Source organism: Chelon labrosus (assembly GCF_963514085.1).
Source record: "Chelon labrosus genome assembly, chromosome: 19".
NCBI classification, from domain to species: domain Eukaryota; kingdom Metazoa; phylum Chordata; class Actinopteri; order Mugiliformes; family Mugilidae; genus Chelon; species Chelon labrosus.
In genome coordinates, this window is record NC_140352.1 from 11,301,375 (window position 1) to 11,370,992 (window position 69,618).

At 44.5% G+C, this 69,618-nt stretch overlaps 5 protein-coding genes across 6 annotated transcripts; 2 read left to right on the forward strand and 3 right to left on the reverse strand.

The window, feature by feature from the left end:
• Window positions 1-7,546: 7,546 nt before the first annotated feature.
• On the reverse strand, window positions 7,547-13,214 carry fbxw10 (F-box and WD repeat domain containing 10). The gene is made up of 12 exons (XM_084568197.1): window positions 12,338-13,214; window positions 11,981-12,130; window positions 11,695-11,825; window positions 10,974-11,081; window positions 10,776-10,882; window positions 10,491-10,694; window positions 10,259-10,380; window positions 9,309-9,463; window positions 9,049-9,191; window positions 8,803-8,961; window positions 8,467-8,720; window positions 7,547-8,384 (listed from the first exon to the last, which is right to left on the reverse strand). Exons 1-12 carry the CDS (start codon window positions 12,855-12,857, stop codon window positions 7,885-7,887), a joined length of 2,553 nt encoding a protein of 850 aa, XP_084424323.1. The 5' UTR covers window positions 12,858-13,214; the 3' UTR covers window positions 7,547-7,884.
• A 2,502-nt stretch (window positions 13,215-15,716) lies between these two features.
• Window positions 15,717-20,444, forward strand: LOC311504446 (histone-lysine N-methyltransferase PRDM9-like). Of its 2 annotated transcripts, XM_084567546.1 has the most exons (7): window positions 16,163-16,168; window positions 16,556-16,661; window positions 16,748-16,840; window positions 17,421-17,698; window positions 17,775-17,842; window positions 17,925-18,115; window positions 18,241-20,444. In XM_084567546.1, exons 2-7 carry the CDS (start codon window positions 16,565-16,567, stop codon window positions 20,229-20,231), a joined length of 2,718 nt encoding a protein of 905 aa, XP_084423672.1. In that variant the 5' UTR covers window positions 16,163-16,168; window positions 16,556-16,564; the 3' UTR covers window positions 20,232-20,444. The 2 variants fall into 2 exon arrangements, with proteins under 2 accessions (XP_084423671.1, XP_084423672.1); XM_084567545.1 differs by having other exon boundaries at window positions 15,717-16,661.
• Window positions 20,445-20,590: 146 nt separating this feature from the next.
• LOC311504447 (neurabin-2-like) lies at window positions 20,591-41,921 on the reverse strand. The gene is made up of 11 exons (XM_084567547.1): window positions 41,871-41,921; window positions 40,141-41,607; window positions 30,264-30,396; window positions 28,395-28,515; window positions 27,994-28,098; window positions 25,579-25,711; window positions 23,566-23,718; window positions 23,408-23,461; window positions 23,091-23,320; window positions 22,910-23,006; window positions 20,591-22,096 (listed from the first exon to the last, which is right to left on the reverse strand). The coding sequence occupies exons 2-11, from the start codon at window positions 41,485-41,487 to the stop codon at window positions 22,046-22,048; spliced, it is 2,424 nt and encodes an 807-aa protein (XP_084423673.1). The 5' UTR covers window positions 41,488-41,607; window positions 41,871-41,921; the 3' UTR covers window positions 20,591-22,045.
• Window positions 41,922-44,223: 2,302 nt separating this feature from the next.
• On the forward strand, window positions 44,224-50,636 carry sgca (sarcoglycan, alpha; the record flags this gene model as incomplete). Its single annotated transcript, XM_084567013.1, is given in 11 exon segments — window positions 44,224-44,275; window positions 44,278-44,358; window positions 44,580-44,708; window positions 44,803-44,954; window positions 45,796-45,862; window positions 45,963-46,161; window positions 46,239-46,407; window positions 47,644-47,852; window positions 48,377-48,403; window positions 49,781-49,954; window positions 50,348-50,636. Coding segments are annotated over 11 exon segments (1,290 nt in total). The 3' UTR covers window positions 50,379-50,636.
• A 1,053-nt stretch (window positions 50,637-51,689) lies between these two features.
• col1a1b (collagen, type I, alpha 1b) lies at window positions 51,690-68,029 on the reverse strand. Its single transcript, XM_084567979.1, has 51 exons — window positions 67,803-68,029; window positions 66,324-66,515; window positions 65,799-65,818; window positions 65,550-65,585; window positions 64,873-64,965; window positions 64,313-64,378; window positions 64,180-64,224; window positions 63,971-64,024; window positions 63,592-63,645; window positions 63,392-63,445; window positions 63,201-63,254; window positions 63,059-63,112; window positions 62,921-62,965; window positions 62,758-62,811; window positions 62,605-62,649; window positions 62,448-62,501; window positions 61,549-61,647; window positions 61,411-61,455; window positions 61,226-61,324; window positions 61,060-61,113; window positions 60,840-60,947; window positions 60,631-60,684; window positions 60,333-60,431; window positions 60,161-60,214; window positions 59,954-60,052; window positions 59,690-59,743; window positions 59,539-59,592; window positions 59,358-59,411; window positions 59,202-59,255; window positions 58,975-59,019; window positions 58,773-58,871; window positions 57,620-57,727; window positions 57,226-57,333; window positions 57,057-57,110; window positions 56,857-56,910; window positions 56,629-56,736; window positions 56,470-56,523; window positions 56,302-56,355; window positions 56,036-56,197; window positions 55,821-55,928; window positions 55,486-55,593; window positions 55,276-55,329; window positions 55,078-55,185; window positions 54,903-54,956; window positions 54,694-54,801; window positions 54,501-54,554; window positions 54,130-54,237; window positions 53,744-54,026; window positions 53,471-53,661; window positions 53,134-53,376; window positions 51,690-52,983 (listed from the first exon to the last, which is right to left on the reverse strand). The coding sequence occupies exons 1-51, from the start codon at window positions 67,882-67,884 to the stop codon at window positions 52,837-52,839; spliced, it is 4,341 nt and encodes a 1,446-aa protein (XP_084424105.1). The 5' UTR covers window positions 67,885-68,029; the 3' UTR covers window positions 51,690-52,836.
• Window positions 68,030-69,618: the final 1,589 nt, after the last annotated feature.

Genomic DNA, 69,618 nt, shown 5'->3' on the forward strand with positions numbered 1-69,618 from the left:
ATTACATCTGATACACTCTTCCGTAACTTTCTCGCTCTATCTCTACCCCTCTTTGACCTTCGGTGTTATTTAGACAATCGCCGGGGACCGCTGAACATGAAATTTTCACGGCCGCAGACAGGAGTGGTAACTGGATGACAGTCTTGTGCAACACGCACTCCTAATGCCTTGCAGAAAATGTGAGATGCTGTGCACAGGGTGTGTGGGAAAGACAAGTCCGGCGATGTCATTCTTACTCCACGCTTTTATTGTCGAGGAAAAACAGCACACCAACCCGGACGCCTCGGCACAGCACCTTTTACACGCTCGTAACTGTTAAAAGCTGCAGCTGCATGAGGATCAATTACATTCCTTATCTCACCTTATAGAGAATTTCCGAGCGAGAGGCTATAAATTTTCAGACTTGTGCGGCTCAGGAGAGGCTGTTTGTGAATCTGAGGACCTTTTCATGTGCCCTTTTCTGCACTTTGGCTCCAAATTAATTTCCTCGCAGCTGTTAACAGATGTTGAAAGAAAAAACAAAAAAAAAAGAAAAAGAAAAAGGAGGGGATTGCAATTATTACAGGTCTACAGAGGGAGGTTATATAAAACACCAACGAAGTGAGAAAGCAGCCAAAACCGAGGAGTCATTGTGCTCCAGAGAAAGAAAGGAGAAAGATTGCTGGCAGAGTCATTTGCAAGAAATGGCCAAGAATCCTCTGGTAAAATCACTAAATCTCGTTTAGCCGTTAAGTAACATTAACACCTTTAAAAGATGTTAAAAAGAAAGATTTGCCATTGAGCAGGGCTAAAATTATATCCTCGAACTAGATCGTTTAAGGAGAGAAAAATTAATCCGCAAATTTCTTTGAATGTCTGCGGCTGACATTAGAAAAACATGAACCCAAGCGGCGTCGATACACACCGTGTGTATCTTGGAGAACCTGTTAATTCACGCCGGTCCATAAAATCACCATCATTTCTGAGGAACGTTGCCCGCGTTCAACTTTTTCCTCCCCGTATCCTTTTCACACTTTATAAAATGCAAATCGGACACGTCAGCCAATAGCAAACAGATGTGTCGCAGCGCGCCTTGTTGCGATTGGAAGGAAAAATACATTGCAGAAATGCTAGCGGGTCGAAATGTGACGAGGAGCCCCCGTAATCCGTCGGTATTAATCACTGCGCTCCTTCTCATACGGGGCCGTGTTTGTTTTCTCCTATAAAACTAGTCGTCGTCCGATAATAAAGCATCCTAAATGACAGAACTCACAGAAGAATGTCAGTAGTCAGAAAATACTCGCCGTTTACACCGCACCACTTTTCGATGCCTGACTCATCCAGCTTGGCACATTAAAATAACAGCCCACACACTGAAACAATTATGGGAATAATACGGGGTGTTTTAACAGCTGTAGACTGGGGGAGGGCGGGGGGGGGGGGGGAGAGGCTGCGGGAATCGTCGAATCGAGGAATGACAAGAGAGAGGAGAGACCTATCTCTATACTCGCCGCTCACGGACGGCTAATAAGAAAAAAAGAAAAGAGGCACATTTCGGTGGTAGACCAGCCGAGGATTCTGTTAAACGTTAGCAGCCGGTTTGTTTCATCCCAGACGTGACACATATTTGGCACAACAATGTTAAAATAAGTTGTCTTTATGAAGAGCTTTTATGCGTATATAAACCATTTTATAAATCTTTTGAAGGTCAAAGGTCAATATTTGAGTATAAGGCCTTATAAGGAGCAGTGATCAGCATTTTTACTGTATAATACAATTTACGATGTAAAGCTTTCTGGAGTTTTGGCGTTACTTTTTGCAGCAAAGCTTGCAGCTCTCTGTACTTTGGACCTTTATGCTAAGCTAAAACAATCACGTGCTAGCTCCAGCTTCATGTTTACCATGCAGACGTGGGAGCAGCATCAACCTTCTAATCAAAATCTTGGCAGTAAAACGATTATTTATGTATATGTCTGATTAACCTTTGAGTACGCTGATTAGCTCAAGTGCACATGTCTTGCTCACGGCCCTACATGCTTGATATTTGAAACAAGCTGCAACATATATTGCGCTGTTTTTTTCCAAATCCAGCTATCGACCTGCGTCGAGGCTTCTTTCATTTCAAACTGAAAGTCTTGATGTTTTGGCTTGGGGTCTGCAGCATGTTTCAGGCGCAGACGTTAGCATGCAGGATGACAGCTGCTGATAAAGGAGTCTCTTTACTCACATTTTCCCCTTCAGATTGTTTTCCGGCTGGCGTAAGAGTTCAAACCCATGCTCTTCTTCCTCATCAAACGGCTACCCCTCTGGCTGGCCACGATACTCCTCTCCTCGCCCCACGAACCCCTGGGGAGAGACACATAAGAGGCTCTACTCAGTGACCCAAAACATCTGCTGCTAATATGGGTCAGTTTTATCCCCAGGTCGTGCACATGACGACTAAATGAAAAACACAAATGGCATGAATCAACCGGGCTGCGTGTTTTTTCCCAGCACTTGTATCAACAGGCTGAGGCACCCGCTGAGCTGTGAAATATCTAAACTAGGACGCCCGTTGGTTCTCCTCCACTCCAAAAAAGGCTCTTCCTGGGCCAGGGTCAAGCGAGGAGAGAATAGGATGCCCGCAGAGTATTTACAGTACAAACAGCAGTCGAGTTATCATGTCTGGGTGGTGGTATTTGTTGTGTCTTTTATTTGGTGGCTTATAGAAAGAAGGCTGAAAGGCTCCACATTTTAACTCTGTGGTAAATAGCAGTGAAATCGAACCTCAGGTGGCGGCAACATGATAATCTGGAATAATCTGTAGCCCAATTGATCATTGTGATTCAGGAGAGGGCAGCTCTGTAGCACGGTTTGTTGTAGTGATGTGCGAGTACTGAACGAACCGTTCAAAACTTGAGATTCATTTTATAGACTGGTGAGTCATAACTCATTCCTGCTTCTGGCAGACAACAGGTCACTGTTGTGCAACTGCTACCATAACTACATTTGTATAAATATATCAGGTTAATCAATGTATTAGCCATGTGGGAAAAGAAACAGCTCAGGTTTATTGTTTCAGTTCAACTCTCCCTTTTCCTGCTATGAGCTGTGAACGAACGAATCACTCAGTTGCTCGCAAAATTAACGAAATGAACCGTCCCAGACCTGGCACTCGCACTGCCTTGCTTGAGTCGAAAGTCTGCTGCTCTGCTAAATAAATAAAACATGTTCAGCCAGTTCTATTCTGAAGATAAAACTAAACATCTCTAGTGTGTGACTCACTGCTGTTTACTTGCTGCAGTGCCCTCGCTATTGAGCTCCACCCTTTTAACATCATGTTGTTAATTAATTTCATTAGAAAATTTTATTTTTTTGGTCCATACTCTTTGAATCCCAGGAATTTGTTTATGATGAAATAATGATACACTACCATTTTCGATTAGTTAATTTAATTATGTGTGAGTTATAGAGAGAAAAAGTGATATTGAACATTTTCCTGTTTCAAATCAGTGGTTTTAGCGGTATGAATCAGTCAGGACTGGGAGTGGGTGGAGCTTGTGTGGATTTCCGCACACTCTGGGTGACTATCTCAGTGACTCAAATTACTCAAAACCACGATTCTCTTTGGTGAATGACTCATATGAACTTTAGTCAGTAAAAAAAATAGAGTTTTCCATCACTAGCTTGTTGCTCTTCCCACCTTCCAAGCTAATTTTGCATGTCTTTGGTTTCCCCTTTTGAAATGATGAAAAGAGACTACTGCCACCTGCTGGTGTGGAGGGTTACTTCCTCTGGCGCAGTAGCAGAACAGATGTACCAGATGGATGTTGGCTGTAGTGTTTTTTTTTGTGTGTGTGTGTTTTCAAGTGAAACTTTTTGGTCTAGGCAACAGTGCCTTTTGTTCTTTGATTTGGGTTTGATGAGTCCAGGCCTTTAAGTTTAAGCATTAATGAGCTGTAGAAATCTGTCGCTGTTTAATTACAATCTCCTATGGGGACAATATAGCTCTATAGCAGCAGGGCCGTCCATATCCATCACAGTTTTCATTGATCATTAAGCAAGGGCAGCGGCAGAATTCCACTGGCTGGCTTGATTAATGCAAATTAAAGAACAAAAAATAAATAAATAAATAAATAATCCACATCGCCTTGGAAATACAAACTGACCTGCAAAAGCTCCTTCACCATTCAGCCCCTCCTTATCACACGCCATGACCTCTCCAAACAGCGAGGGCCCTGGCGCTATCAGGACTGAGAGGAGAGCAAACATCTGTGCTCGACTTGAGTGAGCAGCTAATTGCTCGTCAGACTTTGACAGAGTGCGTCAAACTATGAGGAAAGCACTGATAGAGATGTCCATTAGCCACCCCAAACTTTCTTTCACGCTTTGAACAGAAACACTGATTGCAGCCGTTTACTGTATGTGACAGTTGATATTGTTTATAGAATAATGGCGTGGTGCTATTTTCAAACTCTGCCTCTGAGGTGCAATATCCATTTAAGTGCAACTGCATCCAACACTAATCCCCCACTCTGGGCGTACTTAAGTGTTTAATTCTTCTTCTGTGGTACATGAAGACCTTTGTAGTCCTCTGTTACAATAAATTGTCTGTTCGCTTTGTGGCAGGAAGTGGAGTCAGATGCCTTTTTTCCTAACTTTTCCTCCGTGAATTGCCCTCTTGTTCCGAGGTGCCACTCCCCACCCGCCTCCGACGGCGTGACCCCCAAATAGGGAAGTTTTATGCAGTTGACCTCCGCCATTTACGTCTCTGTATTTATGTCTGAGAAAATAGTGAAATTATGACACTTAACACTGTCGCCTGCATGTGTCTGGGACGGCTCTGTGAAGACTGGGGGGCCATTGAGACCGCAGGTCAATTCCTGACACCCGTCTCTGTAGATTAATAGCCGAGCACTGATACGCGTTGGAGAAATACCTACCATATTCAAAACGGATCGTGAAGCCCACACAATAGTCTCAGACTCGCATTTCTCCTACAATCATTTAGGATTCAGTGCAATTTTACGTGCTGTTACTTGTCGTTCCAAGTTAAAAACTCACTGAAGAGCTCAGACTTGCATAAGCACAGATAATTGGGTGAGTCTGAACATTTCCAAAAGCAGTGATGGTTGGTCGGTGCTGCCTGTGAATGATGGCACCGAATCGTCCGACCTTAAACGTAACATTCGCCATAACCCCTGGTGTTGAAGCAGCGGCGTGTTTAATTTTGCATTTGTTTGTTTTTCTGTAGGCCTTTTGTGTAGAACAGGTTGCGTAGATAGAAAATAATCTCTTTGCAATTATCAAAATGCACTCCAGATGTCACGCTACAAAAACAGATGTTCTTGTCGCACAATCAGTCAATTCATAAGTGAAAGAGAAAGTTTCATTAAATAAACACAAACAAAATTAGGAGCGGAAGGGGAAAATGTCCTTTACGGTCTGAATACACAATGACTCCTTTATTTTACCGAATGGAGCGTTTGCATCGGACTCCGCTAATTCAGGTCTCACCTCGCGGCCGATATATCGATGCTCCGTGACGTGTGTTAGCGCTGAGCCATCAAGGAACAACTTTGCACAATTATCTGTTGGGGTTTGGCCTCATGCGTAGAGAGCCAGAAGCCAGCAGTAGCCTCTTTGATCATCTCCCTGATGTGTGGTCACTGTGGTTTTGCTCTCCTCTTTTTGGCTCAATCAAAGATCCTTGATCTCCGCGAGGTCCAGCTCCACAAAACGGGAACCCGCCTGCTGCAGAGGCACCACCGAGACCCAGTCAATGAGCAATCAGGTTCCCCTCTTATCTATTTGGCTTGGCTGCTTGTGGATGTTAATCGGTCCCACATCTCAGTAATGGTGTTCCTGTTAATTGCCTCCCTTCATTGTGACTGTATTCCCTTTCGCTTATGATCTCTATCTGCAAATGAGGTCAGAAAGGCATATGGATCTCGTTTCCACGCTGGCTTTGCTGAATCCTAACGGGGCGGTTGGAAAGAGCGTTGGCCGTGCGGCCTGGCATCGAAAGCCGTCTTAAGATCAAGGCCCTTGTCGTCACTCCCATGTGTTGATGTCACTGCTCCGTCGGGGCTTGAGCTTGTTCCTTAAAGATCCTCCTTCAGCCCTGGTTTCAGTTCACCAACTGTGCGTTTCCCACAATGGGACTACTCTGTAACCATTTTTATCATGACTCAGTTCCCCATGAGAATGCTGCAATTTGCATATTCATTGAGCCTCTGCATCTGACGCTCGTATCGTTAGACCTGGCAACGGTGAGATATGTGAACAGCTCCAGGGCGTGCCCGCCACCCGTCTGAGTTACATGCAAATACAAAAGCGGCGCGGATCAAGATCTGGTTAATCTCATTCTAAACCATGACTGACCTGGTCTGGGGAGAGGGAACTAGTCAAGACAGCGCTCAAACCTGCTGCTGCTGACACAGCATGACAGAAATAGAAAAATTAATTTGACAAATGGACTATGATGCAAATGCACGCCTTTGGAGATGGAGATCGATGCAGATTGAAGGTCAGCTGCGGAAGACTGAGTCTTCTTTTGTTGCCTTCTCCCCCACCTCCAACCCTTTAAACCTTCTTTCACTGTGAGGGGGTTAACTGTCATTTCTCTCAAGCTTCTCCTCATGCATAAATAAACCTGTACCCTTGTCTTCTCAGACAACCCTTGGGCCAACTCAAGGGAGCAGAAGGTCTTAGAGCATTCCTCCATGAAGACTTTCCCTTTTCTTTACTTTGCTTTGATTTTACGCTCGTTATCCCCCCCGCGGCTCAGCCCGTCCTGGACAAGAGACTCCATACCTGACCAAACAATGGGAGGAGGTGCTGTGCTGCCTGATGAAGCTAAACTGAGCTGGGGATAGCATTGTCTTCCTACTCCACACCACCACAGGAGAAAAAAAAAGGATGGAAGACGCCATTCTTCCCAGTTTTCTGCAGACCAAATCAAATTAGCTGCAGAGCGCTCGTGCAAGAAGGAGGTAGTGGGACGTCCTACCCAGTCAGCTCTCCTCATAAACTCTTTGTTATTCACGGGTGCCCAGCTGTTGTGCTGCCGCTGTCAAAGCAGAAGACCTTCTCTCCCCGATCTTCAACCTCATCACTCCTAATGATGCCCTCGGGCCACCGGGGCCTACGGAGCAGGAGGCAAGGTGAAAGGTCTCGGTGGGTAGGACAAACTCGGCTAGCTCTGATGACATCTTGTCTGAAGCTAAAATCCATAAAGGTCTGCTGCTTGATTGAAGTAGACAAGAGGGTTTTTCAGACTGATTACTCATGAACGAAAATTACTACTTGAGAATATGCTTTTTTAAAATAAATAAATAACAGCTGCTGTTACGGTAGGTGGCAGGAAATTCTAACTTAAGATTACCTATTTATAAACTAAAGTATAAAGTAAAACAAATACGGAATAAAATACATGTTGCTCGCTGTGTTTTCAAATTGGTGTAACTTTGTATGTAAATGGAAACTAAGCATGCAATCTTAAGAAAAAGCAAAAAGCAGAATAATATAAGCAAAGAACATTTGTTTTGAAAGTTTACAACGAATAAAATCTATTTAAATAAAATGAATACATACTGCAGAACAACTATTTTAACAGGCATGTGACTTCTGGCTGTCAATCAGATGGTACAATACTGACCCCTAGTGTGCTCTTAATGGAACGACACGTTTAAAGGTAAGGCGCCTTGGATGAGGACATGAAGCAAAACAGGGGCTGTGTCACGGCGATAGAGTTCATTGAAATCTTTGGCATTATATTATTTGACACCAGTAATTAATCGTCTATTATGTGCACCTTTGTCCTTCCTCCCATTATCATCTTGCCCCTCACAGTTTTGTCTCAGAGCTCTCCACGGGCTCCCTCTTGACTTGGAACGAGTCTTCGAGCAGCTGCCTGAATCCTCTCTACTTTCTGAATGGCTCCAAATTAATCCTGGGTAAACTGGTGCTAGTTTTCATGCAACACCCTGGATTACGTAGCGACCTCACGGGCAAGCACGTCTCAGCCTTCCGCCCTGCTGTTGCATTTCCAAGCTTCTTGATTGGCCTGCGTGTGCCGGGAGCAGTGGAAACATCTCTGCGCTGCACATTTTGACTGGCATCTCGCTTCAGAATAGGCACGCAGGTCTTCACCCTCCTAGGATGACCGCGGGGAGTGCGCTGCAGTGGAGGACACGGCTGCAGATCCTGACATTTGTGAGGACCCCACGAATCTCGCAGCCTGGCGTTGCTCTCCATGTTGACGCCGACCTCGTCCATGCACCGCGCCTTCTGGATGGCGTTGACCCTGAGGAGGATGGAGTCCCGCGTGAGGGGGTGATGGAAACCCCTCTTCCTCATCCGTTCAAGTGCCGCCTTCTCGCTCAGAGTGACCGTCTGGTCGGCGGTGTCACGGCGTGCTCTGGCTGCGGAGGAGAAGTTTCACTGACGACAAGGATCGGCCGATTTTAAAACATATGTCTGCTTTCGACTTGATTGTGCTTTTACCTTGAGTTTGACATTTAGTCGGTGTGGACAGGGAGCGGATCTTGTAAAACGGCTCCGCTCCTCTCTCTGGTTTCAAGCTGCTGTGAATCTTTTGGGTTAGTGAAGGGACCTGTGCCACTTCCTCCGCCCTGATAGGAACTGAACCGCCCTGAGTGGCTGCATCTTCCTGGCCTCCCCTTTTTGAATCTGTGTAATCCCAGAACACTTGGGCAAACTTGTAGAGCTTCACACTGGACGCCGTGTTCACTAATATGCTGAAGGAGGGCAAGTGAGGCAAGTTATAACACGGCTTAAACGCAGAAATAAGAAAAATCTATGAAGGTGCATCTTGCTCACCCGTGGTCATGAAAGTGCAGGGACAGCACACGGCTTGCTTCGGCCTCGGCTGTGATCTCTTTCAAACAGTCTCCAGTGAGGAAATTAAATATGCGGATCTTTCCGTCCACGCAGCCGGTAATGACACGGAGGTAGGCAAGAGTCAGAGATTTTACCTCCCTGCAGAAAAAAATCGGAATACACTGCATTCCTAGACATGTACCTTTAATGTTTTAAAGCGGTTTTCAAAAAAAATGTTTAACTCACTTTGGGTGGTTAAAGGTCATCAGACACTGTTTGGCATCACAGTTGGTGCTCCATGCCAGAACCTTGCCGTTAGCGTCGCCGGATAAAAGGTGCCATTCGTCACAGAACAGGCACTTCACCGGGGTCTTGTGGGCGTCAATCACCTAAGGGGAAGTAGTGACGAATTAAAAATGCATGAAAAAATGTAAATATTTTAGCGACTGTACACGACGTACAATAATAATACATATTTGTTCCTCAGCAATGATTTAAACCCTCACCCTGAGCAGTGACGCTTTCTCCAGGCTCCATATTTTGACCAGGCCCCGATCGCAGCTGCTGTAGACGGTTGTTTTGTTGATCTTTACACAGTGGACAGGGCTGGCGTGCTTGAAATGAAATTCCTCAAAATGCTTCCCTGTCTGTAGACTCCACACTGGCAACGCATTGGTTTATAAATTACAGAAAAAAAGGTGTTGACCTGGCCTCCAAATTCACTAGATCCCAAACTGATCAAGTATCTGTGAGATGCACTGGAACAAACCTGATCCACAGAGGCCCCTACCCTCAACCCATACGTTATGGCAAGAATACTCATTTTTCTATATGCATGAATATGGACAATAAAAAGATAAGAAACCTATTTTAACAAAACAAATTAAAAATAAAGCAAAAACTAAGGCAACTGGACTAGTCTGAGTTCTCTTTAAGGCATATCAAAACTCATCCAAGTGGCTTCTCAAGTTCTAAATGGCAAGTTATTGTTTTCATTTGGAACATATGTGGGTCTGGAGAGTTTCTGGCTAGTAATGGGTCACTGGAGAACCACTAGTCATGAAAAACAAGAAGATAAAGCACAGGTTGAGCAACGTCCTCGAATTCGGGTGAGTATTGAGTCGTGACAGAACCCCCACCCCCCAGCCGTGTGAGCTTCAAGTGTGACATTTTATTTTGGAAACATCAAAATAAATGGGGTATATCTGATTTCTCAGTATATTTGAGTAATTATCGTCTCATATTAAAGGCAACACATCAACGTTTACTGCAGAGGTGTACAAACTGAACTCTATGTTGCTGGGTCAGAGCTAATGAAGATGGAACATAGTAACAGTACCTCTACCAATCAGTTTTAGAGAGGGCTGTTCAGTAAAGCTCTCCATATTGACCAGTGTGGAACATTTGGGAAGCATCTGCAGCCCTGGAGCTGTTTTAGAGGTTAGAGGCTGCTTACCTTTCACTATGCAGTCTTTAGCTCCAGACACAAGTCTATCTGCATGCACATCCAGGCAGTTGATGGTACCAGTGTGACCATACAGCACCATCTCACACTTGTCTGTCTTCAGATTCCAACACCTGCAGGTATTTCCACAAATAAACCTATTCAGTCCAACCAGTGTACAAGAAGGGATGTCTTCTCATCAGTGTCCTCAATCTAACCAAAGAATTGACTCAGTCCTCCTCACCTGATACTTGAGTCACAGCTCGCGGTTATCAGCAGGTCTCTGTCCTCGCAGAGCAGCACTGCCCGAATGTTGCCGACGTGGCCCTTCATCACCGCCACGTTTCTGGTTTCCGACGCCACGTAAAGCAGATGGACCGAGCGGTCCTTGGAGCCCAGGGCCATCAACGGGCCGCCCCTGTAGTCCAGCACCCGGTGTGGGTCTACCCTGCCAAACACGAGCACACCTGGATTACGCCAGCTGTGGCACACAATGAATGTTTATAACCCTGAAACTGAACGCACTAACTTGGCCAGCAGCACTTTGGTAAAATATGCACCGCAGTAAACGTTGCGCTCCTCCATCCGCACCGTCTTAGTTTTCAAGTTGGCATAAGCATCTTCAAACTGTTTGACCTGCGAAACCAATCGAAGAAAAGTTAATTGACAAACGTATCTGGTTGCAATTAATGAAGATTGAAAAGTGAATTTTTATTCATCTGCTGACCTTTTGAACACTAGAATCAAGATCCTCATTCTCATCATCCTTCACTGGTACGAGGACATCAACAAAGTTGGCATAAATAGGACTAATTATATTGACACAACCGTACCTCTAGAAAAAAACACAAAACAATCATGACATGACAATTTTGACATGAACATTTTTTTCTGAATTAAAACTGCTGCAAAGATTTACACCGATCAGGCATAACATCATGACCACCTTCCTAATATTGTGTAGGTCTCCCTTTTGCCTCCAAAACAGTTGTGACTCATCAGAGAATGGACATGGGCCTTCTGAGGGTGTCCTGTGGTGTCTGATAACAGAATGTTTTAGTGGGGGGCCTTTGGGTCCTATGGGTTGTGGGGAGGGGCCTCTGTGGATCATCCCACAGACACTTGATCAGTTTGGGATGTAGTGAATTTGGAGGCCAGGTTAACACCTTGTGCTGTTCTTCATGTTTTTTTAGTTGTTCCTAAAGCGTTTGTGTACCTGTGCTGCCATCAAGAAGTGTCATTGCTATGGGGTGGGGGTACCTGATCTGGTCTAGGTGGGTGGTACATGCCTAAGTAACATCCACATGAATGCCACATAAAGTTTCCCAGCAGAATATCAGAATATTGTCACAAGACGGTCAGTGGTATTTACTTCTCCTGTCAGTGGTTTTAATGTTGTGGCTGATCGGTGTATATTCCTAGATGACACAATCGTCCAAATTCTCAACCTGCATCATGTTCTTGATTTGATCCTGAAACTTTCTTCTGAACTTCATTTCCTCGATGGTCTCCTGTGCAAGGTGCTGCCAGTATCGACTAACCTTCTTGCAGCGTCTCAAAGTGTGCTCCTCCAACAGACCTGGTAGAGGACACACACATGAACATGCGATGTCCGTTTGTCTGACAGTAAAGGTTGCCATCTGGCTATACTTTTACTTCGTCTAGTCACAATGCTTAACTTTGCCAAGTTACTTTTAACCACACAGGTAATTGTTTGCTTATGTGTTCACTTGCCTAATATCCTTTTGGAGAGATCAATAGGTAGACAGCCAATGAAGTCTCGGTACTGTGCGACTCCAGACAAAGACTTTGAGGATCCAGACACTACCATAAGAGCAGGGTCTTCTGAGTCCGGATCATGTTGTTTGGCTCTGCGGCTACTCCCTAAAAGGGGGGCATGTGATTATAGTCAAAAGTTAAAAGTCACTATTGCTGAAACTGCTTAAATAACACAATAACACCCCCCAAAACAGACTACTGTGCCACTGAATTTGTGTCATCTGGCGACATCTTGTGGTAAAAGGCGGAAATTGCAGGGCATTCAAAATCGCAAATGTGCTCTTTTGAGACAATTTTCTTTTGTGAACTTACCATTAAATTCTAGAAACCCCTGTTTTTGTCTGACCAGAAGCACGCTGGTTAAATTAAAGGCCGTTCGTAAAAGTTCAGAGTCACAGAGTAAGAAAATACGGCAAAGATATCTGGTTTTAATCCAGTCGGGACTGCCGCTGAACCACCTCCAGATTTCATTCACATCCACGCCAAGCGGCTTCCCATCCAGAGCCTGGTGGGGAGGACTGCGGGAGGGGTAGTCCTCGGGTGAGGTGGGCCTCCTCGATCTGGCGTAAGTGAACCACGTCCACGTCGTGGCGCTCAGGACGCTCTGGATGCCTTCGAGCACCTGTTGGGCCTTCCTGCAGCGTAAAATCAGCGCCACCACGAACCTCCTCTTGAATTCGTCCGACATCCTCCACGGCCGCTGCGTGGAACTCGGCGGCGTCGGGGCGAAGACGCAGGAGGGACACATCCCGCACATGTTGAGACATCCATCCGCACTTTTAAAGCTGATTTCGCAGTCTGAGACGGCTTTACTAACTGTAATTGCCTCCATGTCGATGCTGTAAGAAGACAGTGGCGCTCTATTTTGGCTAGGTCGTTGCTAGGCAACAGTTGTTGATGTGTTTTTTTTTTTTTTCTCCCCTTTGAACAAACACAAACACACTGGCCTCATTCAACAGGTTGCCAGGCAACAGCTTCCAGGGAATGGATGCACTTGAGCTATTCTTCTTCTTCTTCTTCTTGTTATTACAGCCGTGGCCAAAAGTTTTGAGGATGACACTGGCTTTCACAGTGTTTTTAGATCTTTTTGTCAGATGTTACTATGGTACATTGAAGTATAATTCCAAGCATTTCATAAGTGGCAAAGGCTTTTATTGACAATTACATTAAGTGTATCCAAAGAGTCAATATTTACAGTGTTGACCCTTCTTTTTCAAGATGCCATGGCATGCCGTCAGTTAACTCCCAGGTCACATCCTGACTGATGGCAAACCATTCTTGCATAATCAGTGCTTGGAGTTTGTCCAAATTCGTGGGTTTTTGTTTGTCCACCCGCCTCTTGAGGATTGACCACAAGTTCTCAATGGGATTAAGGTCTGGGGAGTTTCCTGGCCATGGACTCAAAATGATAACACTTAAGCCCAAATTATGCTTCCGCGTTGACACAGCGCGTCCGTGCATACGGACCTATTACGGACCTATTGCGTCCTTGCGGACCCCCGTGGGTCCTACGCAAGGGCCAGACGTGCACCTCCCAAAAATCCTCGACGCGTGTCGAGGCGACGCAACAGCAACGCAGCAGCAACGCAGCAGCAACGCAGCGGCATTGGCTGTGATTGGTCCGCTAACTACATCCGCTGGAGACCGCTTTTCCGGTTTCCACTCATAAACATCATTGTCTCCTTTGTCGTGCCCTAATTTGCAATATAAGTATTTCTTCCTCTGCTTCAATAATTTGGAGCTCCAATGCCAGTCTCTCTGTCTCGGTGTCCATCGTTCACTGTGACTACGACAAAAGCCGGAAGGTAAATAACTATACGAGGCGAGATACGTCACAAGAGTCTTGGTCGGTCGGTCACAAAAAATCATAGCGCCCTCTACTGGTGTGGCATGCATTTCGACACGTAAACCCCACGCAGAACCATCACGGTCTCACGACTGCGTCCAAGCAACTGCGTGGCCATTGCGTGACCATTGCGTGATCACTACGCGGAAGCATAATCCAGCCTTTAGTTATCACTTTTGCCTCATGGCAAGTTGCTCCATCATGCTGGAAAAAGCATTGTTCGTCACCAAACTGTTCTTGGATGGTTGGGAGAAGTTGCTCTCAAGGGATGTTTTGGTACCATTCTTTATTCAAAGATGCTGTTCTTTGGCAAAATTGCGAGTGAGCACACTTCATTTGGTTGAGAAGCAACTCTACACATGAATGGTCTCAGGATGCTTTACTGTTGGCATGTGTAATGGTAAATTCAATTTCTTTGTCTCAGCCTCTAGAGATGCCCAACTTCCCCCTTCCTAACGTGAGATACTGGGCCCTTTTGTCTTTGTGGATTGCGATGTCTGGACTTGGCCTTGCACCTGAATGCAAGATCCTGCAGGATACCTCAGGTGTGAAACACACCAACGGGGGGTCGGTGCTGATACCTGCAATAGACAAAAGGGTGTGACAACACTTCCTGGAGGGACCGACCCCTGCAGCAGACAAAAGGATGTGAAAGGGGTGTTCCTCAGGTATAAATGTTTAGGTTTCCCCACATTCGGGGTCTTTCTTCACCTTTGACCGCTCGTTTGCTGATTGACCTTTTCTTTGCAAAGAAAATAAAAACTTGTCGGCCGGCAGAAGTCTCTATTTCATTCTTCACCAGCAGCAGAGGAAAAACTTCCACAACACGTGACACAGGACTGATGATAGCACTCACCTTTTCTTCTCCAGACAAGCTTTATTCCAGATGCCCGAAACAATAGGAAGGGGGATTCATCAGAGAAAATGACTTTTACCCCAGTCCTCAACAGTCCAATCCCTGTACCTTTTGCAGAATATCAGTCTGTCCCTGATGTTTTTCCTGGAGAGAAGTGGCTTTTTTACTGTCTTTCTTGACACCAGGTCATCTTCCAAAAGTCTTCACCCCACTGTGCGTGCAGACGCAGTCACACCTGCCTGCTGCCATTCCTGCAGCTGAATCAACTGCTGCTGGACTTTCTTGGGCGCCCTGAAATCTTCTTCACAACAATCGAACCTCTCTCCTTGAGGTTCTTGATGATCCGATAAATGGTTGATTTAGATGCACTCTTACTAGCGGCAAAATCCTTACCTGTGAAGCCCCCTTTTTGTGCAAAGCAATGATGACTGCGCATGTTTCCTTGGTTAACAGAGGAAAGCGTCAAGTCTGTCATTCTAACTCAGTCGGCATGACAGAGTGATCTCCAGCCTTGTCCTCGTCAGCACTCTCACCTGTGTTAACGAGAGAATCACTGACATGATGTCAATAGGACCTTTTGTGGCAGGGCTCAAATGCAGTGGACAAGTTTGTGTTTTTTTGGGATTAAGTTCATTTTCATGGCAAAAAAAAAATAACTTCATCTGATCACTCTGCAGAACATTCTGGGGTATGGAAATTGCCATCATAAAAAAAAATATTTGTGTAATTCTCAAAACCTTTGGCCATGGCTGTATTATTGTTATTAATTCATATCCCAGTTCATTAGGTACACTGGTGAAATCTAATGCATTATAGTATATTGGTATGTACAGTTTATCCCCCCCAGATTGCTATCTTTTGGAATAATCTGACAACCATAATCCCTCCTCCACGCTGCTTAACTTTACTACCGTGTCTATGAATCAAAATAAATTCGTTTTCAGTACGGTACTAACTGTCATCAAGTGGGGAAACAGCAGCTTGTTTTAAGAACATTCTTTCATTTGTGCAAAAAACACGTGCGCCGCCCGGGAATCGAACCCGGGTCGCAAGAATGGGAATCTTGCATGATACCACTACACCAGCGGCGCCGATGCTAAAAGCGATCGCGGCAGAGCTAATATAGCTAGGAATGACACTCAACATGTTTGCTGGTGATATTATATATGTATGTTTAGCTGTAATGTTGCTGGTTTTTGTGTATTCTAATAATGTGAAAATAGACACAAATAAAAAAATATGTAATTTGACGAAACGTTAGCGCTTTTATTTGGTATAAAAAGTATTAATTTTACACCTTTTATAGTGAAAGGGGACTTTATTTACTTCCGGGGAAGCGTCTTTTGGTGTCGGACAGTTTGTTTGAGCTCCATGTGCTAACAGCTAAATGCTCTTAGTTTGGAGCTGCAGGTAGCCAACGGTCCAAAAACATACAGCCGTTGTGAGTCGACTTGGTAGAAAGGATATACTTTAATGTAGGAAGTACTACTAGATATGCATTGTTTAGTATTATAATACCAGTATATATTATGGTGCTGAGTGTGCTATGGCAGCTACATTTGATAAAGTTGTTATTAGCATATTAAGTTAACCTGAGGGCAAGGTTTAAATTGAATGCTTTAACAATTAACCGGGTTACAGATCCTATGTGAAATACAGCTTAAATGTTGGCAAGCTAAATTGTTTGAAAGGCAAGGTTTAGCCAGCTAGGCTAGCATGCTAACGTTAGCTGTATCTGCCTATGTGTTGTTTAGTGCTGCGTTTGCATTTGAGCGAGCAGTCGCCTCAAAGATGGACAGCTAATTATTTCCACAAACTACCCACGTAGCTGTTAGTCATGTCTGGAAGAAGCAACGGAGCGGAGTGGGTTGAAACATCCGAGGAGGTTGTTGTGACAGAGGAGTGCCTCAACCCTGAAGACAGCACCCCAGCAGGTACAGCATGATGACCTCACTAGATAGCATTTAACTGTTAAACCAGAGACATGTTTTCATGCGAGTATGTTGTGTATTTTTTGCAGTGATTAAAGTTTTGGAGCCAGCAGAAACGCCGATCCAGAAGTTACTGGACGCTGTGGGACAAGGAGAAAACGCAGAGAGTGGGGGTGGATTTTGTAAGCTAAACATGTTTTTTTTTTTCTTCTTCCTCTCACACATGTTAATCACTTCACACCTGCTGTGTTGACACATCCCACAACCTAAAAAATGTGTTGCACATCTGTCCTTGACGCCAGTCCATGCAATGCTACAGTCACCAGTAAGATGCACTCCTTTGCCAGTTCGTTAAGTACACTACGTCCTGCACAAAACCTTGATTAAACTGCATTTTCATTTTAGAGAGTGTCACAACTCCCAGTCAGTCAATGGGCTAGACAAAATAATGTAAAAATGCAGGGAACTTCTGCAGGTGGCAGGACCCTGATGACTCGGCAGTTGTTGGGTGTATTAGAGATGGACAGGAGGTGGCGTATAGGACACTGATCGGAGACTTTGTTGAGTGGTCCCAGGCAAACCATCTACTCCTGGATGTGGGCAAGACCAAGGAGCTGGTCACTGACTTCAGGATCAGCTCCTGTGACCCCTATTTATAGGGTTTATCTCAGAGTTATGTTCTGGAAGGATATGTAGACTGTAGTATTTATGTTGATTTTTCTTTATCGTCACTGAATTCTTCCGTTTTCATCCTTTCTCTAGATTGTGAGGAGTGTCTGACTCTGTTCCAGGACCAGAGTGATCCCGACAGCATTAATGGCCCCTCTTTTGTTCTTGACTTCCCCACGAGCGTGGGCGTCCCTCAGAGGGCCCTCCTCACTCTGCCCTTTGGCCTGATGGTGGGCCGATCCAGTATCCCCAGTGCGGGAGTTGGGGTCATAAATCACGGGCCAACAATGTCCCCTGGGATGCATTTCGGACCATTCGAGGGGGAAGTGACAACGAGGGAAGACGCCTTGGCGAGTGACTACTCCTGGGAGGTGAGCTTGGTTTTGTTGAATTCAAATGAAATTGTTGTCGTGTGTGAATTTAGTCTAAATATTCTAATATCTGCAGATTTACAAAGACAAGGATCAATACGAGTACATTGATGCTGCCAAAGAATCGCACTCTAACTGGATGAGGTATTGAACTTGGTTTTAAAACACCCAGTTGTGCATTATTTTGATATTCCATACAGTTCTGTTAATTATTTTTTATAAACAGGTACATCAACTGTGCTCGTAATAAAGACGAGACTAATTTGTTGGCGGTCCAGTACAAAGGCAGCATCCTTTATCACTGCTGTCGCACCATACACGCTGGAGATGAGCTCATGGTGTGGCCCAGCAGCAAACTTCTCGCCCAGTTCAGTGAAGCTTGGACCCAGATGTGGCTTTTGAAGCTAAATGCAACAGGTACCTTCAGCTTCCTAGTTTCAAATGAGGTGTTTTTCAGCGATCCAATCAGAAGAATCTCGCAGCACAGTTTTATCTTTAAACCTGCTCAATATATGCCAACATTACTTTCTCTTTCTCATCAGATAACAGTATATCCGCGACATCTCAGAGCTTCCTGTGCTCCGACTGCCAGCTCTCCTTCACCACAGAGTCCTTCCTCCAGCGTCACGCAGAATCCTGTCACCCGCAGCCCGAAGCCGCTGATGCAGCCGCTGATGAAAACCGTGCTTCCTCCGCCGACCCGGACCACGCCGCAGCATCCTTGGGCTTGGTGTCCGCCAGTTCGGTGGAGTCCAAAACTTGCGGCGACTGCGGGAAGACTTTCAAGCAAATCCCTCACCTCAGGAGGCACAAGCTTTGCGTGCACTCGAACAAGCGGCCCTACTGCTGCCCGCACTGCAGGCGGAGTTTTAGTCAGGCGTCCGGCTTAATCAGGCACCAGGTGGTTCACAGGAAGCAGGCTGGTCCTGATCAGAGCGCAGTCCTCGAGGAAAAAGAAAGCTCGGCACCAAGGTCCGAATCTGTATCGGAGGAAGTTAATGCAAATGAGAATCTAGAAGAAGAAGAAGAAGAAGTAGTCGTAGATGTGACTGAAACCGCAAACACTTCTGCAGGAGAGGCAGAAACATCCCAGTTTAATTGCTCAGACTGTAGTAAGAGCTTCACAAACGAAACGTCCCTCAAGAAACACAAGGTGACTGTCCACGAGAGGCTGCGTCCGTACGTCTGTACTGTTTGTCAGAAATGCTTTGGTCAGTACAACGACCTCGCCAGGCATCTGCGGTCTCATCAAAAGCAAAGCAAAAGGACGCGGAAAATAAATGCCGTCGTGCCCTTCAGATGTGCTGAGTGTTCGCTGACTTTTTCTTCAGTGGACGCCCTGCAGCAGCACATAAGCGAACATCAGTCAGACAGCACCACTGTAAAGCATGAAGACGATCCAGCGCCGGCTGCTGAAACGGCCGAGTCCATCCAGAATGCCCCCCCTCGGAGGCCTCAGCGACTCGAAGCTAGATCTAAAGTTTCTGCCATAACTAAACTCATAGCGCCTAAACGAAGAGCGCCCAGTCCTGCTCAAGCTGAGAGGAACTCCGCCGAACCGGAGCCTCCTGCCGCCCGAAACGCAAAGCTGCGAAAATACAAATGGTTCTGCTGCAATCGCTGCAAACAAACCTACGGAAACCCAGATGATCTGAAAGCACACAAGTGCACTTTCAGACAGCACAAGTGTGGACAGTGTGGGGCGACCTTCAGTAAGACCGGCTTCCTCAAAAGACACGAGCTGACGGTACACGCGAAGGCGAAATCTTACAGCTGCGACCGCTGTGGTAAAGTGTTCACGACGTGTGGGAACCTCAAACACCATCAGAAAAGCAACATATGTGTGAAGTATCACTGCGCGTCGGAGCTGTTCCCGTGCTCGTTCTGTCAGTTCTCCTTCACGTTGAAGAGCTACCTCATTAAACACATCAAGAGGCACCACTTTGTTGAGTATCTGTCGCAGTCCGATTCAGGAAATCTGGTGGATCAGCAGGAGCAGGAGGAGGAGGAGGAGGGGGAAGAAGACGCGGGCGAAAAAGAATGTCCTCAGTGTGGGAAGAGCTGCGAAAGCGGCAAAGATTTGAAATCTCACACGTGCTTCAGGCAGCTGAAGGTCATGTACTTGTGCACGGACTGCGGAAAGGGCTTCACCAACCACTACGGCCTGAAGCAGCACCAGCGCATTCACACGGGCGAGAAGCCGTACAGCTGCCCTCACTGCAGCAAAAGCTTCTCGTACAACGGCCAGCTCAACGTGCACCTCAGGACTCACACCGGGGAGAAGCCGTACCTGTGCACGCACTGCGGGGAGAGCTTCCGGCAGTCGGGAGACCTCAAGAGGCACGAGAGGAAGCACACGGGAGTGAGGCCGTACAGCTGCCCGGAGTGCAGTAAAAGCTTCAGCCGCCTGCAGAGCCTCAAGGCTCACCAAATGCTTCACCTGGGACAGAGGATGTTCAAATGCACTCAGTGCGGGAAGAGCTTTTCCCGAAACTATCATCTCAGGAGACACCATCAGAAGATGCACATGTAGTCTGGTCATCTGTGCGGCGGAAATGGCTGCTAGTGTGAACTAAATTGAGCTAGATACATTTTGAATGTCTTGGACACAGTATTATTTTTCATCGTTTACAGCTCATTGTCACAAGAGGTTTTTGTGTTGATAACAGGGATGCGCCGAAAGTGCATTTTCGGTTTTCGGACGAAAATTTATTGCCGAAACAACGCAGCCGAAAAACAGGATGTTGTGCTGATGCAAGCAACAACCGCAAAAATTTTCGGCCGAAATTTTTCAGTGCATCCCTAGTTGATAATTTTGTATGAATGTAGCCAGACAATGCTTCTTGTCTGCGTCTCCTTGCGTTAAAATAAAAACACGCGATTCCACCGCAATCACTGTTGACCATTTATTCCACAAAACATACAATGCAAATGCATGTGCACTGTACAAGCCTTAAGATTATGAAAATACTCATGCCTGTTTTTTTTTTTTTTTTCTTCAATTAAGTAACCTTAAATTTCGTAGTCATCCAGATCTACTACATGTTTTACATGACACAAGTATTACTCTGTCTATTGGACTCCTTGCATTGATTCTTCTCAGTTTTTGTTCGTGTTAGCTCATATTTCCACCTTGACTATGTTATTATAAATATTAAGTAAAATTAAAATATTTCAGTCTGACCCGAACTATACAAACATACTGGTATGACAGTTGACACGAGTAGACTTAAACTGTGCGTAAAACTGAAACAGGTAAAAACCTGGCAGTGTTTTTCCATGTGCTACACACAGCGGTGTCAAGTGCAGCTGCTGGTTAAATCTAAGACTTTGCTGCTGGTAACGGATTCTTTTAACACCCCAGTCCAGTAATGGTTCTCACATCAGTAGTCCTAACTAGTTACACAAGTCCTTGACAAACATCCATTTGAGAGGGGACAAGAAAGGTCCATCGTCATTTGTGGCACAGCAGTTGTGGAGGAGGAGGCTTGTTTCCTTGGTCCTGTTTTTTTTTTTTTTTTTTTTTTTTTGTCCTTTTCTTTTTTTTGAAAGAAGCGAGGGGTTGAAATCAGAGGACTGTCCGCTCGTTGTAGAGTCTCGGTGTGTAGAAAATAACACAAACACTTCTGAAAGGTAGGCAGCAGGTGGCTCTCAGGGTTATGTGTGAAGACCCCTACAAAGGTTGGGTTACCGTTTGTACAGTTTGTGAAGACGCGTCAGACTTGTTCCCGTTTATTCCTCCGTTCCAGTGAAGCACCACGTTCACGTCCTCTTTCAGTGCAATCTCCATTCAATGTACTCATCACATAAAATATACATCAACCCTCTATCTCATTAGTTTATATTATGTTAAATGTTATACACATTAAAAGTTTTTTGTTTTTTTTTTACAAACCAAACTGATTGTTAAACCACACAGTATCACATCTGTACAAAAAAAAGGTCACGAAACGAGGCGAAAGAAAGAAAGAAAGGATTTAGTTGTTTTTTGTTTTTTTGTTGTTTTTTTTTTTGGCAATTAAAACGCAACAGCCTGGCCTGTCACAAAACCACAAATGAAGGGATTAAATACTGAATTAAAAAGGAACGGCATGTCTAGAGCTCGACAAGAGTCCGTGTACGCTAAACCTGCTCTCCGCCTTCCCGTAAACAGAAAAAACATGGTTAAAAGGGTTAAGTGGCTGAAATACGGACAGAGCCTGAGGACACGTATGGACAGTATGCGACCGGAAAACCAAGCCCGAGTTGGAGACGAGAGATGCAGTTCGTTGAAAGTACGATAACACTCCTTCATCTGGTGAAGTTCTGTATGTGATGGGGAGGGGAGGGGAGGGGAGGGAAAGGCTTTTATAAAGGTTCAGATTTCAGCTCCTCCACCCTGCACTCCAGGTCGGCCACCTAGGAAAGAAAGAGAGAGGATAATGTAGTTATATATTTTGCAACAGCAGTGTGAATCATGTTGGGATTTTGGGGCCAATTATAATAGCATGTCCTCAAGCTGCAGCTAAAGTTTCCTTCCAGCTAAAGCTAACGTCAGAATACGCTGCAAAAGCACAGTCACAAAAAAATCTCAATGGGCTACAAAACCACCGTTGAAAATACTTCCTTTATGGCTGAATGTCCGCGGGCCAAACGGTACAGAAATTGAAATTTCCGTACTGAGACGTGCACGAGGAATCTACATTAAGATTTAAATGGCTGCAGGCCTGAGACAGAGATTCTCGTACGTCTCGACACAGATTAAAAGTTCTTCAAAGCGCGTTGTCTCTTCTGGCGTAAGGGAACTTGATAAATTTTTCAGCAAATACAAAATAAAATTTGCTTCTTGCTCCAGGAGAAGTACTGCAACAGTGGAATTTATATTGTATTCTCTCTTGGCAGTTTTGGGAATAGGCTTTGGTGATTTCCTTGTGTGTGTGCGCATCCTGCTGGGGGTGGCTGCTGCCATCAAGGAGTGTCATTGCTATGGGGTGGGGGTGCCTGGTCTGGTCTAGGTGGGTGGTACATGTCTAAGGAACATCCACACGAATGCCAGATCCAAACGTTTCCCAGCAGAACACTGAATTGTCACAAGATGGTTAATGGTGGTTACTTCTCCTGTCAGTGGTTTTAATGTTGTGGCTGATCGGTGTATTCAGTTTTTAATATAGCAGGCCAGGAAGAACAAATATCTTTAACTTTATCTGGGCTTTGAGTATGAAAGCTACGCACCTGCTCCTGGAGTTGTCCCGACTCCTCTTTCAGAAGAGAGGCCTCGGCCCCGACTTGTGCACAACGCTGGGTCTCCTTCTTCAGATACTCGATCTCCCTGTTTAAGGATGACGGCATTTTAGCCCAAACGCAACATATCCACACGACTCTACTCGTCTTTTTGGAGTTAAACCGCTCTTACTTTTGCTGATACTCCTTAATCAGACGCTTGGCTTTGCTGTACTTGCGCTCCAGGGCCTGATACTGGGCCTGCGTCTCCTTCAGGTGCTCGTCCACCGCCTGGCACAGGCTCTGAGCCTCCATCCAGTAGCCCTCCAGCTTCTCCATCCGCTCCTTGTTGTCCTGCAGGGTCTGCTCCAGCTGGGCCTTGTCCATGCGCCAGCGCTGCTTCTCCTGCTCCGCGTGATGCAGCTGGAAACACGAGCGAAGAATCCATTTCAGTGCCAGTCAATAACACACGCGCCTTCTTCCTACAGAATGATCTAAAACAATCATTACCTTTCTCTTGAGCTGCTGGATCTCGGCCTGCGTCACCGCGTGCTTTATTTGGAGCTTGAAGCAAGAACGAGACCATTTTAAATACACGTGTTCATGTTAGGTACACCAGGGACGACAAGCTGTGATTACAGAGGAAACGTTCCACTTAAGGGATTCACCTCTTTGTATTTATGGGCCAGCTTCTCAGGGTCCGTCTCCAGAGGGGACATGTCCTCGTTCTCCGCCAAGTCGAACACCTCGATGGCGCTGGGATACGGCGGACTGGCCTCCTCGTCGTCATCCTCTTCCTCGTCTGTGCCGTATTCTCCACCCTGCGGGGATGAAGTCAAGTTTAGGAAGACAGGAAAACATGCTGATTCATTATTTATGAGGAACCTCTCTTTGTTTAGTATCATTATAAAGTTCCTTCCGCCACATTTGTGCATAGGAGACAGGAGCAACGTCCTCTAGTGACAATTAAAAGCCCTACTGGAAATAACAGAGGGAATATTAATCTGTTTGTCTTCTTTTTTTAGTTAACTATCCTCTTAAAGTCACAGAAACTGATGTACCTTATACAGAGATATCTGAATTTACTGTTTAAATTTATTTTTTAGACATTAGGTACTGGTTTCTCTGAGGTAAAGTCAGATCTATATGATTCCTGCCATTAAAAACAGGAAGACACAAATAAATGGTTGTCTTAATTTTCTTCTGTGATACCAAATGAACACTAGATGGCGCAAAACTCAAGCGCCACTCCACACTTTCTATTATACAACCTAGTGCTTTTCAAGAACCACCCACCCCTCACCATGTTTACTAATGGGGCAACATCCTCTCCGTTATTATAATGGAGCCAGAGGCACTTTTCGAGGACGTCTTCCTTTCATGTAAACTCAAACCAAAGTAAATGTGAGACACGATAGGGCACGCGAGGACACAAAATCTGACTCATCCTTATTCGAGCACGTTACGGAGCACGGTTTACCGCCGTTTGATCGTGTCGATAGTACGAGCTGCATATATCTCTGTGTGGTTTTTCCTCAGAAGGTACACACAGCACGCGTGCCACAATAAAGATGGTTGCTAGTGTTCGTGATGGAGGTACATTTCATAATCCTAAAAGACACACAGGGCCAACAGAGGATTTAAAAAAAAAAAAGCCATGTTTTTCATTTTAGGGTAGTATTGGGGTTTGTGCAGGACTATATGTCCTGGTACAATATAGGACTCTTGTAATGAATTTAACACCTGTACGAAAATAAAAATCTGATAATTTGATTGAAGTGTTCTGTGTGCATGCATGCAAGTAGAGGGGGAGGGGAGGGAGGAAGCTGGATTAGTAAGCATTGCACCCTCACTTCTCCACTGTGCATGTGCACACACATTACACCATCTGTGGCCAAGTTTATGTGGACAATATTTGTTCAAACCGACTGAGCTCAGGGTTAGGGTTACGGTTTGCATGGACGCTTAATAAAATGATCTTTGCAGATTTATAGTATGTGTTTAGACGCCCTAATACAGGGGTCAAACACATTTGATTAGTTCAGGGGACACATACAGCCCAATTTGATCTCAAAGGGGCCCGAACCAGTAACACAATAGTGTATTAACCTATAAATAATGACAACTCCAAATGTTTCTCTTTGTTTTAGTGCAAAGAAGTACATTATGAAAGTGTTTACATTAAATTAACCGCACTATTACAAAACATGCAATGAACAACCGGACATTTCTTAAGAAAAAGAAGTGTAATTTCTGTACAGTTCTAGGTCTCTGTGTCGTGTTATGTCCACAGCTCTTACTAAAACTGTGTGAAACCTTGGAATAGCAGCTACTTTTATTAGAAAAAAATTGCAGTAAGTGTCATCAATGTAATTTTTGCACTTTGCAAATTCATCCCACGGGCCAGATTAGACCCTCTGGTGGGCCACTTTTGGCCCGCGGGCTGTATGTTTGAAACCGTGCCCTAAAACGTTAATCAAAATTGAGCTATATTGACATGTGTAAAGCAGTTCTGCCCTCCGTGCGTTCACACCACCCCCCTCAATCTGATTGACAAGTTCTTTCGATTGGGTCAGTTTGTTCTTATTGATCGATTGATTGATTACTGAGGAATACTACTGTCCATGTAGCCCGTCCCACTTGTGTCTCGGACCAATAGTGTTTTGTTTTTTAAGACCGACCTCTTGTTCGTCCATGTACTGGTTGTAGCGCTGCTCCATCATCTCCCTCTGCCAGCGCTCTTGCTCCAAGGTCTGCTGGATGAGCTGGGCCACTTCGCTCTGTTCACCCGGCTTCTCTCGCCCGATCACAAACCTGCGTCGGGACATCAATCAGCTCAGTCAGGACTGACTGAAGTAGTCCTTTATTTGTTATTGAATTCTAAATAATCCAAGCTGTCAGTGTTTTTGCCCCCATCACTGATTGTATTATCACTTTATACATCCATTAAGACAAAAAAGTGTAATACACTGAATGCAGCCTTCAGGAGCTGGTATAGTGTAATGTATTAATGCAGTTAGGAATGTGGCTGGCTCTCTGATGGCAGAAAATGGCTTCCTGTTTACAGCCCTTCTCTACAGACTAAAATCATACCCTCAACACTGCGTTGCTTTTAGCTCATTGTACAGTTGGTTATACGGGCTGATCTATGTTTCCTGATTGAGGCTTTCAAATCCCTGTCCAATTAAAGCAGACCGTAAACAGGGAAAAGTACTGTACAGTGAATCCCCGGCAAAGCCACAAACGGTTATTAAGCCAGCCACTGCAGCCTTTCAATTTCTGCAGCACTAACGGGTAATTAAATGCTCACAAACACACTTCCTGTCCCAGTCTATTTGTCTGCCTGGCGTTTTTTTTTTTTATGAATAGGTCGGAGCTCTGTTGCCCTTCGTCGACACTGCTGCTATCAGATCCATAATGCATGAGCTATCTATGGAGGTCTCTGATCTTCACCCAGTCACACAACGCTAAGAATTATCCCAACAGCTCTGACCACGAAACCCTGAATTATGAATGAGCATAGACGACAAAAGGAGCACACAGGAGCCGGCAGCGCCACCAAAACTCCAAAGAGCAAAGGCTACGAATAGCTCTCTGGCATTTCTAAAAGATAATTTTGATGCCAACTCTATTTGTTACTGATAACGTGTTTTCTGTGGCTCCAGCGTTGGAAACCTTGGACCCTTATTCAGACTGTCTCCGAAAAGGAGCCTTTCACTGCTAAAGGGTATAATCATGACCCTGTGAGACTTGAGATATAAATCTAACGTCTGGTAAACTGAATGGGCAGGATGTGGTAGAAGTCAGTCCTTGCGTGGCTGTGGGTATACTGTATATATATATATATATATAAAAAGGAAACCATCTCTTGAAGGAAGAATGCTAGATGTCACAGCAAGTTGTACCAACTGAAAGTTAAATAAAACACATGTCCTGGTCACAGCTAAGGCATTTAGAAAACCACAAAATGGCAACATTAGCACGTCAATAAGCTCACAATGGTGATGCTAACATTTTGTTGCTGCTTGCTTAGCAGGTAAAGTTTTCCATTTACACCATTCTAGTTTTTTGCTAATTGACACTTAAGCTGAGGCTAACATGAGTGTGTGAAGCATTTTAACATTTTTTTTTTTAGCTAGCAGTTTTTTTTAGCTAGCGTTTTTTTAGCTAGCAGTAAACACAGAGTAAGACTGAGGTTGATGGGGATGTCTTAAGTTCGGCAAGATTTTAAGTGCTAGTTTAGCATGTTAGCATTCTAACATTTGCTAAACACAAGGTAAAGCTGAGGCTAATGGGACTTACTGAGGTGTAGCAGGTAAAATCTTTAGTGCTAATTTAGCTTGTTAGCATTCAGTTGTGTGCTAATTAGCACTAAACACAAGTTAAAGCTGAGGCTGAATCGGCATGTCTATATTTTTGCAGGTCAGAATATTAGCATTAAGAAATAAATCAAAACACCGTCAATAAGCTCACAATGGTGATGCTAACATTTTGTTGCTGCTTGCTTAGCAGATAAAGTTTTCCATTTACACCATTCTAGTTTTTTGTTTGCTAATTGACACTTAAGCTGAGGCTAACATGAGAGTGTGAAGCATTTTAACATTTTTTTTAGCTAGCAGTTTTTTTTAGCTAGCGTTTTTTTAGCTAGCAGTAAACACAGAGTAAGGCTGAGGTTGATGGGGATGTCTTAAGTTCGGCAAGATTTTAAGTGCTAGTTTAGCATGTTAGCATTCTAACATTTGCTAAACACAAGGTAAAGCTGAAGCTAATGGGACTTACTGAGGTGTAGCAGGTAAAATCTTTAGTGCTAATTTAGCTTGTTAGCATTCAGTTGTGTGCCAATTAGCACTAAACACGAGTTAAAGCTGAGGCTGAATCGGCATGTCTTTATTTTTGCAGGTCAGAATATTAGCATTAAGAAATAAATCAAAGCACCGTACACGTTTTGAGCTGGGATACTTAAGTATGGACCAAAGCGATGAACCAGCTAACAGATTTCCGTAACGAGGTGGCTAATAAAACTAGATGATTTTTTATTTCTTGGGGTAAAACTGAGTCAAAGCAATAGAAATGCTACTCTTCAGATTGACTCTTACTTGACGGTTCCTGAGGTGTTCCTGAGCACGGAGGCGGCAAAGTTCTGGGTGACTCCCACCAAACTGGTCCCATCCACCTCCACAATCAGATCATTCACCTGGATCCTGAGGGAGACAGTTTAGGGGTTTACACAAATAGCTCAGCAGTGGCCTTTGTTCATCCTCTTTATTCCTAAGCCCACACTCCAGCAGCACTCCATTTACAAGTCCTCATTCTTGGCAGCATGTGGAGTTGCCAGGAATCAATACAGGCAAGTGGGACAATCGCATCCACTCCTGGCAATGCAACTAAAACTCCTGAAGCTAACCTCAGGATTAAATATAATTTACAAAGCAGGATTTTTCAGTATCTTAAGTATTTCTTTAGGGCAGCAATCAGGCTGAAGCATAAACTGACATACCTGCCATCCCTGTGTGCTGCGCCTCCTTCTGTGACTGTCTTGACAAAGATGCCCAGTTTCTCCAGGCCCATGTCGGCGCCAGCACCCATCCCGATGATACTGATGCCCAGGCCATCGCCATCTGAAAGAGTGCAGAAACACCAGACTAGTTTTAAGTTGTTAAACAGGTTTGGCTGAGTTTGATTCATCATATCGCCGTCATCATATAGAGTCAAGTGTGAAGCACTGTTGCAGCTCTTTGCGGCTGAAAATCAGGCCACATGTCGGCTAATAATTCTGCAATAACATTTTTTTTTTTTTCATGTGAGCAAGGTTAGGTTGAAATTCAAAGTCACCAAAACCCAGAAAAAACATCAACACAGCCAATATTTTAAATAGTGCACCGTTTGCACTGATATTTTCTTGCTACCGCTCTTCTTTTTTTACTGCTTTTGTTTCCATTACATTGAAAACTACAGCCATCAGCTCTCGGTGTGCAGAAGAGCATGAAAGCAGCGACAGGAATGAGTACTTCCTTCATGCTTCCTTTATATGCATCCTCATGCATGACATAAACAAACCAAAGAAACACTCTTAGTTAGCACTGCTTGCACTGCTTTTGTTCAATAGTGTAGCTTTAAGTGATTCACCGTACAATTTAATAAACTAATCTTGTAGCAGCCTACAGTCTTTATATTGCATACGTATATCGTGCCTGCAGCTCAAAGTGCTTTACCTTAAGAAATAAAACAGTTACAGGAACAGAGCTCACAATTTAAACAGTTAAAAAGAGTTTGTTTTAATAGGGCAGAAGTATCCGTAGCCGACAGCGGTTCTGGTTAAAACCCAAGATAAAAAGATTTTTCTGATCCAGCTGAAGAATCTCTTTGATTTTTTTTTTTTGGTACAGTGAGCAGCACTGTGTGAAAATGAGGGGGTCTTCGGTGGATATGTAGGAAAACCTTGCAGCAAATCTACCACAGTAAGGAGAAAGTCCATAAAAAGAAGCAGTGGGATCTGAAACCAATCAAAACACTAACTAGAGGCCATGTAAGGATCAGGAGTGATGTGGGCTTTTTTTTTTTTTTTCTTGGTACATTTTAAAACTGAAAACTAATGGAATTATAGCTGCAATGAAAGCATGACTTAGCTCCTGCTTATCTCACAAACAAAACAAGAGCCGGCCTTCGTGTGGTCTCGAATAATAAAATGCTATTTTTCTCTTGATGCGACTTAAAAGCTAGATCAGATTACCACGTCGTTTTGATGCTGGAGTAACACATTAATCTTAAGAGCGGATTCTTCTCTCACCACAGTTTCTGCCTTTTTATCCATGGCTAAATGAATGTAGACAGAACACACATGAGCACATCATTCATATTAAACACGGTCACAAGTGGTATCCCATGTAACCTGCCGTGCTTCTAAATATAGTCTTCCTCTATACATATATTAATATGCTGAAGAGATGCTGGAATGATGGATAAGTGAGGAGAAAGGGAAGGTAAGAATTTGCACCGCTGCACTTACTTTGCCTTCCGCGAAGACAGACGGTTGGCAGACGGCAGCTGGTGAACACTGTCGGGAATTTAACTTAAAGCAACAGCGCGGGACTTTTACATATAATTGAAGGTTTGTAACATTTAAGCCCTTTTAAAACTAATTAATCAACAGATGGAAAAAAGACTTTAGAATGTAGACATACTGTACGTCACTCACATTAGCAGTGTTTGTGTAATTCCTCTTACTGCCCTAAGGGGGAGACAAACGTTCTGCGCTTTTGCTTTAAGTAATTAATTGTACGATTTTTCACAAAGTGACAGTTTAGACATTTAAATGCCTTCCTATGACTCGGCGTTGCTCTGTGGCTAATTTCCTAATGTGCACTACCTTTCTCTAGCTCCACAGGAAACAGGTCTAGCCTCTCCACCCTCTTCTCCAGCTCGTACTCAGCGGACGCCGCCATGGGATCCACGTCTTCATTACGTCTGTCGTAGTCCTCGTTGGGATAGGTGGCAAACACCTGTAGGAGGAGACGGGATAAGAGTCACATTTTAAGTCACAACGAAGATGTGTTTTCATATGACATGTCTTGATCTGCCCCCCACCCCCAATCTGATCCAACACTGGCGCAAAAGCTCTTTTCTAAACGGTATGCCTCCCTACCTGTGCATCTTTCCTCGACCAGTAGAAGTGCTGGCTTCAGCTCTGCTTTCAAACATGCGTAGATGGAGCCTTCTAAAGCCACCGGAGCTAATCAATCAAGGTTGGATTTGCTAGCCCGGTCGTTACAGGAAACACGTAAAAAAACAGCACTCCACTAGCTGTGTTAAAGGAATTTTAAATCTCTTTGTTAAAGTCTGTGAGAGGCCGTGCAAATGTTTGTGCAGTTCAGTTTATTCAAAGGAAAATGTGTTTTCCTTTTAGCATAAAGGCTAGTAGTAGCCCCTGGGTCCTTTCTTTTGTAAGTGAGCCTTAGCTATGGTAACTTGTCACCTTCTCAGCTAAACACCCGGCTTCTTCTTGCATTTACTCCAAATATAGTAACCGCCACTGAGAACAGAGTCACTTCCTGTGCACCAAGGAGACCATTGAATGCTTCAGAATCTCTAGAATGCGTGCATGAGTGATTCAGATTTTGATGCCAGTATCTCAGCTTACTTCATAAAAAATTAATTTCAGACTATTATTAGTACATGACCATCTTAAGCTCACACAAATGGTAAAATTAGTTTAGTCTGTTCAATTTAGAAGTAACGCAACTCAACCATTTCTGTCATCATGTGAAAGGACTCACTGAAGTTCAGTCATTCATTATTTCCAGGTTTGCTAAACCAAATACCAAATGCTCAGAGGTTTCGGTGATGCAGCCGAGACAGACAAGCAAGGATTCACGGTTTGATAATAACTGACCACCACCGTTAACGCAGACGTAATGCAATTCAGATTCATTGACCGCTCCAGCTGAGACAGCCGCAGCATTTCCTCGAGGCCCTCGGAGCTGTGTCGCTTCACAGCGGTAATCCGTATCAAACACACTCGGGGAAAATCAATCGCAAAACCACTGAAGCTGCTCTCAAGGAGACAGAGGCCTCTGTTTTCAGGGCTCAACTTCCCACATTCACTCTGGTCTAACAGCATGACAGTTTACATAACCACCTCCAGCATGCTAATGGAGGCCTTCTGCAGCTGCTCACAGGCCTCACACACACACACACAGAGACAGAAAGAGAGAAAGAGAGAGAAGAAGTAAGCTGAATCTTTAAAAGCCTCACTTTCAGTCTTTTCCGAGGTGATTATGTATGCACCACCTTGCACGCTCCACTAGCTCCACTAATTCAGCGCCGGACCTGCTCCTTTCACACGTTCTTTGACTTATTTCATTAATTTTCTCCTCTCGCCACAATCTCCGCCACGCTTTTTTTTTTTTCTCCACACGTTCTCCTCGAGCCTTTGTTTTCTTTTGTTCCATCTCTCGCGTGTCGTGTCCGGTCGCTCCGTTTTGTCCATCTGTGTCACGCAGTAGCATCTCGTAGCCCGGGCGCTGCTGCTCTCCGGTCGGTCGTACAGTATGGGCCCCGTCTCCGTGGCAACCCCACAGTAAAGAGCCTGTCAGTTTTGACAGCTCCTTTGAAATAAAAACCAGGCCCCTCCTCTCTCGAAACGCATTCAGCATCATTGTATTCTCAAGCATCGTTGAACGCCACACAAGCCTCTGCCCCTACTTGTATGCTTTCGTTACCGATATAAAATTATGTTAAAATGGTATCAAGCCAAACTAGAAAGAGTTGAGAAGCTTTCAGATATTGGGTTTACTCTCTTTTTAATCATTAATGCACAAAGTAATTCAACCAAAAAGGAAGAGACAACAACAATGTAATCCCAAAATAATAAATTGCATTAAAACCAATGCTATTTCTCGAACTGCTGTTTTAGTTTACGCCGAACCTGACCCCGCTGCTCGTGACCGATGGCATGGGAGCAGCACGGAAGTCTAATGGCTTTTGATTTAGGTTACCTTTGTATTTAGACGGATTAACCGAACGTGGATTACAGACGCACAAAATACACTGTTCGCATCCCAAGCAAACGGAGCACAAAACAACAACAACAGCGCACTCCTGGCCCGCGTGCCGCTGTCACACTCTCACGTGGCACTGGCTTGGCTCCTTGAGTGTACAGATCAAGAGGCCACAGCTGGTGGCTTGCGGTGCCCTCATTTTTTTTTTTTTTTTTTTTTTACGCCCACAGCGCTGCAGAAGATCAAACGGCATTTAACGTGGCACTGGAAACGCGGCCTTTGTCTGCACGTGCGTCGTGCCCAGCGGCCATGGGAAAGTTTTTAGGGTGGACTCAAGTCTCGCCTTCGCTGATAGAATTAACACTTTCGCTTCCAGCTGGAGGATTTTCCCCCCTCTCCTTCGAGACAATGATCCCGCACGGGGCAGACAGACTAATTGGGATCCTGCACAATGCAACCTCTGACCCAGCCTCATCTTAGCATGCAGAGCGGCAGACGAACTCCTGTAACAGTGAGGTGGCTATCTTTGGAAGACAAACATTGGGATTAAAGGCAGGGTGGTGGTGATGGGGTGGGGGGTGGGCAGAGCTGGAGAAGGACGCTGTTCCAGTTGTGGCAGATAGTAGGTCAGAGGAGCTAACAGATGGCCAGGAAACTCCCTTCCTCCCTCCCTCTCTCTCTCTCTCTCTCTCTGCTACCAGGCGCCTGGGATGTCCTACAAAAGCTCTGTGGGCAACTAGCTCGAGCCACTCACCCAGCCAACAGATTGTGTTTGTTTCTGCAAAGAGCACCCACTTGGGATTGTAAAGAGTATTAAAAGCAGCCAGTAAGTGACAACTACCATTTTACGACGCAGTTGCGGAGACAGAGCGAGAGATGGCTAAATGATAGAGCTGCTCCGGAGGCCTCTGCTCTGCTACGGCGTGGCTCCGTCGCTGATGGCCCTCTGGCTACACTGTGATTGGGTAACACTGTGGTGTTAACTAGCAAGTCCGTCCGTTACCCCCACCCACCGCCCACCCCTGCTGCCCACAGCAGCGTGTCAACTGCTGTGTTTCCCTCCCTCTTGACTCCAAAAACAGGTCTAATTTTGGATTCAGCCAATTGGATGTGTGGAGGTGGTGCCATTGGTTTCTCACAACAGAAATAGAGTTTTCCACCCTCTCTGGATTCTGCAGCAACCAACTTTCCATCATTTGTATTAGTCATTCTACTCCTTCTATTATTTCAACTGGCTCCTGGCATGTGAGATCACCGGCTACTCTCAATAAGTGCCTTCAATGCCCATGTGCATTATGTCGATTATTACCATGTGATATTTGAGAAATAGCTGCTCCTACCTTGGGGTCCTCATTTTTCTCTGTGTGCTGTGATTAATCCAACACTGTTTGGGGTCAGGAGGCATGTACGGCGGTTAATTAAGCTGTCGAGCGTGCCGCGCTTTCCCCAACCTCCGCGGGGTTAGACAAGTGGCAGGTAATCGCAGTCTAAATCCTCCAAAAATTGGGGGTTAATCCAGATCCCAGATGTGCGACACGCAGGCAGGGTAAAAAAAAAAAAAAGAAGAAGTGGCCTTGCCTGCCATTACGTCGGGCCAATAAAAGGGATATGGTGGGTTCGTCATAGTAACGGATGCATGACACCAAAGCCTGTCAGTTTTGGCAGGACAGTCTTTGGTCGTCAGTCATGTTTAGGCTTAGCGGTGACCCCGGGGGAAAGACGCTGCTGCCTGAGAATAAGGTCAGCCAGGATTGAATAGCACTACAGGGTGATACAACAATGAGGTTCGTCACGGTTTTTGCCTTACATATTAACATATACAAAACGTATGCATTATCTTCTTCTGTTATTTGTTATCTGCATAATTCATTTATTATAGTTTTTAATATGGCACCTTATACTAGATTTACATGCTATACAGCTTTGTGCTTAAGCACACAGAGATTATAAAATAAATACTGTATTTTATTCTGCATACTTAATTTCATACACGTCCTCATTCTCTCTACCTCTCTCTGAGCTGCTGTGATTTTAGAGCAGGCTGTAATGTCCCCGTACAGTATGTCTTACTGTGAACAAATCCCATTTAGAACCAACAATGAGCTGATATTCAAAGCCGTACGCAATTTATTCCTCTCTTGTTGTCCAATAGCTTCTAAAAGCACACTTATAAGTGGTGCCATTAAAATGGGTGACATGTACGCGACATGAAATAGTGGCTGTATTAAATGCCACACAACAATGTGGACAATGAAGTCTAGAAAGTCAGACTTAAAGAATAGACGGCTGGCTGCGACGTTACCTCAAGTCACCTGGGTCTAGATCGACTACAACCAACAGCCAGACGGCACATACCGCACGTTCTGCAGCTAGAAACCGTCGCACAGAACTGGTCTTTCCTGACTCACATCAGTTGGTGCAGAGTTTATGAATTCTAAATGTTCGTGTCGTCGTAAATAAAAATGCATATTTTAAGTCGGATTGGATGTAGATCAAGAGTTTGTCTTCTCAAGCTTACTTCTAAGTGATTCTCTCTGACCGACACGCTCTGCAGTAGCTTAAGCAATCGACTGAAATGCCGCCATCATATGTCCAACTAGGAGACACACCGCCAAAATAGGGTCACAGACATTCACAGACAGCATGACACTGGCCAACGGCCGACCATTGACTCCAATAATCGCCCTTATTCTTCATCAATAAAGCGTAAACTTAATCATTAGGATCTAAAGAAGCTGAATATAAATCTTCGCCGGTTCATCCGGTGCAGTTGCAGCGGGCGCCGATCACTCGAGCCAGTGTTATTCATTCTGACAAGGCGATGGCAGGTTGGACAGGACAAAACAGCACTCAGACATCATGAGCGAGAGACGTTGCATAATGTGGCTTGTCGCAGCAACCTGAGCGAGTGGGCACATCGCATATAAACGCTTGCAACCCACCACCACCACCACAGCACGGCTGAGAAGTGGGGCAGCGTGACCTTGTTGATTATCTGTCTGGTCTCCCACCCCCTACCCTTGCTGTGAGTAATGCACTGTATGAAATACTGCAAGCCTGCTGCTGAGTCTAAGTAATAGACAGTTTGAGGGTACTTTGACATATGGTGATGTATTACCGCTCCCTGGGCGATACCTCTGCGGCTGACCCGTGTGGCGAACAGAATCAGCCAAAAGGTGGCATTTCAACCTTCCCCTCCTTCCGTGCTTGCCAAAATTCAACACCTTCGGTTTATTACAATAGAAGATACAGTCATTGTTTGTGCTAATGATACGTTGTGAAAGCAAATCATAGGTGTTGTTTGAGCAGGCTGGCGGGAGCGCGGTTCAGGGTCGTGTAGGCGGCCGAAACCCACGAGTATGAGTGAGTGTGTGTGACGGTGGAAAAGGGGGGCATAGAGAGTGTAAGAGTAGGCAAGGTGATGAGCGAGCAAGGTGATGCATGAAAAATAAATCTGATTATATCTGGTTTGGATGGAACAGAACAAATCCAGGACAGATTATCTGTTCTTTCTTTTTTTTTTTTAAACGAAAACCTCAAATGAATAATTGAAAAGGCATAAACTACACTACACTGATAACGAGTGATACAAGAACGAAGCCAAAACAATCAAGCTGAACAAATAAACAAGACACGAGACGCGGCTTCCTGTGTTCGCGAAGGAGGGCGGCCCTGAAAGGCGAGGCGAGGCGAGTCTGTGACGATAACAATGCTGCTATTTTTACTAACAGTAGCAGACTGGTGACAAAGAGCGAAAAAAAGGGAGGAAAGAAGGAGCGAGGGAAAGAGTGTCAGGAGGAGCAAACAAAGAGCCGAGTGTGAACGCTACCCCGAGCAGAACTGCTATTTTTTTTTTTTACCAGTTTGAGAGGGCAGTAAGACAGACAGACACACAGACGGACAGAGAGGAGCGTTCAGGGACAAAGAAAGACACGCGCCCAGGCGTCCAACCCGCCGTCAACACAAGGAGGCCTAATTGTGCTGAACTGTTGCACAGTGGGGGGAAATATGTCCCTAAAAATGGACACTTCCTGTTTGGAAGAGAAGCCAAAGGACAGCGTTATACAGTGGCATGACATTTGAGCTGCATAAGAATGCCCCTCCCATTTGACCTCACGCCTCCCCCCCCCTCCACTCGTTTTTACTCTCATCCACCCCTGCATCAATCTCCATAACAAAAGGCCACAGTGATACAGTGTGAAAGGGCTCACTAGGAGGTTATTCTCCAGCGTCGGATGCAGGGTCACAACCAAATTCTGCTTTTCATCAAAGCCGATGAGTTATGGCTATTTATCACCCCGCGCACAATGCTTCCTCCTGCTATCCACCTTTAATCTCACAAGGGTAATAGAAGAGGTCTTTTTTTTATGTATCACAATTGCATGATAGGGATTCAAAGCTCACGCACGGTTTATTTGGGGTTTATGGGATTGTTTTGGCTCTTTATATTAGAGATTAAGACGTCAGCATGAGTAAAACTAGCTCACACGTACATGCACATTGCCCCTCAAAAATTAAAACGTAGCATTTTCATTTGTAGACGTCGCTTGCTACAGGTATTAAGAGTTTTTACTTAAAGACTGTCATTTATATTCTTACAGTTAAATCATTTAGTGTATCCTTGAGACCTGAGAAATATGTTGACTGCCTTTCTTTCTAAATAAAAACATCTGCAAAGCTGTCTTTTTAAACACTTTGTAACCTATTTTTTTTTTTTCCATCACTCAGTAATCTTCTTCTCTGTGTTTTTTTCAGTAACTGGAAATGAAAGTATTAAACAAACTATGTAAAAGGGTAATTGTACCACATAGGAAACGAAAAGTCTGACATTTCAGCTACTCAACCATAACCTGGTCCTCCTCCAGAAGTGGAATTTGTTGCTCTCGCTCTCTATGATAAACGTTGCTCTTTATACAAATGGAAATGACACCTATTCTGTCACCTATGTATGATGACGTAGGGCCCGTCCACACGGAGACGCCTTTTGGTCTAAACGCAGGTGTTTTCCATCGTTTTGGCCGATCGTCCGCACAAGTCCTGTAAACGCATTGCCCTAAAACGCACATTTCTGAAACCTGGTCCCAGGGTGGAAAAATTCGCAAACGGACGGCGAAAAACGCATGCGGGCGTTTCGACTGATGTCATCGCCACACCCCTCGAGCTTAGCCTTCCACCTCTTATAAGCTCGCGAGACGTCTCGTAACAACATCAACAACAATGGCGGACTACATGCTCGTGTTCCTGCTGGAGAAGATATTGAGCCTATTAGGGTTACCAGGGCAAAATATCATTTCTCCTTGAGTTTGGTTTCTTCTAAAGCCGATTTGTAAGCAGCGCTCAAGCTTTATGCGCATGCTCCGCCTCTTCCTCTCTCCGTTTTTGGTGAATTTCTGAAACTGACCTGGAATATGAAGTAGCGTTTTCAGTCGTGTTGAAACGGATCCGTGTGGACGCAGATATTCTTGAAACGATGCCAGGGAAAACGGAGGGGGGAAAAGATCGTTTTCGTACGTGTGGACGAGGCCGTAGTGTGTGACAGCTATAATAAGTGGCTCATTAAAACTCCACAGCACCTCTGGTGGCCAAAAACTCCCCGGGCCGCCTTTAATTTCAGTGATGTTTACCATTTCACATTGTCAAACGTATCGTTAAAGATCCTGACTGATTTATTTTCGGTGAGATATTTCTGTTTAAGTGTTGGAGAATGTGCTTTCATCATATTCGTCATATTTTCACGCACTAGGGCTTTGACTCCGAACTTCGTTATTCGAATATAATTCGATTATTTTAAAAATTGAAGATATTCGAACGAATTTTAGGGATCTCTTAATATTCGAACCTGTATGGGAATTATTTTTTGTAAATGTGTTTGCTTGTAAACGTTGTTTTCAATTCAGATTCCGAGTTTTTTTTTTTTTAACGCCTGGTGAAGTAAAATCGCGAGCTCATTAGCAAGGCTATTGTTGGTCATCTGGGCTCCTGTAGGTAACGTTAGCATGCTGGTTCACGCTTATTTTGTAGCCTATACTAAAACAATGGCCGCGCCAACAACAAGCAAGAGTCTGACTTTTGGGTGAAATGATTTTTGGGCAAAAGTCAAAGCCCTACCTGGGACCCGGTTTCAGAAAAGTGCGTTTTAGGGCAATGCGTTTACAGGATTCGTGTGGACGATCGGCCAAAACGATGCAAAACATCTGCGTTTAGACGAAAACGCGTCTCCGTGTGGACGGCCTCTTAGTAAGTGGCTCATTAAAACTCCACAGCACCTCTGGTGGCCAAAAACTCCCCAGGCTGCCTTTAATTTCAGTGACGTTTACCATTTCACATTGTCAGACGTATCGTTAAAGATCCCGACTGATTCATTTTCGATGAGATATTTCTGTTTAAGCGTTGGAAAATGTGCTTTCATCACATTCGTCATATTTTCACGCACCAATCAGAATTCAGCAATGAGTTGTTGGAAAAGCAGAAGTTAAAATGTTGATTCTGTGTAATCTCAGCTAAGATAGAGAAGGCATTAAAGGAATAGTTCAACATTTTAGGGAGTGGTGATAATTAGTTTACCTTTGAATGAAGGTTGAGGAAGTTGAACGTGCCTGCTCATTGTTAGCTTAGATAAATTCTCTGCAAGAATGAAAATAAGCACATTCCCCATGATGTAAAGTTATTCCTTTAAAGTGTACTGCTGCATTATAGTCACAACTCTTTCATAGCCAAATCAGAGAGGTTGCCGTCACAAGCGTTTACATTCAGTAGAAACATAGGCCTATTTGATCGAATGATGAAACATCAAGCTATAGTCAGAAATCACTGCTGAAAGATGTGGAGCAATGAGAAGAGAACAAGAGCAACTTCTTGACTTGACTAGTCATGATATGGGACAGGAGCGCTTAGTCACTGAAATGGCTTTCTGTGAGTGGGAATGTGCGTGAGAGCCTGTGCAAGCCTCAGACCTCAAGGCAGATCAGAGCAGCAAAGCTGAGCTTCGGGGGAATCGGATGCTCTTGTCCGGATCATTGCACCATCCCCAGACACAGAGAGACACTTCAAATCAACTCCTCCTCCTCCTCCTCCTCCTCCTCCTCTTTCTCGTCTGTCCTTTTCTCTCGTCTCACTGGTCCAAGAGGAGATCACAGTCTTTTTTCCCCCTCACACTTCCTCTGTCTTTCTCACACACAAACGCAAAAACACTCCATTCCTCGCCCAGATCCCACACCCTGTCCGCTGACCTTTCATGTTCCAAGGCAGCAGTACCCACGTCTCTAAAGACAGAGATAATTATCCAGGTCCTTTTGTTCCTCCTCCCCCCCCCCAAACAATTATTTACAGAAGCTGTTCAGATAAGTATCTACATCGTGGCTCTTTTGGGGGCCCGCGTCAGCTGCACAGTAGGAATGCAGGATCTTCTATTAGCAGCTGGCTACCGTGGAGGGAGGGTGTTGTGTATAGTGTGCAAAGCCCAGTGTTGAAACAGGGTAAAAATCAAAATGTCAGCATCAGTCTGACACTGCTGGGTTGAGCGAGTTCATTAAAAGAGCTGACGGTGGCGACGGCTGTGACGGCAACGCAGCAGATAAGCTTTGAGGTCAAGTTCAACGAGCCTCTAAACACACACAGGATGAAAAACATCTCACACAATGTACAACTCAGAGCCCAATATAAGTCTAATTGAACATGGCTCTGGGTGTAGAGTCTGAAAGATGTCCTATCTATAATAATCTATTAATACTCTGCATATCTGCTCACCTTGATGGGGTCTGTGCTGAAGCGAATCTTCCTCGAAGGGGGCGGGTCCTCTTCCGTGGGCAACCCGGAAATCTCCACGCAGCTGGACTCTGGCTCGTAGCGGTCATCTTCCTCCTCTTCCTCCTCGTCCTTCTGGCTTCCTCCGAAGTCCTCCCCCACCGCGCTGTAGGTACTGATATCCACAGAGTCTCGGCCCGACTGGTCGTCTCTGAGCGTCCTGTCCTCCTCCTCCTCCTCCTCCTCGCCGTCCGGCCTGAACACCTCACCGCTCCTTGCAGAGCTTTGCTTCTCACCAGCGGCTTCCCCATTCTCCACGGAGATGCGGATGTCACCTTGCAGGCTTGTGCTGCCGGCCTCCTCGGCTTTGGCTTCAACGCCCGCGTCTGAAAATGTCTTTTCTCTCTGTTCGTTGGGCTCTCCTACGTTGCCGGAAAGTTCAGTAGTCAGGGTACACTGGCCAACATTCTGCCCCCCATTAATGCTTTCAGATGGAGAAGTCCCCCTTCCCCTGGAGACTCTTGGAGACGCATCTTGACCCTTCTGATTGCTTAGCTCTTCCTCTTGGTTGCCTAATGCAAAGGCACTGACCCTCTTTGTGATAATCTTGGAGTTTAACACACCCACCTTGGCACTGACCCCTCTGGAAGGGAGCGGTGGTGTAGAGGAGAGGCGGTGGAGGTTGTTCCGGAGCTCGGCTGCCCGTTCAAACACAGCACTGAGCTGGCTGACCGTAGGGGACACCGCTTCGCTGGTGTCCAGGCTGTCCAGGGACTCGGTGCTGCCATTAAAACGAGCCACCACGTCCAGCCTGCTATCCTGGAAGCCTGAGGCCTTGTCTGTCTTCAGCAGGACCCTGGTGGTGGCCAGCTTCTCCTGCTGCTGCCTCTCCTGCTGCTGCTCGAAGATGCGGCGGGTCTCCTGCAGCTTGGAGTAGCTGGGCGACGAGGCCCGCTGGTGCCCGTTCTCCGGCTTGGTGTCAAACTTGCTGACGCGCTCGGACACGGTGGAACCGAGCTTCAGCAGCGCGCTGTGGTCCACGTTTTCGTTCAGGCTGCCGGCTCTGGGGAGGGAGAGGCGCACGGATTTGTCGGCGTTCCTGGCGAATTCCTCCCCCTCCGCATCGGCCGGGGATGTGGTCTGCATCTGCTGGAACATGTTCTTGATACGGTGCACGTTGGAGCCGTACCTTCGCCCCCGGGGGCCCTCCTGCATGTCCCCATTCGCGGCATTGTCTTTGACGGGCTTCAGGGCCTGCATCCCCGCCTCGTACGCGTTTCTGTGCGGGGATGGGCTCCTGAGCGTGGAGCCAGAGCCGGTGCTCTTGGATGTGGATTCGGTCTTCATCATGGTCAGTCAAGCGGCGCAACGGATGCTCAGCGATGTCGGCATGTCTCTCCTTTCTCGACTCCCGCTGGCAAATCTTGTGTTTACCCGCCAGCCGCCGATCCGAGCGAGGTGGCGCCCAGACTAGCCCGGCAGATGGAGAGAAACAAAAACAACAGATCGCATTAAAGGCCTGCCTGCATCCGCTGCAACACTCGTCTAGTGCAACGGAGAAAGTGAGCACGATGCATCTGTCATTAGCTCGCTTGCAGTTGCAACAATGCAAACCTAACCTTCCGAGATAATTGCATCAGACCGGTCAATGAAAAAAATATATATATATTTGCACAGGAAAATGGAACAGTAACGGGTCGCGGATTTACCGCAGCTGACGACAGATTGCTTACGTTTAATCCCTTTTTAGAGGCAGCATCATTTTGATCTCTTCATTCTGTGAGCTGCAGATTTCTGGTCCTCTGGAGCGGCAGACTGCTGCTGCATGGAGGAGGGAGCAGCTGGGTCATAGCGCCCGTCGCCACCGCCTGCTCCTGTGGGCAATTACAGTCACAATTTATCATGTTTAGCACCGGTGCTCTAACCAGTGGGCAAGTGTATACACGAATAGTGATTGCCAAAAAGAGGAAATCTGCTTGTACATACCCCCAGGAGGCATCTAGACACTAGATATAGGCATGTAATACATACCCCAAGGTGCTATATAGTAATACACATGTGCAGAAATCTGAATAATGTGATAAGAAATCCCAATAAGAAATAAATCAACTGTCAAACAAGTTTATAAAGATACACCAGTGTGAAAATAAAGTGTGAAAACCACTTCCGTATTTTTTTTAGTTTCCTAAAATTAATAAAATGTCACATGATGTAACAAATGATGCCAAAAAAAAAAACCTAATGTCACAAAAAATACAAAAATAAAAGTAAAGTCCTAATTTCATGACTACAATCTCACACAATCTAATAAATAAATAATAAAATATTATTAAAAACACACATCCTTGACAACACACACAGATGTTCCTTTTTCAACCCCACATAACTTTTACAACAGAAGAAGGTACTCGCATGAAATATCTTTTAAAAAACCATGCAACCCCACTTGACTTTGTTTACTCTCGTTTATTTGTGGGGGTTATGTACAAATTGAAATAATTATAATAAATAACCAACGTGGCTGTCAGGTAACCCGACCGGCGCTAGGACCCGGTGAACCCCCGCTCACGTCAAGCCTCCGCGGCCAATAGCACATCCGTTATTCGCAGGCCACATTGTTGCTTCCTGTGTTCTGCATCTGCGCCGATAGACACACTAAACATCATCTGTGAACGTAGACGAAGCGTTTCCCTTTTCTTAAAAAAATAAATAAAAATAAGATTCTGAAACTGCCCACGCAGTCTGGCTTTCTAAACTTATCCGTGGCTCTGTCTTATCTACAAGGCCAACGGTGCAGCTGCGTCATATATAGACAACACTGACATTTCGCGTTCACTTTAACTTGTTGTCACTTGTTTTCGTACTAGCTGCTGTATGTATCTTAGAGCAGTTGAAGGTCTGGGTGTGAAGGACGCGTGTAGATGAAGGTTATCTGAATAGACTGGTGCAGCCAAAGCAGGATGCACACATCGAGTTTCAGTGAGGCAGCAGTGCCATCTAGCCTGTGTGGTATGTTTCTGGGATGCTTCAGTAAAGCGGTATAATGTGAAAAGTACTCTATTGCAAGAGAAAGTCCTGCATGAAACAACCCCACTTTAGTAAAGGTACACACTGGAAGGATTAAAGTAAATTAAATTAGATGTATTATCACTATATCATTAATACTGAAGCATCTGTGTGTAAGCGGCATGTTAGTGTTATATCAGCTGCAGGTTGAGTTGGCTTGAACTACTTTAAATAGATTTTTATATGCAGGGGCATCAGATAAGTTTGAAGGGTTTTGATTATAGTTGGTTTTGATTCACAAATCAGTGGTTTAATCTAACGCTTAAATTAATAACTAACTCAAATAAATAGAAGCTACAAAGTAGTACAAAATGCAAACACTCAAGTACAAGTAACTCAAAATGGTACATAAGTACTACTTGAGTACATCCATTCAGTTTTCCACCACTGAGGCTGAGCATAACAAAGTAATGATCTATAGGTCAGTGACTGACTGTTTAAATAATTGTTCTTTATCTGCATGAACTCATCTTTACAGTAAATAATTAAAAATCCCTCAATATGTAAATAAATGTACTGCCACTATCTCATGTATGCAGACACAGGCCACTTCATTAACCATTAACTGCAAGTTTTAAGTTTAAAAATAGCTTTTTTTTACTTCCTGCTGGTGTACTGCGTTAAAATTAGGCAAGGTGTACAAAAAAGAAGAAGAAGATGAACTACAAACCAATAAAACTGGCTAAAGATACATGACTATGCATCTGTGTTTGAATGATAGATGTGTTTCCTTCTTTTACTTCCTCTACGCGAGAGGAAAACAGTAAATGAATTTATTAATGGCATTAAAATTATAAAAGGGCATTCGTTTTTATATTTTAATTATAATAACTTTGATGGACCAGAGGCGAACACCAGTATTCTATATTTAGTTGAGTTAAAGTCAAATATTTCCTGTGTGGAGGTATAAAAACAAATAAAGTACATATTTAAATATTTGACAAAATGTAATTGGTTGCTTTATGTAGGGAAAATTTTTAGCATTGGATTTACTACACAGACTCACAGACAGCCTTCCGGATGTTATTAGGTGAGCGAGGCAAAAATAGCTCTGACATGTCTTTTGCCGAGACCAAGCCCCGCTCCACTTGGCTCTGTCAATCACAGGCCAAAACAAGATGGCAGGCTGCGGGAGCTGGGTCTTCTTCTTAACAGGCAAGTTTAATCCCAAATTTACTCCATGCTTCATGGCATATAACAACACTGATTAGTCTTTGTCGTGATTTCCTATCAGGTCTGTGGTGTTTAGTGCTAACACTTGGCTTCATTAGCTTTCTTTCTGAACTCTTGGACTGCACCATCAGTGGTTGTGTGTTCTTATTTAAAGTTTGTCATGTTTCACCGTTTGTCTTTTTTTTAATACTTCCCCCACACAGTTTCTGTTGCCAGTTTGTTTGGGGCCAATGCAGAGATTAAATTTACCATTCCCGTGGGGAGGTTTTTCAAGTACGAGCTGATGAGAGAGACTTTCCAGAACGACTTTGAACCGCTGTCAAAACTCTACCGTAAGCTGCAATCATCCAAATTCACTAAAAACGTAAGAGATAAATATCTTCTTGTTGAGTTGTTTCTCTTCTCCTCTTTCTGCACGTCATAAAGCCGGCCAATGGCACGATGACCCCATCATTTTTAAGTGCAACAAGCAGAATTTTCCAGACCTCCCAGAGTGGCTGCGCTTCACCCAAAGGCACCCCTTTGATAACGGCTTTCTGTACGGCACACCGACATCTCCAGGAAAAACCATCATTGAGGTTTGTAGTTACAATTCACAGAGTCGTTGCATCTTTGGCCTTTTATTGCACATTTTTATTCTGGCTCCTGTTAAAACAGGCCAAACACAGATAACACTGCAGTGCAGCTACAGCAGAGACAAATCTGAGAAACACAGAGAGCTATCAGAAACAGCTGTGGTAAATGTCAGGATTTGTTGTCAAACTCTCCCCCGGGACAAAGTTTTTGGGCTCTTCAGTCACTACTTTGAACGAATATGAAAAATTCAGCAAGTAAAACCTCTTTAAAGAAGATATACACACTTTTTAAGTGCCACTTTAGACTTTAATCAAACAGAATGAGTTATAGCTGGAAAACATTTTGGGAGTAAACACAGATTACAGCTCTACATCGCACTCAAAACGTTGTTTTTCATTGCTTTCCCTTTTTCCTTATTTTTCTTTCCCCGCATGAACAGTATCTTTTTCTAAGAACAGACATTGCTCATTTTGTTCATTTATAAAGTTTTAAGCTGCCAGAAGCCCAAAGTGAATCAATCACAAGGGATAAATATAGTATAAATGTAATATTCACATGCACAAATATAGCAGAAAATGTAAGAAATGAAACTATCACGCAGTCTGTTTAGATTTCACCACGACTTATTTGATGTTTCTGTGTCAAAGCCTTTGCTATTTTACAGTGCGGTTTATAAAAGATGCACGTTGCATTTTCAGGTGGATGAATAGACTCCAAAGGATTGATAAGGCATTCTGGGAAATGTAGGAAATCAGTAGCTAATCCAAACAAAGCTGGACTCGAGCAAATATCTTATATAATATTAAAACATATGTTAATATACAGTGTGATGTTATTCACTAGATCTATGCCATCAACAAACGGACCTACGACACAGCCAGACACATCCTCGTAATCAAAGCGGTTGCAGGTACGTGGGATTTAAATGACTAATGCACCGTGCAGTAACGACAGTAATGATTGGACATACATGACAACGTGAAAAACGTGAACATTTGTGTCACTCACAGAGAAGACGCTGCCCTATCAGGCTGAGTTCTTCATCAAGCTGAGGGAGATTGAAAAGGTGCTGCCCTCTTCTGTTCAGGATGAGATAAAGCAAGACTTACAGAAGCTGTGGAACACGGAGGCCTTGGAAGTTGTCAACATTACCAACGCCCTCGACCGCGGTGGCAGAGTCCCCCTCCCCATTGCGGGACACTTTGAAGGGTGAACAGAGTAATTTGTGTATCCGTAAGCGAGTAGCAGAAATAACAGTACGTTTAATAAAATGTGATGTGTGTCAGCGTGTATGTGAAGGTGGGCTCGGAGCAGTATTTCTCAAAGTGTCTCCTGAGGGTGCTGACGCCGGAGCACCAAAGGCAGTGCGCAGCAGGGGCCAAAGTCAAGGTCCCCGGAGGCTGTAACTTCTGCAGCATCCCCAGCAACTGCATCACCTGGTGCAAGACGGAGCTGGTGAGGCCAGAAAGGACACTCACTCTGTCCTCCATCAATTCATCAGCACACGTTTAAGGAATTCAGATTTCATTTGTTCTAAATGTGAAGATTTTCACTTTGACCACTGGTTCCCCCTTACAGTATGGACACACCAAACTGAGAACAAAGAACTAACAGCAACTAAGATCACCGCATAGACTACAGCCAGCTAGGCTAGGAAGATCGTCGTACAGGGCTAGTCTCTCCTGAATCTTGCTGATGCTCTTTTACTTTTGTCACTTCCGTTTCTCTCTCGTGTGCTGGTTCGCTAAGTTGATCAGCCAATCTAAGTCAAATCATTCCACCACTGACACCTACTAATACCAACGTTGCAGTACACACCTAAAAAAATGAGGGCCAGAGATGCTCTCCCACGTTTGGGCCCTGCCAAAGCTGACGACCATCGGCTTTGTCCGTCATGGCCTTTAAAGGACCAGTGTGTAGAACCTAGTGACATCTAGTGGTGATGTGGCAGATTGCAACATCTGAATATACGTTTTTTTTTCACAGCATTTTGACTTGTTACAGTAGGGAAAGCACAGGCGGAATTAATGAAAGCTAGACAGTTTATATTTAAATCCACTGCAGGCACAGTAACACTAGCCCGGTCGTTACCATCCTACGTTTCCGCCCAAAATTTGATTTCGGTCTGGCACGTTAGTCTGGCCCAATGTAATAGGAATCTGTCTCCGTAATGGGCGGATGCTTATTTTGAGGTTTAAAATCATTGGAGTTCCCTTAACCAATCAGCAACGTTTGGTAATGACGTATATTGTGCGCCGGAGTTCAGGCTCTTACGCTTACCACTTCCACTTCCAGTTAAATAAATCAAACTTTTCCCAAAGCCAGTTGGAAGGAGAGCTACGACGTCCTTGCCATTTATAAAATTGACAAGACAAGCGCCTCTTGTTCTGGTTTTAATTCCGTGATGCTCTCGAGAGTTGAGACAACTTCGCGGATGGCTTCTAGCGTCTCTTCCTCCGTCGCCATTGTTGCTATGCTGTTGAACTACAAGCTTCGCTGGACTACAAGCAACTCGGCATGCGAGTTCCGCGTCATCACTCAACTGTTCGCTGATTGGCGCCGTTACACGCGAACCGCGGAAGTGCAATTTGGCCAGACTCCGTGCCAGACCGAAATCAAATTTCGGGCGGAAACGTAGGATGGTAACGACCAGGCTCTTTCACATCTCTGCTCTGTCCTGTCTCCCTGCAGTTTGATCTGACAAAGCAGGAGCCGGAGCCACCTGCTCCCACGATGGGCTCGGGGATTTTGGAGCCCGGAGACGACTACAACCCTCTTGAGTCTCCGCCGAGCAGGGACTACTTCCCAGACTACATAGTGACAGTGATCGTACCCCTGATCCTCGCCATCATCCTGTGTCTGCTGCTGGCCTACATTATGTTCGGCAGGCGAGAGGGAGTGTATGTATCTGGTCTGAATTTTTTTTTTGACAATGTCATTGTCCATTTCGCCTCACTCACACATAAAGCAATTTGCTTTTTGCCCATTTCTAGTACTGTAGCTGACAGCTAGTCAACAGTTGACATTTCAGGCTGCCTACATAAACCTTGTGTATATCTCCCATCCCAAATGTTTCCAAATTAAACCAGCAGAAATTTTTACTAGTGTATTGATGAAGCTAGCTCTTCTTGCCATCACCGCTCTCTTTTTGAAAAGAAAATACTGCCAGCCCTCCATCTGGGTTCACTACTAGCATGGTGGTAGGAGTAAGGTTTCCCTTGCCATAGGCGAGTGGGGAACTCCGGCATATGTCAGTCAATGCTAATCGCCTCAAAGTTGACTGAATCGCCTCATTAGTTTGACCTGACATTACCCACTTTGCATACAACTCAGATCATTTTCAATATATGAAATGAAACTGACCTTTTAAACCAATTTAACTAACATAAAACTGACATATTACCCTTTTCTTTTTTTTTAATAGTGCGAAAAGGAACGCAAGAACAAACCAGTAAGTAACTGACCCTTTCTCTCTTTTCTAATTGATACCTAGACAACTATTTGCTTTAATGAGTAGCAGAGTAAGTATATTTAATCAAACTGTACTTTCTGCTTCACAGATTCAAATCATTAATGCAAAGTATATTAAGAAAAGTATATGTAAGGTGGTTAATGATGGCTGTTATCAAGTACAAATATCAATGATTATAATAAATATAAGTTTATGGTTATTTGGCATAAGCAGTACTTTATATTGTGTTGCACATACGGTTATACAGATGTATACTTAAAATAAAACAGTATTTATTCCACTAAGTCATACATGGATCGATATTAACAGGTGAAAGGTGCTTTAAATTGTTTTTTTTAATTTTTTTTTTTAACTAAAAACGATAAATATTCTTTTCAAACTTTAAACTTGCTTTGGTGTTTTTATTAGATTTTACACTTAATTTAGCCACGCTAAGAGCTAAAAAAAGTAAACAGACAACAATTAACCGTTGATTTGTGACATACATTTAGCTACCTTAAAATTAAACATTAAAAATGTATTAAACATACCCTGCTGCCACTTTCGACTGGAGACGTAAACTCTAAGTTTCATAATATATATATTTTTTTTCGTCGGTTAGCAGCTATCGCATGTATTAGCTTCCTCCCTGCATTTTGACCGTTGCTTATGTTGTGTCGTTTTTTCAAAATAAAATACTTCCGCTCTAAAAGGAAGTAACACAATAAAAGCATTCCTCATTCAAAACACTAAGATTAATTTAGATATTTTAGCGTTATTCTGTTAATTCGTTCGTCTGAAACTCAACTTTGTTAAGAGTAGTGCAATATTATTACACTTAAATTTACTTAAAGTGAGAAAAAATGAAGAGGAAGAAAGTTTAAATGGAAATGTTGACGTTAACAGTATATTTCTTTATAAAAATTCATATTTCTACATAAGGATCATAGTATAAAAAGGAAGACAATAGCTTAAAAATATAAAATATATAAAAATATAGTATAGTAATTTTTATGTGTTCCTTTAAATATACAACCTCAACCTCTGCAAGGTGCTTAAATATATATATAGCTGTCAAATACAGTGAATGTAGTGTAAAAAGTATAATATTTTCCTAAACTGCTTTAAAACGTATTGCAGCAGAAGTGTAAAGTACCATAAAATGGAAATACATAAGTACAACACTCACTGTAAGTCAATGTTTCACGTTCCATCACTGCATATTACTCCTGAAAGACACCATCATCACTGTGGTTAAATCACACAGCCGACATTTTCGAGTAGTCTCTGCCTCTCTGTGAACTAACCCTACGATGAGCTTCATAAACTCGTGCAAACCTGCGGAGAAACATTCACCTGAGTCCCTGTGTGCCGCAGAATCCAGCTGTACCACCACCACACCATTCACGGCAACACCGACGAGCTGAGGAACATGGCTGGGAACCGGGGTGTCCCCGCGCCTCTGTCCACTCTGCCCATGTTCAACAGCCGAACCGGGGAGAGGTCTTCGCCGCTGCAGTCCGACAGCATCCCCCTCATCCTGGCCCAGCAGTGAGTTCCACCACTGGTTCCAGTAGATTAACAATGCAACACCTCTGAGTATAAGGAGGTTTTAATGGTCTGATTATCAATTATATGTGTGATAAGCAAATATTGGTTAACATATCCACCAAACTGGGCATTTCAGAAGCTGTGAACAATGAAATGTTCACAGATATGCTTGATTACAAAACACTGTGGCCAATTAATGTCTATCAATCCACTAATTATTAATTGATTAGTTGTTTCAGCTCTTATAACCTTTATGAATCATGTGTTTATTGTAATGTTTCAGGTTGGACAGTGTATTAGGCAGCTGGTGAATCTAGTGTCAATCTAATGTCCCTCATGTCGTGCTACATTTTCCTCCTGGTAAATAAATGAATTATTCTTCTGTTTCCATAGTGATCCCTACAGTGACACACTGCCCAGGTAAACAGGCACTCATTGGACTTCCTCCCGCAACGCTGCGTTCATTCTGGTCCGCCGGACTCCGAGAGGCGAGGGAGGGAGGGAGGACAAAGATGTCTTTGATGCACTGAGTGTTATTCATATAGCCATTTGCTGTCTGCCATGTTTTCTTTTTCTTTGGGTGTCATCGATATAAATTAACAGTTTGCCGTTTCTGAAGTTGCTATCATGGTTGTCTGTATTCTTCTATCCTCCCGCCGGTTAAAAATAAACCCTGTGTTGTCGTGTCCATCATGTTTTCGGTCTTTTTGTTCTGAACACTGGAGCCGTTCCTCTTGCTGATGCAGCCTGACACAGACACACACGCACAAAAAAACACAAAAACGGTTTAGGGACAACTCAAAAAAACATGAAGATCAGCACAAGGTGTTAACCTGGCCTCCAAATTCACTAGATCCCAAACTGATCAAGTATCCACATGGAGGAATGGGCATTATTTTTCCCTCTGTCTGCATTTCCTTATCACAGAGGTTCCTAAATGTGTTCAAACCCCCAAGTTAAATTTGGGGAGTAAACAGATAATTACACAGATTAAAAAAAGAAGCAAAAACATGTTTCTAACATGTTTAAACTGCACGGTCTTTTGACAATCTAATTGTTTCCCCAAGTAAAATCAAATATTGGATCCCTTTGCCTGTGATTTTCAGTCCTCTAATGAACCAACCTGCTGAGACGTCACTTGATTTTAATCAGATCCAGAATAGTTAGGAGTCATCCCTTCAGTTTGTTTGTTTAGGATGACATCTTTTACAATGTGCACTGGTCCTTCCCTTTGTTTTAAAACAGCTGTAGTTGCACTAAATATCCAGAAGGGGTCGCTGATGTACCTTCATCTCAGTTGGTAGTGTTCTTCGCTCCTGTTAACAATCTGGACTGAGGATAAACTTTACTCTCATGCAAGTTCAAGGTGCATAGTTTTGAACGTGACACGGAAACTGCAACAGCTACGTGTCTGGTCAACAGTTTTGGGCGGTCAGTTGTATTTTACGATGTTTTTAGGTCTGATTTCTTGAGGTAAATTTGCATGCCGTGAGCAATAAAAGCCAGGCCGCCAAGGACCTTAGACGTTGGCCTTGTTTTCACTGCTGCTTAACAGAAACGTATTCAGTGCAACTGCTGTGGAACAGCTGATTTCTATTAGCATGCACGTAGACATTCAATCTTTTGCCTGGCTCTGTAGAAAATGTGAAAACGCACCGCCGGCCTGCTTTTCCTGAATCCTAAAACCGGTCAGTTTCACAACAGTTGCAAAACAGGACAGTGAAAACTCCGCCACTGAGTAGACCACTTCACATGCTTTATTTCAGCACCCAAAATAATTAAAAACATCTTGATTTATTATACATGTACAAAATAAGTACAGAATCTCTCTTTTAAACCATGAAAGTGGGTCTGCTTCAAATTCTTTTTTAAGAAACTCTTCAACAACAAAACAACATAGACAACAGGATGGGAGATGTGTGCTGTTATTTCTTTCTTTTCTTTTTTTTAAGTGAAGAGGAGTTTTCCACAGAGAGGGGGGGAGGTGGGGGTCAAACAGACAGAAGAATCAACACTGAACTGAAACCAGAGTCACTTGTTTTTATCTACAAAGACATGATTGCATGCATTAACATCTGCAGTGATCACCTTTTCAGAGGACCTCTGTTATCAAACCAACACTTAAGAAGAAAACAATTGCACTGCATAGACAACAAGAGTCAATTTAGTAGCACCAAAGGTTCTGCAGGCATTAGTGGCAATAATTACAGTATGACAGGACCTCATTGAGTTGGTAATAGCACCTTGGAATGTTTTTAATTTTCCCCCAAATAGACTTGTTGTTGTGTATAATATACCCTTTTCATTTGAGAAAAAAAAAAAAATGGGGGTGACTTCTTGTTATGAGGTAGCCATCTAGATATTGCAATGAAGGTGAGCTTCTTTGTCTTGCTCTTTTGCTGGTCTTTGCTCTTTCTGACCTGTGTTCAGGTGTGAATTTAGACCAAGAAGACACTTCACACTTTTTACAATTTATTTGACACCAGAAAAATGGTACATATCTCTTGTTGTTTTCAATGTCCTTCTGCAGTAGAAAATGGCAAAGGTCACCTGTGTTTCATTGCATGTGCAGATCTTTCTTTCTTTTCTTTTTTTTTTTTTTTCTCAATCTCCGGGGGAAATTTTACACAAGTATATATTATTTTCTTGTTGCCAGTGGAAACAAAAGATTCTTTTTAAAGTGTCCTTGCGGGTGGTTTCAGGGTTGAAGTAGCAGTCCCAGAGACTTCTCATGATTGAAAAAAAAACACCGTCTTCAGTAGAGTGGTTTTAAGCATGTGGACCAATGGCAGCCGAATGAGTTTTGAATGCATAGAAAAAAGGATTTAGAGATGACTGCTAGAAAAAAAAACAACAATGTCATGTCCATATTTCTTTCTTTTTTACAAGAAGCAAACGGGGCCAACTTCGACGCCAAATTCCTGATCAGGGGCACCAACATCCATAGGAGCAATGTCAATGATGGGCAGGCGGGATGTTTTTGTTGTCTTGTAGTCGATGACTGTCTTGCCCCATGAGCCAGTGTGTGACTGTGGGATGAAACCAAAAGCAGAAAAGGTCAGAAAAATGCTCAAGAGAATGTATTCACCCTTTAACGACACTGGGTTCAAAATCGTGGCTTTTTAAAGGGCGATTTATATCATTTTAGAAATATACGCAAGCTACAAGCGCAAGCTCACCGTGCAGCCATCCTCGCTGACGCTGTATGTGAAGCGGCTGTTGCCCTCGGCTCTGATCTCGACGTCGTTGGAGCCCTGGAGAAGCAGAGCCTTCTTCAGGTTGCCTGTGGCGGAGTCCATGTAGGCAATGCTGTTCTTGCAGTGGTATGTGACGTTCTGAGAGGCCTGGTTGGACATCAGGCGCATGAAGGTCATCTGGATGCTGACATCCTCGGTATCAGCTCCATCGGTGCCATACTGGAACTGCAGGGCGGGAAAGCATGCGTCGTGTCATTGTCTTAATAAGCACAGGATGAATATTTATATTTGAATACAGCTTTTTTTTTTTTCTTCTCACCTGGAATCCACCAGTCATGGACTCGCCGAACCAGACGTGCTTCTTCTCTCTGATGTTCTTGCTGCGGTACCAGTTCTTCATGGGGATGCTGGACTCGCTGGGGTAGACGCAAGTCTCACCAGTCTCCATGTTGCAGTGGACCTTGACGGCGTCCAGAGGAGATCCCTGGTTGGGATCAACCCAGTACATGCCTGTAATGCAGGGACATAAAACAGTTTAATGCTGAGCGCCGCATACTTTATCCAAAGGTTCTGTCAGCTGATCTGCACTCACCGCTCTTCCACTCAGGGTGGCACATCCTCAGGTCACGGCACATGCGGGCAGGGCTCTTCTGGGTACCATCGGGGCTGCGGATGTTCTCCACTCTCTGGGTCAGGGTCTTCAGGGTGGTGTCAACCTCCATGTCGCGATCGCGCACGGTGTTAGGGTCATCAGCACGGTAGTGTCCACCACGCAGGGGATCGGGGGCCTTCTCCTGGCTGGGCTGGCTGATGAAGTCGAAGCCGCTGCCGGGAGGTCCAGGAGGTCCGGCGGGTCCGGGAGGTCCAGGAGGACCCTGTTTAAAGACACCAGTGGTTTACAAACTGCAAGAACATTCACAAGTGTGTGAAGATGTGTGAGTAAAATAAAGAAACTAAAGAAAATAAAGTACAACTTACAGCAGGTCCCATCTCTCCATTGCGACCGCGAGGTCCAGGGGGTCCGATGGGTCCAGGCAGACCGTTCATGCCATCCTTACCAGGGGCGCCGTTAGATCCAGAAGGTCCCTGTGGAGCAAAACCAGATGATCACTTGAAAACAAAAACATCTCCTAACAGTTCAGATTGCTGTCGTACTAATGGTATGTGCATGTGGGAACTGGCAACTGCTACATGTACAGTCATGCTTCATGTTTTATATCAACTTTATGTCTGACTTTCTAGATTATCGCTCTAAGCAACAAGTCTGGACTAAAAACTAACTCTACAAATGCCAGATTTTTAGAGAATAACTTGTGTAATGTGTCAAATTGTAAAGCGTCTGTACTCACTCTAGGTCCAGCAGGTCCAGAGGCACCGGAGGGTCCTCTCTCTCCATGAGATCCCTACATGCGGATGAAGATGCTCACATTAAATATAAAATAATAATAAATAATAAAAGTTTGAACTGTTAATATGTTAGGAATTGTGTTGTGTACTCACAACACACAGTTTTTAATTGCTAAAGTGTTGGAAGTTACTCACAGCAGGTCCAGGCAGACCAGACATGCCACTGAATCCTCTGTGTCCCTTGTGTCCTCTATCTCCAGCCTCGCCAGCCTCTCCTCTGTCTCCCTTGGCACCGGCAGGGCCCTGGAAAAAGACAACGGGAGGTCAAGATGCCACCTCTTGTTCAGACAACAATCAGTCCTGTGAGACTTCGGCCAAATTAAAAAAAAAAGAAAAGAACCTACAGCAGGGCCGCGGACACCAGCAGGGCCAGAAGGACCGGCAGGACCAGCGGGGCCCTAAAGGGAAGAAAGAGTGTTAAGATTAGGTCACAGTAAAAGTCACAAGTAACCTGCACAGTTACCAGATTTGGTTAATTTCCATTTCAACAGGATCAAGACAGGTATAATGGGGGCTTACAGTCTCTCCACGGTCACCAGTCTTGCCAGAGGGGCCAACAGCTCCGGGGTGTCCAGGAGTGCCAGGAGCTCCAGGGGGTCCAGCCATACCAGATTCACCGCGGTCTCCCTACAGGATTACATCTCCAGTCAGAGGATCCTAGGCAGCCAAAGGCTAATTTTTGGCAGTGTTTGAAATGATTCAGTAGAAAAGGGTTACCTTGGGGCCAGGAGATCCATCGCGACCAGGTGCACCATCATGACCAGCGGATCCCTGTGGGAGAGCAGTGAAGGCGGCGAATTATATGTGTTTTCAGTGATCGCTGAAAATGTGCAACGTGTGGTTATACTTCTAGAGTGTGAGACCCTACTGCCCAAATCCTCTCTAATCAGATTCGGATTGAGCATACAGCAGAGTGACACCTCATACCTCGCGACCAGCCTCTCCAGTGGGACCAGACAGTCCAGGGGGTCCAGCAGGTCCAGGGGGTCCACGCTCACCAAAAAGTCCAGAGGGTCCCTGCTTTCCAGGCTCACCCTGAAGACAAACAAAGACAGGTCAGTTGTTTGGATGCTCAGGGAAGAGTTTTAGAAGTAACCTCCAGTCTTCTGAGTGAACATTAATTGACTGAATGCTGGAAGTTCAAATACCAAATGCATTGTTGTTTCCTGTACTCACACACAGGAGACAACAATGCATTTGTATTTTAACATATAGACCACACAGTATGCAGAATGGCCATGGTGTGCTCAGAGAATACTCACACCAGGTCCGGGCAGACCAGGGAAACCACGCTCTCCACGCTGTCCGGGGAGACCTACAATACCACGCTGTCCAGCAATACCTTGGGGTCCCGGGATACCTGGGGCACCCTGCACAAAAAATACACAGCGGTCAGTTTAACAGGCACACAACTTAAAATACAGCAAAGTTTCGGCTGTCGGAGACCATTGCAGTCCATGTACTGCAGAGAACTCACAGGAGCTCCGTCAGAGCCAGGAGATCCCTTGTCTCCGCCAGGTCCTGGGGCTCCAATGGCACCAGCCTCACCAGGGCGACCAGCAGGGCCAGTCTCACCACGACCTCCCCTTTGTCCATCTTTGCCAACAGGTCCGACGGGTCCAGGAGGTCCGGAAGCTCCCTGGAAACACCAAACAGAATCCATTAGGGTTCACTGCTTCGACTCAGACTTCTAAAATAACAACAGCAATCGGCACAGGATTGTGGGTCCATGATGAAACTCACAGAGGGGCCAGGGGGTCCAACTCTACCAGCAGGTCCGGGGAAGCCGGTAGCACCCTACAAACCCACAAAAACGTAAATAATTAATGTCAAATGAAAAGTAAAAAGAAAAACTATTGTTTACAATATCATCTAATGTTGTAAGACCTGAGATGTTTTATGGATACTTACAGGAGATCCAGCACCACCACGAGTACCTTTGGGTCCAGGAGGACCAGCAGGACCCTGTTGACAGAATGAAATGGAAGTATGTAAGTGACTGAAATCTGAGATCTTCTTCTTCACCCTACACTGCATTCAAGCTCATCTATATTCACATTTGCAACATACCTGAGGACCACTAGCTCCAACGGGTCCAGAAGGTCCAGGAGCACCACCGTCTCCCTTGGGTCCAGTGTCACCACTCTCTCCCTTAGCACCAGGCTGACCATCAGCACCCTGAGGTTGGAGGACAAGGGAAAGCACACATCAGAACATGCTTTCTCTTGAGCACATTTGTGCAGCATTTTTAGACAACTGTAAGCATCTAAATGTGTACAGAAATGTCAAAGGACCTACAGGAGGTCCAGCAAATCCAGCAGGTCCGGAAGGTCCAGTCTCTCCGCGCTCACCCTGTTGGAGTAAAAATGTGTAAGGTCATTCAGCAATAACACAGAACATACAGCACCAATATATTCACCTTAACCAGTGTAGATTACTTAGTTTTGTTGGACATTTAAACTGAGATCTTTCGGTTTCGTGTTTAGGGAAGAACTTACAGGGGCACCACGAGGTCCAGTGGGTCCAGCAACTCCAAGGGAACCGGGCTCACCCTAAAACCAGAGGTGAAGAAGAAGAATAGGAGGTCAGCAGACGTCACTCATTCATGACAGGTCATGAAAGTTGAAATTCGTGGGTAAAATCTGGTGTTTTTTTGTCTGAACTCACCTTCTCACCCTGAGCACCAGGAGGTCCAGGGACGCCAATAGCACCAGTCAGACCACGCACGCCGTCTTTGCCAGGGGCACCATCAACTCCCTTGCCACCAGCATCACCCTAAAAAGAGAGAAAGGTTACAAAACGTTAGGTGTGATGCTATCTAATAGAGCACATCCTTGCTTAAAGGATGTAATGATACTACTTTATACTGGGGGCGATCAATTAGGAAAACTGTTAACTGTTAATGATTACAGTGTCATTTAAGATATAATCCATTCTTTCCAGCAAGTTAGCGGTTAGCCACTCATGCTAACTCTTTTTTTAAGACAGCCTAACCCGAAATCCCCAAATTAACATACATGTCCCTTTTATGCAAACAGTAACTGGTTGGTGTGATACTTACCCTCTCTCCCTTGGCACCGGGGAGACCAGAAGCTCCACGCTCACCAGGCATTCCCTGCATACCGGGGGCTCCAACACCGCCAGGGGCACCACCGGCACCGGGCTCTCCCTGCGCGCATAAACACAGAAACACTCACATTATTATCCATTTGTTAAATGTAATCGATGCAATAGAACAATCCATTGGAGATACTCGTGGATGTCAAGTTGATGTACATACAGCGTGTATAGTAGGGAAATTATTGGGGAAATGTGCAAGTAAGGGTTGGTTATCGTGTTTTCTTTGTTATTAAAGATGTTTAGCATAAATTGTTCAGTAGCTTTTGTTTCGCAGCAGCTTCTTGTTTCTCACAATCAGGTGTCAGTGTTTAGAACAAACAACGGACACATGTGTAAAGCGTTTTCTGCAGTTAAATCTGAACTTTGCATTGAAAATAAATCACAGGAGGATAAAAACTATTTAACTGGGGGCATAAAAGCCTGCAACAAGCTGTGTACTGGGCAGAAAAAGCTGTAACTGTGTGGTTAGACAACTTATTGTGGGGAAATATGCTATTGCTAGTGCTAGTTTTGTTTTTTTATTAGGAACATATATGGGTTGTGCACACTTAAAGCACACGTGACTAGGGTCAGATAACCTTTGTTTTAACTTTTTTGTTTGGGAGATCCACAAGTAGAGGATTGTGTGTTATTTTTAAGGGTAGGTATACGTGTTTAAACCCAGTGAGAAGCTACGGCAGAAGAGCTGGTGACTCAAATGTTACTGAACGTGCTATTTAATAGTGTACATGATGGAAAACAACATTTAAGAAAGAAAATATATCTACTGGCATCTGACCATCTCATCTAAAGGTGGATATGAATAGGAGTAGAGCTTTGGTAACACTGTGCAGCATCCTCCGTAAGGCAGAGCGAAGCAGGAGAACTCATATAGTGGAAAATTTAAGTAACTAGCCACATGTTCAAATATTTGGATAGCCTGATTTACATTAGCCTCATTTTGCAAAAACATGTTGGGCTGTTCTTCTTTTTCTTTAAGGGAATTATACTGTTAGGTGTTGACATCAGGGAAATGTTAGGATTGCTTGTGTCATTTCTGGACTGGACAAGCTCAGAGTTTCTTCATCTTTTGTAATTTTTGATTTTTTACCCACCTTAGCTCCATCGTTACCAGCGGGGCCAGTAGCACCACGGGGTCCAGTTGAGCCTCCAGCGCCAGGAGCGCCGCGCTCACCGGGGAATCCTCTGTCTCCCTGAAGGAAAGGAGGGACGCATCAGTCGCAGCCTTTTTCACCGATGACCAAACAAACATTGCTCAGAATTAGAAGCTGATTCTGATACGAGGGAGTTACTTACTCTTGGTCCAGATGGGCCAGGAGGTCCTGACTCACCAGGAGAACCCTGAACAGAAGAGGGGGAGGGGAGAAGGTTATCATGAGGTTTGATTTAGAGCATTAATATAAACCAGCCTCCCGAAAGAAATGGAAACACAACGGAGTCGTCTAAATGGGGATTACAATTTATTCTGCACAGGAAGGCCTAGCATACAATTCAGTATATTCACAATTCCTCAAGTTTCGTACCTGCTCACCAGGCTTGCCAGTCTCACCAGTAGAACCTTGGGGTCCGGGAAGACCCTGCACAAGGACGAGATTTTATTGTTAACAAGTGGCATTGTGACCCTGAAATAAAGAACAGACTACAGCTGTTCTCAGCTGCTGGAATACTCTCAAACCCACCTGGAATCCGGGAGGACCAGCAGGTCCCTGCTCTCCCTTCTCTCCAGCAGGTCCCTGAACAGAAAGGAGAAAACTAAAAGCTTTAAAACAAATCTTGTAAACTGTGATTCATTTTATTTATCTTTCAAGTTGACCTACAATATACATTAGAAAAATCTGTTATGCTTGTGAAGATACGTACAGAAGCACCAGAAGGTCCAGGAGCACCGACATCACCATCTTTGCCAGGGGAACCCTGTACACAGAAACATTAGGCACACCTAATTAAATTTTCTTTTCATAAAACCCAGTTTACCATATTTGATTCGTATAGTTTCAAAAAATGTACTCACAACAGCGCCAGAAGGACCAGCAGGGCCTCTCTCGCCAGGCTTACCAGACTCACCCTGTTAAAAAGAAATACACACTTACATCTGCTGTATAGGGGATCTTGCAGCAGTATTATTATTTGGCTTTTAGTTTCATAAGCTACAAATCACTTTCTAAAACTATCATAGAGTTTATGTCTTCATTTCAGTTATTATTATGATAAAAAAAACACTCTTAAAACTGTCAAACTTAAAAAATGAAATGTGTGGAGAGGTTATGTAACTCACAGCAGCTCCCTTGGGTCCGGGGAATCCCATAACTCCAGGCTGTCCTCTAGCTCCAGCGGGGCCACTAGGTCCAGGGCGGCCATCTTGTCCAGGAGCACCCTAAAAATGACCGGAGGACACAAGAAAATATAAAAAATATGTCCAATCTGATTTGAGTCAAAAATTAAAATATTGCCACAAGAAAAGTATGTGAGGGTCAGTACTTACAGCAGGTCCAGCTTTACCATCAGGGCCAGGGCTACCAGGGCTACCAGTCACACCCTATGGAGAATAGGATACATGTGAGATTAACAGAAGGTTAAACAACAAAGACTTTAGGTTATAGAAATTGTATGTGGAGTTTAATCAACACGGAAAGGTTTCATCTGAAGAAGCTCACCTTGGATCCGGGTGCGCCAGAAACACCAGGGGTTCCAGACTCACCAGTAGCTCCCTGAGCTCCTGCAGGGCCGGGGGAACCACGCTCACCAGGGGCACCCTGTCATACAAGTGGAGAAGGGTCAGAAGGAATCTCCATCATTTGTGACAGTGGCAAAATGTGTGACTTAAAATTAGTCTAGTTAATCATATGTTTTGACTCTGCTAATTGGTCCCTGGGTAGGATTAAATATGTTAATGAGTCTATGAGCTAGAACTAAAGTTTGATATGTTTACTGGTGATCTAGTTGAGGACTCACCTTGCCACCAGCACCTCCATCAGCACCAGGGAAACCACGAGCACCAGGGGCACCCTAATGGAGGAAAACAGAGATGCCAGCCATGTCACTAACTGGGATGTAGTGAATCCCCTGGGAATTTAACATACTGTAAAATGTTCAGAATTAATTAAAAAAAAATGCAAAAAGAAGTATCTGAGTAAAATGTGATGTTGAGTAAAGTAACATACACGCTCTCCAGGGGGTCCACGGGGTCCAGCGCCGCCAGGCTCTCCACGGGGTCCTCTCTTTCCTTCCTCACCAGAGGGGCCAGAAAGTCCCTGAACTCCAGCGGGGCCCTGAAAAAAGAAAAGGAAATCAAATATGTTATTTCCTCATATCACGCAAAGTCCCAAATAAATGGCAACATGTGGTAGAAGCAGTTGAGGATGAATGCATTCTGAAACTCACAGGCTCTCCCTTGGCACCAGGCTCTCCCTTAGGACCAGAGGCACCGTGGTCACCCTGTTGGCAGAAACACACACATTTCATTTAGTTTGTCAGGTCATCCTGGCTTTCAGTAACTCTAAAGAACAGTGCAGATACCAAAAATTCACACAATCGATTGCCTACTTACGTTGTTACCCTTGGGACCAGGAGCACCAGCAGATCCCTGAGCTCCAGCAGGACCACGAGAACCGGGGAAACCAGGAGCACCAGCAATACCAGCAGCACCCTTTTGGATGGAGAATTGGGGTGTGAGAACACTTCATGTACAGGACTCCAGTTGAAGAAAACCTGATCAATGAGTATGATACTTACAGGAGCACCCTTAGAGCCAGGGGAACCATCACTTCCGGGGCTACCCTGTGGAAACAGGAGCAAAGTATAACGTTAAGAGTTCTGTATTTTAAATGCAGAAAAACAGCAAAAGGTCACCTAAGGATAAGATCTACTCACAGCAGGTCCGGCGGGTCCAGAAGGTCCGGGGTTACCAGGCTCACCACGGGCTCCCTGGGGTCCCTCAGATCCACGGCCTCCCGAAGGTCCAGTCTCTCCCTGTGGAAGGAAGCAACAATAATTTAACATCCGCAGCAGTAATAATTATGTGTGTGCCTGAGGGAAAACAAAAATAAATTAAAGTAAATCATGAACGCTCCATCTGGGCAAGTTAATCCCATAGTTGTGTATTACATACACATATAAATGACAGTGTAAAGAACTAAAACTAAAAGATGAAGAGTGTAAATAGAGACAAAACAGTCCACTGGAGACTAATCTTAAATTGGTTCATCATTCACCAAGGGAGTCATTTCATTTAGTTTGATTCCTCTGTCATCATAGCCTAGTTTCTGACTGCTTCCTCTGCCCTCCTCCTATCGTTTCTTAAAATACCCCAGGCACGTGTGACTTCAGAATAGTTTAAAGATACAGGGCATTAAAATAGATCCTTCACTAATGGCATCAGGGAAATCGAGGCAAGGTGCAAAAAGAGGTCTACTGATGCCATCTGCTGGCTTCACCTGGGGCATACAGAATTAGGCCAAATGTGTTGTTTGGAAATTTGCACCATGCTCCTTAATGGCCTGTTTGTGTAGTCCGACTGAGGTTAATCTGTACAAACTGCTAATATTACCACTGTTTCTATTAACAAGGAACATCTACGAGATTATGAGACAGTTACATGTAGTCAGGTGGGTTACAGAGGGAGTGAAATACTGTAGGGAGATGTTCCTCCTGGTTGTAAAGGCAACGCTGATTTAAAGTTAGACATGAGACAGTAAAGCGGAGCAGTTCTGCTGTGAATTAGAAAACCTGTCGAGATGTATGCTATAATACTATAATACTGGGTGGCTCACCTTAGCACCAGCACCACCGGGGAATCCAGGGGAACCAGCAGGTCCGGTAGGTCCCTAAAAACAGAGATCCAAGGTTTAACTAGCGCAGCGTTTTGTGGTGAAGTCTACGAACGGTTTTAAGTAGCTGGTATAACCTGATGTGAGAAGCAGTACTTACAGGAGGACCAGCAGCACCAGTGTTGCCATCATTACCACGAGCACCCTGCACAGGAGGAGGAGATCACGTCAGACGTGGGCAGAACAAAGTGACTATGCGTCATATCATGTGTTTCAGTAAGTGGATAATAATAGCGTGAGTAAAATGGCTTACAGAGGGGCCAGGAGGTCCAGGGCGGCCTCTCTCACCAGGAAGACCACGAGCACCCTATAAAAATAACAAATAATTTCAGCTTAAGAGTAGTAAGACTTTTTCATACCTTCTTTTTTTAAATAAACACATAATTTCATGAGATAAAAGAGGAGATGAAACGTACCATGGCACCGGGCAGACCGTTCTCACCAGAGGAACCAGGCTCTCCCTGTAAACAAATAGAGAAGGAAGTTGATCAAACTGGTGCAACTTCTAATGAGATTCCTGCTCCGTTGAGTGACAGTAGATCTTGAGTCCTCACCTTAGGTCCAGCAGGTCCAGAATCTCCCTTGGCTCCATCGAGACCGCTGAAACCCTGTGGACATAATCAGCATAAGCTCAGTCGCCGCTCATAACGACAGCACAGCGGGCGGAAATGACATTCAGTGCTCTTCCAAACTCACTCTGTGTCCCTTGATGCCGGGGAGTCCGGGGGTTCCGGGGAATCCACGAGCACCCTGCATGTGGTTAAAAAAAAAAAAACGGTTTTGAAAATGTGCAAATGCCTCATGCATCAGTTTCCATTTAAATGTAAATACAAGATTCATTATAGTTGACCATCTCATGACCTTTGCACTCAGTGGGAATCGCTCACCTGAGGGCCAGAAGGTCCACGCTCACCGGGGCGTCCAGGTTTGCCAGGCTCACCCTGTTGAATGCGCACAATTTTAGTCAGTGGGGCGATCGCGACAATCAATCGCTGACTGCAGTATGTTTCACTTAGGCAATAAATAAATGAAATAACTCATCAAAACAAGAGTAGACAGGAAATTAAAAAGTGAATAAATCACTTACATCATCTCCGTTCTTTCCAGGGGGGCCTGAAGGACCACGGGAACCCATGGGACCCTAAAAAACACCAAAAAAAATAACTGCATTAGAGCCAGATTAATATTAACTGTTTTTGCTTAATGTCTGAATATTTGTGGTGCTGCTGTGGGGGAAGAGGAGAGGACGAGTGGACAAAAAGTGTGCAAGTGTGTGTCAGTGGGTCAGTGATTACAACAGGAAGTGGAACACAGGAACTACCCCGTCTTAATTTGGATGTAAGCAGTGTCGGCAGTTTTTTTTTTTTTTTTTTTTCTGACATTCATAACTGTTTTACAAGCTAAGATGAGGGACATTTTAATGGCAGACAAAAGAAAAGATTTACGAGAACATCATGTATACTCACAGAAGCTCCAGGCTCACCAGGCTCTCCTGGGGGTCCAGTGAAACCCTGAGGACCCTGATAGACAACAAGAACAACCCCTCAATACAAATATCCTCTTTTATCTTTATAATAATGTGATGCACAATTAGAGGCCAAATGTGGAGAGGATAGTGAGCATGCTGTTTGACAGAACAGCTGAACTGTCATGTAATTGATAAGGGAACACTTACAGAGGAGCCAGGAGATCCAGGAGGACCACGGGGACCCATAGGACCCTGTTCCAAGGGAAGAAAAAATACATTTAAATTCTCTTCATCTTAATTCTCCAATAAAGGTATTTAGATAAATGACAAGCCTTCCTACCATTGGGCCAGGAACAGGTGGGCCGCTGGATTTGGAGACGTCATAGCTCATTTGAGGAGAGTAGTTCTGTGAGGGGTGAAGAGAAAGAATTAGACGCATTACACGCTACTATTACTGAATTAATGAGACATGAAAAGTGCTTTTTTTCCTCCTTCGCTGTTACTATATTGCAGTCATGTTCCAGTCACATCCTACAGTACTCTGTTTTAGGACAGCTTCTAACAACAAACGAATGTTTGAGCTTGAGTTATGCATATTAAAATGTGTCAAATAAAGTGACTAAACATTCAGCATTATCCTCAGGCCTACACCTGGGGAGGAGGGAGCTGTCTGCACTCCCAGTGCTACAATACACATAGGGGAAGTTTCACATTTGTTTTTCTCCCGCATAAAGTCACACCTTCTGATTTTCCTCTTCAAGTGTGTGTCAAGTGAAGAACTACAGACAGGACCTACGCTGGAATAACATGTCCTGGACTAAGGTTTATTGTTTTTAGCCTTAAATCGTGTATAAAACCTAATCTCTGACTTTCTGGATGCCACGACATGGTGATACTTACTCCGCCAAGGCCAGGGGGCCCAGGGGGGCCGGGTGGGCCGGGAAGGCCAGGCTGTCCGGGAATACCATCATTGCCAGGACGACCGGGAGGGCCCTGCAGGAACAGTCGCGTAGACACAGTCAGTCAGCCACAATTATTACTAAGCATTTCAATTCATCTTTTCATCAAGAGAAACTACACAGCACAACTATTACACAAAAGACCACATAACCTGAGTTAGAAATAATATTAGAAGTGAAATAAAGTGGAAAATATAACAATATTAACATATATTTCTTAATATTATTTAGTATGACTTTATATTTCTGTCACCTTTGAACTTCAGTGACCTTTTGACCTTGTGACCTAATGATCAAAGGTCAACCATAACGACTACGTCATGGTAGCTTCATCAGCATTTACATCAGGGCCTCACTCAGCAAACACACAGTGGAGCTGTGTCCATTTTTACATTTCTAGTTAGTAGCTGGTGAAGCTATCCTCCATGAAACGCCACCAAAATACACAGAACCAATCATGATTGCAAAGCTGCAAATGTAATGATCTGCACAACTTGTGCTATAATAATACTGAAACCAATATTATTCTTTTAACACAAAAACCAAGACAATACGGAAACATTTTTAAGAATATCTATGAAGACAAGCAGCCTTAAATAGTGTGAATGATGAACCTACGTCGTCTCCCTTGGGGCCAACGTCTCCCTTTGTTGGCTATGGACAGACAGAAACATGGAGTTAGGCTACACTGTGATATTTCATATATCTGTGTAATCAAAGCTGTGAGAAACAAACTAAACTGACACATGCTCGTGCATCCAAAGAGAAATTATTATTATTATTATTATTTATTATTATGAATGTTTGGATGCCAAACTTTAGTTTCACATAATTTTCTACATCAATCAAAATGAAAAGCATAGGTACCTCTTCTGGAGTAGGGGGTCCTACAGGAGCAAACAGAGAAAAACAACATGTCAACACCTCACATTGCACATGAGAGACACGTTCAGTCACATTCACAATAATTTAGCATTAAGCTGCAAATCAAAGCTCATTCGAGAGCTTTGAACAACTGCTAAACAAGTAGAAAAAGAGGAGATAAATAGATAGAAATGTTGTTTGGAAAGTGTTTAAGCCCTGTTGCACCCTGCAGTGTCACTGCATAGGTAAGCATGTAGGGAAATAACATATTAATTGCCAGACTTTGCCAAAGAGCAGGTGTAATCCATCGTTAAAGGAATGCATATGACAACAGTAGTGAAATCGACAAAATGTAATCCAAAACGATTCTTTTTGAACGGAAATCCTCAAGCAGGCCGGTAACCGTGTAGGCAGGCTGAGGGCCTCGGGTCCATTTGTGGCCAGAAAGCCATAGATGGTCAGAAGTTGGAGCGGGAGGAAACTAGGCTGGCGCCGCAAAGCTAATTAAATCTCAGAATCGGGGTGTACCATCATCGGGGCAGATGGGGCAGCACTCTCCGTCGGGGATGATGGGATCAGCGCAGTCGGTCGTGTCCTCGCAGATCACTTCGTCGCACATGACGGTTCCACTGTCGCAGACGCAAATCTGGCAGGGCTCTGGTTTCCATACATCCTTGTCGTTGTAAGACAGTCCTTCTAACGTGCAGCGGCCGAAAGTGACTGAGACAAAGAAAAGAATCGCAGTGATTATGGTGAAACTGAGAGTGTATTGTCAACCATGTGAGGGCTTCTGCATATAAATGTTGTACTATAAATGCATGAAATTAGGCTTGGCTTGGTAAAAACTTGCTAGCACTTTGCCCTCCTGCACAGATATGCTTTAAGGTGGATGCAAAACAGCATGATATTCATCTAATAAGGGAAGAAGTGCTACTTGGAGCTGACTTTAAAGTTACACAAAGTTTGCTGGAATCATTCTGCATCATGCTCTTGAATAATCTGGTGTTTGGTGACTCGATAATGAGCAGACAAAGATCTTGCAATGACACATATCTTGTAGGTGAATTGGGCTGCTGCACTAAGGTACCACAAGAGTATGGTTCAAGAGATTGTCCCCAGAATCTCCGAGTGGAACATTACACCAGGCCCAATCGCATTTCAGGCTGCTGGATGCGTGGTCGGGCCTCAGATGTGGGAGGACCGAGGTTTTGAGGATGGAAGCGCAGTTCCAGTTTTTCGCCACAGAGCGGCGCTGTTACCCTGCAAACCGCGGCCTTCCGCACCCTGGCCTGGTTGGCGATTAATTGAAGTCTAGACTATTTCACCGTCGACGTCAGACTTCAGCAATTTTTTCCGTTGTCATTTTTTTTTTTTTCACCTTGAAAAGGTCCAGTTTTATGCGAATTGAGGAAAAAAATCTCAGTATAGTGCAATACATTTCCAATTGATCATTGTAAAACTCTTAATTTTCATTTTTTTGGTTGTTTTTGATTACACACTTCAGTCTGCTCAGTTTTGTTGCGCTTTTGGGGACAAAAAAAAAACCCCTCAAGGCTTATCCTGGACATAATTTTGGCACACACTTGTGAGCTTCTTAAAAAAATAAAAAATAGATTAAGATCTGATCAGACTGAGTCGCCTATCTCAAATGAATTTTACGCCTGTGCTTCAACTCCCTTTGAACCCAATGTCCTGTCAATGCGCATGAGAGATAGCGCAGCTGCCCCTCTCAGGTTTGCACTCCAGCGGGACGCACACTGAGCATGTATCTGCACGTCAGTGAAAGAAAAAAAAAAAAGAGATCCAGTCTATAAATCCCTATTCGCATCGCAGATCTCCACTGTGTCACAACTTTCATCAGCTCTGCCCAACTGGAGTCGGGTATCCCGCAGAGGACAAATCAGTTCCAGAAAACTGCTCAGCATCCTTGCGGGCTTTCCATATCCTGAGGGTGCCACCGTCCCAAAAGAAGCCCCACTAAAATCAATGTTTGAAAGTGATACTTACTATCTTCCTCGCCTTGACCTCTCGCCAACAGCACTGCTGCGCTGAGCAAGAGCGCTAACCGAATATCCACAAAGCTGAACATGTCTAAATATTAGACATGTAGATTCTTTGCGGCAAGGGGAATCCTCTTTTTCTCCTCAGACACCACTCATACACGGCAGGGTCCGGTCTGTGTGTAACTCCAATCCAGACCCTAGCAGAAACTCCCTACTGCCTAAACAAATGACTTAGCTTGGCTTTTATATGCCAAAACTTTTGGGGAGGTCCCGTGCGCACCAGATAACTTGTACATGTTCAAGTCGCGGAGTCCCTCCTTCATCGGGGAGAGGGGGCCGTCTTAAAACATGTCAAACAAGTTCACGTTTCAGCTCAAACGTGGATGATGGGGTGAGTCGTCATTTGCGCACCGGCTCGCCACCGTTCAGTCGTGTTTTGACACTCTCCGTGGATTTTCTTAATTAGGACTTGGGTTGAGGTGTTTTGTCTTTTAGGCTTCCAGCCTGAGACACTGCGGCGCTCAGGTGATTTAAGCCCATGTGGATTTTATCAATAGAACCGATCAGTTGCCGGGGAGTGGTCTGAGTTCAGTTGTTCGCGATGTTGTTTTGTTTAAAAGGTTTTATTTCGCGACGGGATCAGTGGTTTCTCTGAAAAAATAGACGGAGGAAAGGGTTCGGAGTGATGCGTAAGTGTGCGTAATTTACGCACGGAGAGCAAACCAGATCAGAACTTGACCTAGATAATTTGGGCTTCCTCAAATGTTTGCACTAAACACATTCCTACATTCAAGTTGTTGGAAGCACCTTGTTTTCTACAACACCATCACACTATCAGGCATCTGCAAAACCACATATTTTACCTTGGTGGAAAGTGCACCTCATATTATTATTGCATTATCTAAACCCTTCTCCTACAAGTCCCACAAGCAACAGTGCTTCCAAGTTTTCATTAAAACATAATAGTGCTCCAAAGGCAACATGAACAGAGTTTAATCACATGTACAAGTATCTGTGTTAAATCCACCTTATCCAAAGAGGACATGGCCATCCCTTCATGTTAGAGAGAGAGAGAGAGAGAGAGAGAGAGAGAGAGAGAGAAGAAAATCTGGCAGGTCCTCAAAGCAGTCTGGTTGAACTGTGGACACGTTGCAGCTTCGACAACTACAGTGTGGCCCAATCTGACATATCATTTACTCTCTGCTGCCGTTGTCTCCCTTCGTTTTTTTTTTAAAGGAAGGAAGCTGCCCTGTCTTCACAAGCTGGACGCAGAGAAGGAAGTTCACAAGACATTTATTAGAAACGTATCACTAGCATAGAAACATGTCAGGCCGCGGATCCGGCAGTGGGTTTCCTCCCACTGTCCAAAAACAAGCTCGTTAGGTTAATAGGTGATTGTAAATTGTGTCTATGTGTTAGCCCTGTGATAGACTGCCGACCTGTACAGGGTGTACCCCGCCTCTCGCCTGATGACAGCTCGGACAGGCTCCAGCCCTCCCACGACCCTTTACAGGACAAGCATTTACAGAAGATGAATGAACGAATGAATGAAAACTTAGGATTGCAAATAAAAACAACTTATTTAAATGTTTTTTGAAGCTTTTCAAATACAGAAACATGAATGTTTGCAGACGGTCAGGGCGAGCTAAAGCGGCCGGTCGCAAGGAACTGCGTCGTTTTTATGATATTGCTTCAGCTGTGGCGAAAATGAACAGTTTGGGAGAAAACGTGTGTGGCTACTGATTTAGTTAGGTATGTTTAGCGTCTGTTCGCCTTCTAATGAAAGCGGGGTTGTCTGCTCAAACACCTGCCAAACAGAC

Bases quoted from the DNA above. Each gene is read 5' to 3' on its own strand.
- col1a1b (XM_084567979.1), bottom strand. From the start codon at position 67,884: ATGTTCAGCTTTGTGGATATTCGGTTAGCGCTCTTGCTCAGCGCAGCA. The intron at 59,256-59,357 runs GTGGGTTTGAGA...GTCCTTGTGCAG, and splicing joins CTGGTCCTCCCGGATTCCAG to GGTCTTCCCGGACCCCAAGG. The intron at 53,662-53,743 runs GTGAGTGCAGAT...CCTGCATTACAG, and splicing joins CCACCCTGAGTGGAAGAGCG to GCATGTACTGGGTTGATCCC.
- fbxw10 (XM_084568197.1), bottom strand. From the start codon at position 12,857: ATGGAGGCAATTACAGTTAGTAAAGCCGTCTCAGACTGCGAAATCAGC. The intron at 9,192-9,308 runs GTGAGGGTTTAA...ACTTCCCCTTAG, and splicing joins AGAAAGCGTCACTGCTCAGG to GTGATTGACGCCCACAAGAC. The intron at 8,385-8,466 runs GTAAAAGCACAA...TCTCCTCCGCAG, and splicing joins GACTAAATGTCAAACTCAAG to CCAGAGCACGCCGTGACACC.
- LOC311504446 (XM_084567545.1), top strand. From the start codon at position 16,565: ATGTCTGGAAGAAGCAACGGAGCGGAGTGGGTTGAAACATCCGAGGAG. The intron at 16,841-17,420 runs GTAAGCTAAACA...TCCTTTCTCTAG, and splicing joins AGAGAGTGGGGGTGGATTTT to ATTGTGAGGAGTGTCTGACT. The intron at 17,699-17,774 runs GTGAGCTTGGTT...TAATATCTGCAG, and splicing joins CGAGTGACTACTCCTGGGAG to ATTTACAAAGACAAGGATCA.
- LOC311504447 (XM_084567547.1), bottom strand. From the start codon at position 41,487: ATGATGAAGACCGAATCCACATCCAAGAGCACCGGCTCTGGCTCCACG. The intron at 30,397-40,140 runs GTGAGCAGATAT...CTCCTCCTACAG, and splicing joins TCAGCACAGACCCCATCAAG to GTGTTTGCCACCTATCCCAA. The intron at 23,462-23,565 runs GTGAATCCCTTA...TCTTGCTTCAAG, and splicing joins TGGCCCATAAATACAAAGAG to CTCCAAATAAAGCACGCGGT.